General features: G+C 38.9%; 3 protein-coding genes across 5 annotated transcripts; 1 reads left to right on the top strand and 2 right to left on the bottom strand.

Moving 5' to 3' along the window:
- Positions 1 to 26,048: 26,048 nt before the first annotated feature.
- Positions 26,049 to 28,746, top strand: LOC145088005 (fasciclin-like arabinogalactan protein 17). Of its 2 annotated transcripts, none has more exons than XM_079026181.1 (3): positions 26,049 to 27,609; positions 28,218 to 28,346; positions 28,434 to 28,746. In XM_079026181.1, the coding sequence occupies exons 1-2, from the start codon at positions 26,283 to 26,285 to the stop codon at positions 28,289 to 28,291; spliced, it is 1,401 nt and encodes a 466-aa protein (XP_078882307.1). In that variant the 5' UTR covers positions 26,049 to 26,282; the 3' UTR covers positions 28,292 to 28,346; positions 28,434 to 28,746. The 2 variants fall into 2 exon arrangements, with proteins under 2 accessions (XP_078882307.1, XP_078882306.1); XM_079026180.1 differs by having other exon boundaries at positions 28,431 to 28,746.
- Positions 28,747 to 31,554: 2,808 nt separating this feature from the next.
- LOC145088006 (uncharacterized) lies at positions 31,555 to 36,490 on the bottom strand. Of its 2 annotated transcripts, XM_079026183.1 has the most exons (7): positions 36,325 to 36,461; positions 36,054 to 36,106; positions 35,356 to 35,843; positions 35,176 to 35,280; positions 34,988 to 35,059; positions 34,792 to 34,911; positions 31,555 to 32,211 (listed from the first exon to the last, which is right to left on the bottom strand). In XM_079026183.1, the coding sequence occupies exons 2-7, from the start codon at positions 36,097 to 36,099 to the stop codon at positions 31,855 to 31,857; spliced, it is 1,188 nt and encodes a 395-aa protein (XP_078882309.1). In that variant the 5' UTR covers positions 36,100 to 36,106; positions 36,325 to 36,461; the 3' UTR covers positions 31,555 to 31,854. The 2 variants fall into 2 exon arrangements, with proteins under 2 accessions (XP_078882309.1, XP_078882308.1); XM_079026182.1 differs by lacking the exon at positions 36,054 to 36,106 and having other exon boundaries at positions 34,792 to 34,899; positions 36,325 to 36,490.
- Positions 36,491 to 37,358: 868 nt separating this feature from the next.
- Positions 37,359 to 40,530, bottom strand: LOC145088004 (calcium-dependent protein kinase 26-like). The gene is made up of 6 exons (XM_079026179.1): positions 39,140 to 40,530; positions 38,903 to 39,046; positions 38,672 to 38,824; positions 38,285 to 38,568; positions 37,963 to 38,187; positions 37,359 to 37,620 (listed from the first exon to the last, which is right to left on the bottom strand). The coding sequence occupies exons 1-6, from the start codon at positions 39,954 to 39,956 to the stop codon at positions 37,498 to 37,500; spliced, it is 1,746 nt and encodes a 581-aa protein (XP_078882305.1). The 5' UTR covers positions 39,957 to 40,530; the 3' UTR covers positions 37,359 to 37,497.
- Between the last annotated feature and the right edge of the window lie 31,559 nt (positions 40,531 to 72,089).

Below are 72,089 nucleotides of genomic sequence, written 5' to 3'. Positions count from 1 at the left end.
AAAGAGGGAGACTACCCAACACAGCTTTAACCAAAGTTAGGCGACCGCCAAAGGATAAAGTTTTAGCTTTCCATAGAGAAAGATTATTTTGAACACGATCAATGATGGGTTGCCAACTCCTTTTTTGGGACATATTTGCTCCAACAGGGACTCCAAGATATTTAAAAGGAAGAGAGGCTGCCTCACAACCGAGAATTCTAGCGCAACTAGCAATTTCATTCTCCGAAACTCCAATGCCATAAACTTTGGATTTGTGAAAATTAACTTAGAGCCTCGAAGATGCATGAAAGCATCTCAAAATTCTTGTCAAGTTTATGAAGTTGGAGCTTGTCCAATCTCCAATAAACATGGCGTCATCGGTGTCAAACAAATGAGAGATCGTAGGGCCTCTGTTAGGCATTTCGGCCCCATGAAATAAAGAATGGTCGCAGGCCGAATGTATGGCGTGTAACGCCCCGAATCTCGGGTAATAATTTAAATAAATGTTTTTGGATTTTGGCCCTACTCGACGAGTTGGTTGCCCTACTCGTCGAGTAGCAGCGGGATGGATCGCGAGTTGAGTGGCCTACTCGGCGAGTCCTTTGTTGGACTCGGCGAGTAGGAGCTGGAAAGTGAAACCCTAATTCTCGGGGCTTGCACCCCTATTTAAAGAAGCTCAAGCCTCTTTCAGTTCCCTTACAGCCTCCTTTGTTCCTCTAACTCGTGTGTGTGTGTGCCCTTCGTGTGTGAAGCTTGAGAAAAGATTTTTGGTGAAAAAGTGTGGTGAATCAAGTGGTTTAGGCAAGGAGTTGGGAAAAGATCCGATTTCTTCTTCTGTGGACATCTCTTGGGAAGGTAATTAACCATTTCCCTCAGTTATTTCGGTTAGACCTTATCTTTGTTTGAGTTCTAGGGTTTTAGAAAAGGGGATCATGTTGGTATGGCAATATATGGGCTAGATCTGAAGTTGTAACTTCAGATCTGGACCCTCTTTGTATTATTCAAACATAAAGTCCTAGCTTTAGCCGAGTTTAAGGTCCCCTTAGTCCATGGAAATCCATTAAGAGCTTGATGTTGGCATTTGGAGCTTGTAAAGCCATGCATGTATGTAACGTTTGCAACTTTACGTGATAAGTAGGCCTAAGGAAGTTGGATCCGCGAGTTGGGGCCTTGCCATGGCTTAAAGACGTCTGCATGTTACAATGGCTGAATGGACTCGGCGAGTCACAAAGTCGACTCAACGAGTCATTCGAAGATGTGCATTGAACTCGACGAGTTGGATGAACAACTCGGCGAGTCAGATTAAGGAAGCCGTGAACGCGACGAGTTGAAGAACAACTCGTCGGGTCGTATGAGTTTAGCCAAGGATATGTTTGCACGTATGCCCGTCGAGTTGCAGGAAGGAAACTCGACGGATGGCCTTAAGAGTTGATCGGAATTCGAAGGAACTCGACGAGTCACCCCGATGACTCGGCGAGTTGGAATGAACTTCAAGAACTCGACGAGCAGCCTAGTGCACTCGGCGAGTTGAGGTCAACATGGACTGTTGACCTTGACCAAGGACTTTAGCCTTGATCAGGGATTGACTAGTGGGTTATGGAGTGCCTTATAAGGCTAAAGACTTATGAGTATTTTGTGCTATGGATATAGGTGGTGGACCCGGTGACAAGTGATCCAAAGTTGGAGTTACCTTCCGAGTCGACATCTGCGAGGTGAGTTATCCTCACTATATCGATAGGGTCTATGGCACCAAGGCCGACCATTTAGTTGTCATTGTTATAGTATGCTACATGTGATAAGATCGGTTCGATCGGAATCAGGGTAGGCAGTATGTTATGCCTTTATGATCCATAGGGATTGGTATGTTAGTGGCCTGTTAAGTTAGTGCTCTAGTTACGAGAGAATGCTATAATGACCAGTGAGATAGATATGCTTGATGCTTGTATATGCTAATATAAGATAATATGCACACATGATTAATTGCTTGTTGGTTAGGTTGAGGCGGTCCTGCTTTGTGCTGAAGGCCAACATACCCTATGAGCGGTCCGGGGAGACTGTAGGCCCACGTGGCGGACCAGTCATGCCGAAGGCTCGGGATAGATTCAGATAGACTGTAGGCCCAGTAGGGCAGACCAGTCAGGTCGATGGCCCAGTATGCATGTTGATCGAATGATTGTTATTGACATGGTCTCTGTCTGTACGGTATTGGTATTTTGGGGGTAGCTCACTAAGCCCTCGGGCTTATAGTTTTCAGTTTATTGTTTCAGGTACTTCAGGAGATCGAGGGAAGGCGAAGGCGTGACCGTACTGCTCCTCATCCTTACGATCTGTTTTTGGGACACTTTGATGATAAACGATTTGGAAATGTTTTGCAAAAACAATTACTATTTGCTTCTTTTGTTAATATTAAAAGTTTAAAACTTGGCGTAGATTTATGGATGTTACAAGTTGGTATCAAAGCCTTGGTTTGAGTGAATTGGAGGAACACTTATGTGAATCCAGTCTCAAATCAAGGAGATTTTCGGAAAGTAAAATTTTAAAATGAATTTTCAAGATAAGGATGGGGGATACAGAGAGTACGATTAGCCAGAGCCTGTAAGTAAGCCGCAAAATACCATATAGTTATTCGACATCCTGACATGATTAGAACAGCATGCTAGTGCTAGGCTAGGGATCTTCAGGAATCACATGATAGATTTGCCTGATTATATGATGCCTATTAACCTAGGGTTCTCGTATATGGAATTGACATCATGACTGTAGATGTTTAGTGTATGCACCACGGCTGTGTGTAGTCAAGATCTTATAGCCTGAGAATGTCTGATTCGACCTTAGGGTAGGATCGGGTATTTGAAAGTCTATCGGGTCCAGCGTTATGTGCAGCAAGTATACACTAGCGTTGCGGGGGTTGATGGAAGTTTCATGAATGTGGGAGTGGCACAGAATTCCAGGATCGGTTGCTAGATGTCCCCTGTTAGTGAGGGTTGAGCGCATGATATGTTGAGTATAGTATTAGGGCGTGGTGGTGATACTTGAGGCGAATATGGGTATGTGTGGAAGGTAGTATGGGCATGTACTACTGAAAGCACAGGACCCATACACGTAGCAAGGAAGTCACAACCCCTAGGGTTTTGGGTTTAGTCTCCCGACATTATATTGTTTATCCGATATTTTGAGTGTGATTGCAGTATGGTGGTGACGAGACGTTTTGCTGATGGATTTGTGTCGGGATCTGGGTCAGGATCGGGGACAGGAGATGAAGGGTCAGAGGTGCCGGTAGCACCTGAGCCCGTAGTTCAGATTGGGACTGAGGAGTTGGATGCCAGGATTCGGGAGATTTTGCATGATGAGGTCGTTGCGGCTTTTCGAGCGTAACTTCCAGAGATGTTTGGGTCGATTAAGACCGCAATGGTGGAGTATTTTGATGAGCGATATGCCCCTCTAGAGACAGCTGCCGCTGCAGCCACATCGGCTGTAACTGCGGCAGGGGTTAGGGGAGGAGCCAGCAGGGCTTTCCAGTACCAGGACTTCGATAATACGAAACCCCCGACATTTGATGGTACGCAGGATGCTATTCGGGTTATGAGGTGGTTATCCGACGTGGAGGGATGTTTCTTCACGTGCTCTTGCCCTGCTGACCAAAAGGTCAGATGTGCCCTGAACCTGCTGAGGCTTGGGGCAAAGGACTGGTGGAGATTGATGACAGTTTCCTATTCGGATGATCAGCGGACTGCTGTTACCTGGGAGCAGTTCCAGGATATGTTTCGCACCCGCTACGTTCCTCGTGTTGAGCGGGAGCGGCTTGCTCAGGAGTTCTTGACTTTGAGATAGGATGGAGAGTCAGTGATGGAGATTACCTGGATGTTCATGGAGAGAGCTATGTTTTGCCTGGAGTTTGCGTCAGAGCAATCTCAGATGACCCGTTATTTGAGTATGCTCAAGACGGACATACGACAGTTTGTGGCTACCCAGCGTTGTGATACCCTCCTGGATCTGCAGGAAGCCGCGAGGCAGCGTGAGTTATAGATAGAGCTGCAGCTGAAGGAACAACGTCAGGCACCGACCCAGTCTCAGCCGACGCCTAAGCGGTTTAAAACCACTGATGCATGATCCGGGGGTCAGCAGAGCCGCACTTGTGGGAAGTGCGGCAGGGTTCATTCAGGGGTTTGTCGAGCAGGAGGTGGATGCCACAAATGTGGCAAGGAGGGGCACTATGCCAGGGATTGCTGTCAGTCCGCCCCTCCACCAGATATGAGGATCTGCTATCATTGCCATCAGGTTGGTCACGTGAAGACCAACTGTCCACAGCTTGTCGCTAGGCCTGCGCAGGGTTCTACCCCAGTTGCTGGGAAGAGTGGGGATGGGAGGTCGGTCAAGGTGGAGCCTCCGAAGGCTCAGGGGCGCGCCTTCCAGTTTACGGCCGAGGAGGCCAAGGCAGCACCATATGTGGTTGCTGGTACGTTTCTATTTCTCTGTCTCAATTATTTTATTGTGTTATGCTTATTGGTTGTGCATGTGACTAGGTACATTGTTAGTAAATTCTTTGCCTGCTTTAGTTCTATTTGACTTGGGGGCGAGTTGGTCGTTCGTATCTCAGACTTTCAGTAGGGGGTTCAGTGTGCCGTTGGATAATCTCGAGTGCCCGTTGCGGGTCTCGATCGCCAGCGAGCACAGAGTTTCCGCTTCTTCGGTCTATTGGGGATGCGAGTTGGAGATTTTAGGGGTGTCCTTCCCGATAGATTTGATTCCTATTCCCATGAGGGATGTGTGTGTGTGATTATAGGGATGGATTGGATCAGTCGCTTTGGCGCCATGATTGACTGTGAGAGGCAGCGGGTGGTGGTTCGAACCCCAAGTGGGGGAGAACTCGTAGTGTATGGAGAGGGCACCAGGTTGGGATCAGGGTTCTGTTTGGCAGCTAGGGCTCGACAGTATATTCAGCATGAGTGTGCCGGTTATTTGGCATATGTGACAGATACGGGGGATAGGGAGCAGCTCTCCGTATCAGAGGTCCTGGTGGTTAGTGAGTTTGCTGACGTGTTTTCGGAGGAGTTACCCGGAGTGCCTCCGGAGAGGCAGGTTGAGTTCAGGATTGATCTAGTGCCAGGTGCGGCTCCTATCGCCAAGGCACCGTACCGTTTGGCACCGCCTGAGATGCAGGAGCTGTCATCTCAGTTGCAGGAGCTGCTGAGGAAGCAATTTATTCGTCCGAGTAGTTCCCCCTAGGGAGCGTCGATCCTATTCGTCAGAAAGAAGGACGGTTCGCACAGAATGTGCATTGACTATAGGGAGTTGAAAAAGCTAACGGTGAAGAACCGTTATCCCCTCCCGAGGATAGATGATCTTTTTCGATCAGCTGCAGGGTGCATCTTGGTTTTCCAAGATCGATTTGAGATCTGGGTATCACCAGGTCAGGGTGAGGGAGGAGGACGTAGAGAAGACTGCGTTTTGAACTCGTTATGGTCATTACGAGTTCGTGGTGATGCCGTTTGGGCTCACCAACGCGCCAACAGTGTTCAAGGATTTGATGAACCGAGTCTGCAGACCGATGCTCGATCGCTCGGTCATTGTATTCATAGATGATATCTTGGTGTATTCCAAGACTCGGGAGCAGCATGAGGAGCACCTCAGGGAGCTGCTGGAGGTTTTAAGCGAGAACGAATGTACGCCAAGTTCTCAAAATGCCAGTTTTGGTTACGAGAGGTCCAGTTCCTCGGACATCTCGTTAACCAGGAGGGGATTATGGTCGATCCGGCCAAGGTAGAGGCAGTTATGCAGTGGGAGATTCCGAAATCTCCCTCAGACATCAGGAGTTTCTTGGGTTTAGCAGGTTATTACCAGAGATTCATTCGTGATTTCTCCAAAATTGCGGTACCCCTCACTCATCTTACGAGGAAGAGGGTGGATTTCCGGTGGGGCCCGGAGCAGCAGAGGGCGTTCGAGACCCTGGGGCAGTGATTATGCGAGGCGCCAGTGTTGACACTCCCCGAGGGAGTGGAGGATTTTGTGGTATTTTATGATGCATCCATCACAGGCTTGGGGGCAGTCCTCATACAGAGGGGACGAGTGGTAGCCTATGCGTCACGGCAACTGAAGCCGCATGAGACTAGATACCCGACGCACGATCTTGAGTAGGGAGCGGTGGTTTTCGCCCTCAAGATTTGGAGACACTATCTGTACGGGGTCCGTTGCATGATATACACGGACCACAAGAGTTTAAGGCACATCATGGACCAGCCAAACCTGAACATGAGATAGCGCAGGTGGCTGGATGTGGTCAAGGACTATGATTGCGAGATCCTTTACCATCCTGGTAAGGCGAACGTGGTTGCGGATGCTTTGAGCCGCAAGTTGGCTAGGTCATCTACCCCAGCCCGATGTATGAGGATAGCGGTGGATTTCCCGCTAGTGGGTTTGGTCAGAGAGGCTCAGATCGCGGGTATGAAACCGGAGAATCAGAAGTTGGAAAGGATTAAGGACGAAAATGCCCGGTTTGTTTAGGACAGCCATGGGCTATTGACCCGATATGGTCGGATTTGGGTTCCGATGACCAGAGGATTCAGGCAGACAGTGATGGAGGAGGCTCATAAGTCTCGTTTTTCTATTCACCTGGGGGCCACCAAGATGTACCGTAATTTGAGTTTGAGTTATTGGTGGCCTGGTATGAAGCGATATGTCGCTTGGTACGTTGAGGTGCTTAACCTGTAGGATGGTCAAGGCCGAGCACCAGAGGCCACATGGCAAGCTGCAGCCTCTGGAGATTCCCATGTGGAAATGGGAACGAATCGCGATGGATTTCATCACGAAGTTGCCAAGGACGGCAAAGGGATTCGACGCTATATGGGTCATCGTGGATCGATTGACCAAGAGTGCTCACTTCCTAGCCATTTGGGAGAGTTTGTCGGCAGAAAAGTTGGCCGACCTGTACGTCCGCGAGATTGTCTCTCGCCACGGAGTCCCGGTTTCCATTGTTTTGGATCAGGATTTCAGGTTTACTTCACGATTCTGGCAGAAGTTCCACGAGGAACTGGGTACGAGGCTGCATTTCAGTACGACATTCCATCCACAGACTGATGGACAGAGTGAGCGGAACATCCAGACCCTCGAGGATATGCTGAGGGCATGCGTTATTGATTTTGGTGGGAGTTGGGATTCCCACCTACCGCTTGTGGAGTTCGCCTACAACAACAGCTACCATTCCAGTATTGGCGCTCCGCCTTTCGAGCTGTTGTATGGGCGGAAGTGTAGGATCCCAGTTTGTTGGGGCGAGGTTGGGCACAGGGTGATGGGTCGGACGGAGGTAGTTCTGCAAACTACCGAGATGACACAGCAGATTAGACAGCGACTGCAGACCGCTCAGAGCCGACAGAAAATTTATGCAGACCGGCGTCGATCTGAGCTGGAATTTCAGGTGGGTGACATGGTTCTCCTGAAGGTCTCACCCTGGAAGGGTGTGATCCCTTTCAGGAAGAAGGGAAAACTGGGTCCCCGCTATATTGGGCCGTTCAGGATTGTTGCCAGGGTAGGCAAGGTGGCTACTAGGTTGGAGCTCCCGGAAGAGCTTAGCAGGATCCACAACACATTTCATGTTTCCCAATTGCGAAAGTGTATTATGGATCAGGAGGCAGTGGTGTCGTTGGATGATATCCAGGTCGACGAGCGTTTGAACTATGTGGAAAGGCCAGTAGCGATACTGGGAAGGAAGCAGAAGATTCTGCGAAACAAAGAAATACCTTTGGTGAAGGTACAATGGGAACATCGGAAGGGATCCGAGTGGACGTGGGAGTCGGAGGCGGAGATTTGCGAGCACTATCCGACACTATTTATCCCAGCGGACTTCGAGGACGAAGTCTAGTTCAAGTGGGGGAGAGTTGTAACGCCCCGAATCTCAAGTAATAATTTAAATAAATGTTTTTGGATTTTGGCCCTACTCGACGAGTTAGTTGCCCTACTCGGCGAGTAGCAGCGGGATGGATCGCGAGTTGAGTGGCCTACTCGGCGAGTCCTTTGTTGGACTCAGCGAGTAGGAGCTGGAAAGTGAAACCCTAATTCCCGGGGCTTGCATCCCTATTTAAAGAAGCTCAAGCCTCTTTCAGTTCCCTTACAACCTCCTTTGCTCCTCTAACTTGTGTGTGTGTGTGTGTGCCCTTCGTGTGTGAAGCTTGAGAGAAGATTTTTGGTGAAAAAGTGTGGTGAATCAAGTGGTTTAGGCAAGGAGTTGGGAAGAGATCCGATTTCTTCTTCTGTGGACATCTCTTGGGAAGGTAATTAACCATTTCCCTCTGTTATTTCGGTTAGACCTCATCTTTGTATGGGTTCTAGGGTTTTATAAAAGGGGATCATGTTGGTATGGCAATATATGAGCTAGATCTGAAGTTGTAACTTTAGATCTGGACCCTCTTTGTATTATTCAAACATAAAGTCCCAGCTTTAGCCGAGTTTAAGGTCCCTTTAGTCCATGGAAATCCATTAAGAGCTTGATGTTGGCATTTGGAGCTTGTAAAGCCATGCATGCACGTAAAGTTTGCAACTTTACGTGATAAGTAGGCCTAAGGAAGTTGGATCTGTGAGTTGGGGCCTTGCCATGGCTTAAAAACGTCTGCATGTTAAAATGGCTGAATGGACTCGGCGAGTCGCAAAGTCGACTCGACGAGTCATTCGAAGATGTGCATTGAACTCGACGAGTTGGATGAACAACTCGGCGAGTCAGATTAAGGAAGCCGTGAACGCGACGAGTTGATCGAACAACTCGGCGAGTTAGTTGAAGATGGTCATGAAACTCGACGAGTTGAAGAACAACTCGTCGGGTCGTATGAGTTTAGCCAAGGATATGTTTGCACGTATGCCCATCGAGTTGCAGGAAGGAAACTCGACGGATGACCTTAAGAGTTAATCGGAATTCGACGAGTCACCCCGATGACTCGACGAGTTGTAATGAACTTCAAGAACTCGACGAGCAACCTAGTGCACTCGGCGAGTTGAGGTCAACATGGACTGTTGACCTTGACCAAGGACTTTGGCCTTGATCAGGGATTGACTAGTGGGTTATGGAGTGCCTTATAAGGCTAAAGACTTATTAGTATTTTGTGCTATGGATATAGGTGGTGGACCCGGTGACAAGTGATCCGATAGTTGGAGTTACCTTCCAAGTCGACATCTACGAGGTGAGTTATCCTCACTATATCGATAGGGTCTATGGCACCAAGGCCGAACCTTTAGTTGTCATTGTTATAGTATGCTACATGTGATAAGATCGGTTCGATCGGAATCAGGGTAGGCAGTATGTTATGCCTTTATGATCCATAGGGATTGGTATGTTAGTGGCGTGTTAGGTCAGTGCTCTAGTTACGAGAGAATGCTATAATGACCAGTGAGATAGATATGCTTGATGCTTGTATATGCTAGTATAAGATAATATGCGCACATGATTAATTGCTTGTTGGTTGGGTTGAGGCGGTCCTGCTTTGTGCTGAAGGCCAACATACCCTATGAGCGGTCCGGGGAGACTGTAGGCCCACGTGGCGGACCAGTCATGCCAAAGGCTCGGGATAGATTCAGATAGACGGTAGGCCCAGTAGGACGGACCAGTCAGGCCGATGGCCCAGTATGCATGTTGATCGAATGATTGTTATTGACATGGTCTCTGTCTGTACGATATTGGTATTTTGGGGGTAGCTCACTAAGCCCTCAGGCTTACAGTTTTCAGTTTATTGTTTCAGGTACTTCAGGAGATCGAGGGAAGGCGAAGGCGTAACCGTACTGCTCCTCATCCTTACGATCTGTTTTTGGGACACTTTGATGATAAACGATTTGGAAATGTTTTGCAAAAACAATTACTATTTGCTTCTTTTGTTAATATTAAAAGTTTAAAATTTGGCATAAATTTTATAGACGTTACATGGCGACATTTAATCCTTCCATAGCAATTATAAACAAGAAAGGAGATAGAGGATCCCCTTGTCGAACCCCTTTGGTAATTGGAAACTCTTTCGTAGCGGATCCATTGAGGAGGATAAATGCCCGAGAAGACGAGAGACAACCTTTTATCCAAAAAAATCCATTTATCTCCAAATCCCATTTTGTTTCATGATCAATTCCAAATACTTCCAATTAACAGAATCAAAAGCTTTGTTGAAATCGACTTTGAAAATGAATGTTTTCCGTTTAGATTTTTTAGCCCAAGCACATAGCTCATTAGCAATCATCGGCCCGTCAAGAATGCTTCACCCTTCAATGAAAGCAGTTTGAACTTCCCCAATCACCGATCCTTTGATGCATCGAATATGGAAGTAATGAATAGCAAGCTTTTCAGTAATAAGATACAACCTCCGGTTATAATAGTTTTTTTTTCGAAACGGAAAAATAATTAACATATTCCTAAATATCATCTATATCTCCACCGAGACTTGAACTCATTACATTTCATTTGAGAGAGTCACTCCTTAACCCTGTTATAATAGTTGATAACGTAATTTGGATAGTGCACTCTTGGCATAAGTATAGGGGATCCAAAAATATGTGTAAATGGGTGGAGTGAGTTTGTTCCTTGTTTCGAATCTGTGATTTGTAATCTTGTATCTTTGCTTTCGTCCCCGGTTAGTTTCTTGATATATATATATATATATATATATATATATATATATATATATATATATATATATATATATATATATATATATATATATATATATATAGGGAAATGATCAAATGAGAACACCTAAAAGGTTGAGAACGCGAGAACAAGTATATTCATTTGTGATTCCATATATTCATTTGTGGAGAAATAATAAATTTTTACGCACAATCAACATTAATATGCTTTTTCTCTTCAATTGAAATTAAAGGCGTAAAAATTTATCATTTTTCCACAAATGAATACATGTAATCACAAATGAATATACTTTATTCTCGCGTTCTCAATATTTTTGGTGTTCTCATTTGATCATACACCTCTCTCTCTCTCTCTCTCTCTATATATATATATATATATATATATATATATATATATATATATATATATATATATATATATATATATATATATATATAATTTGTCGTTTCCGAAAAAACAAGTATGCCATTGTGGAGACTCAATAGACATAATTAATCGATGGTTTATATGAATTTATATCGAGCAATTGTAAAAATAATCCAAGTATTTTGTAATTTCTTTAGGAATAAACCACTCATTTTCTATTTTTGTTATAGACAAAACTTCAAAAATGGTTCCTGTGGTTTTCAAAAATATCAAGTTTAGTTCTTAAGTTCAAAAAACCTCACAGATGGTCCTTGTGGTTTCAAAACTTTTAACATTTAGTACTTTTCGCTAACTCCGTTAGCTTTTGGCCGTTAAGTGAAGGGTAATTCTGTCATTTCACTTCCACAGGGACCATTTATGAAGTTTTTTGTTATTTAATATATATATATATATATATATATATATATATATATATTTAATAAAGGGTCCCACCCCATTTCTCTCTCTCTCTCTCTCTCTCTCTATATATATATATATATATATATATATATATATATATATATATATATATATAAGAACCCATCTTAAACTGGATCTTCACTTAGTTGATGAATTTATCCTCCGCCATATCAAACGAAGAAGACTTATCCCCTTTCATCATTAGGACCTTCGCGTCAGGTAAGCCTGAAACCTGACTCCACCACCTCCGTCATTTTTGCAAATCCAAAGAGGCTGAGCTCGAAGAAGTCAACAAGGTTCATTATCAGGACTTCATAATGGCTTTCGATGACCTTCGTTCTCTTCTTTCGACTTTCCGCCCGTCTGCGAGGGTGACTTTGAAGACGAGACCAAATCCTCCACATCTGATTATGTTTTCTTGATCCAAACTGTTGGTTGATTTCAAAAGATCTTTGAGGGAAAGATCTTTGTTGTTTTCGTTCGATTTCTGGAAAAGAACGACTAGTCTCGATTCATGTTCTTCTTTGTTGTTATCGGTTTCATCTTCTTTTTCTTAATCGACTTCTTGTCTGGTTGTTGCGCAAAAAAACGATCAAGAACATGAGTAGAAGAATGAATAATGTTCCATTCGGATTCCGATTTCTATACCTGCAATTGCACCTTTGCTTTACCTGGATTTCCTACTTTGGGATTGTGGAAAGAGTTCATTTGATTTCTAGCAAGTGTAATCGCATAACTTGTTTCCTTCGAAGCTTGAATTTTTAAACACTGTGAACTGACTTCCCTTTGAATTGCAACTGCCTGCTATATGTTTCTTGTATTGATTTGGGGGTGGCTGTATGCGCTTCAATTAGAGGGATAAAAGGGGATACATTAATTTCTTCTTATGTTATGTATTTTCTTTATGTAATTAAGGTGTCGATACTTTTCTTTCATATAAATGGGAGTCGGGTTATTTCTTTCACATAACAGGGTCTTAATGGAAGGCAAAATCTTGTTGTGATAACGACGACTTTAGAGGTGGAGCTAGATCTTAATCCATCGACTGAAATAGATATAATGAATCATTAATGTGTGTATGTGAAATGAAGGGAGAGTGAATCATCAATGTATGTGTATGTCTATGTTGGTCTGATAGAGGTTGCAGAAGAGAGTGACATATGTTCTTCAGTTTGATGAGAGAGAGAGAGAGAGAGAGAAATAGAGAGAGAAATGGGGTGGGACCCTTTATTAAATAATTATATATATTTTATTTTTTTTAAATAACAAAAAACTTCATAAATGGTCCTTGTGGAAGTGAAATGACAGAATTGTCCTTCACTTAACGGCCAAAAGCTAACAGAGTTAGCGAAAATGACCAAATGTTAAAAGTTTTGAAACCACATGGACCATCTGTGAGGTTTTTTGAACTTAAGGACTAAACTTGATATTTTTGAAAACCACAAGGACCATTTTTGAAGTTTTGTCTTTTTTATAAAATGTGTTCTTACAACATAATTTCATTGTGGTTTTAGTTATTATTCAAAATAAAATAATTTCATTATGGTTTTAGTTATTATTCAAAACAAAATATTAAGTGGATGTTTGATAACTTCTTAAAAAAATCAGCAAAATGATTCAAATGCTTTGAATGAAAACGTTGAGTGAATGTATTGAATGAGAATAATTACAAACGCTATTTTTTTATCGACAATTGTGTTATTTTATATTAATCTTTAGTTTATTTTAAATGTATTATACTTAACTTCCTACTCTCTTTTAATTCTATAATATAATCACCGTGTAACACTCGTTTTTTCCGATTAAGGATCTTAAACTTAAAGATAAAGTTTTTGGAAAAAACAATATATCGTGATGCAGTAGGTTATTGACCGCAGTGTGGCCATATCACTTAAATGAAGAACGTGTCCGAGTGGGGATCGGCACGGTAAAATAGTTGTAATGTCGTGATTTTTACCATTTTTTTATTATTATTTTAAAACACTTTTTAACAGAATACGTTATAGAAAACTTTGTTATTTTAGAACATTTTCAAATTACCACGTTACCTCAAAATCCATTCATAATTTCAAAGCATTTAAACATATCCAAAGTAAATGCTTAATTTGATAAAACATCTAACATGTCTAAAATGGTATTGCTATAAAATGCTAACTACCCATTATGAGGCCCAACCTTACCAAGCCATGTGTCTAAGCTATCTGCACCGATCATAAAGGCATATAGCAAGAAACAAATGTTAGCAAATGCTTCGTGAACCGACAAGTTGTGCACAACCAAAGAGAAAACATACAATCCCCTAATGAGTCATTCACGCACATTATGATAATATAACAGCAAAATAGCTAACAACATTCAACTATATATATCATAATTCATTTCAACCATTTACATTACAACGTTTTACCATATCATTCTAATTTCAATTTCACCCATTATAGTTATCAACTTAATTCAATAGTTTATTACATATAATTCAGTTCACCATTTATTATACGTAATTCCTTTCAACCGATTATCATATACAAGTTCAATTCAACCGATTATAGTTAGCAACTAAAATCAACCGATTATTACATATACTTCAATTCACCGTTTATTGTTGTAGCACCTGGTTCCCGGTACGTATTTCTTGTAATAAAAAATTCATAATTCATGCATTTTTGCCTTGGACTCGGCGAGTTGAAGGACCGACTCACCGAGTAGGAGCGGGATGAGACGCGAGGTCTGAGCCTTGAACTCTGCGAGTAGGCCCTGTTTGGACAAAAACCCTAACCCGAGTATTGACACCCTATTTAAGCACACTAACTCGGCCTCCCTTGTCCCTAACACTTCCAGAGAGCTGTAGTGAGAGAACCTAGCCCCCATATTGTTCTTGTGAGTGAGTTTTTGCTTGGTGAAGGAAGTTTGGAGCTTAGAAGAAGAAAGAGGAGGTTGAAGAGTGCAAGGAAGGGAGTAGATCCGAAATCTACACTGGGAGAAGCTTCCTTTCAGGTAGAAAAGTTCCTACCTTGATCTTTAGGTCATTAGATCCCATTTTTGTCCCAATTTGGTGGTTTTCAAGCCCTAAAACACCAAACTCCACGTGTTGGTGCTTAATGATCCGAAAGGACTTCAGATCTAGACCTTATGGACGTATTAGAAGCATAAAGTTCCTGTGGTTGAAGTGATTGAGGTCCCCATTGAGTGTATAACCTCTTAAAGAGCTTGGATTTGCCTTTTTGAGCTTATAGGGCCATGCATGCACGTAAAGTTTGCAACTTTACGTGATAAGCATGCCCTAGGAACATAGATCTGTGGTTTTAAAGCGTTGCATGTCTCAAATTTGGCCTATATGGAAAATGGGTCAAGGGACTCGGCGAGTCCCAAAGTGGAACTCGGCGAGTTCTATGAAGATAGCCTTAGACTCGGCGAGTTGGATGAACAACTCGGCGAGTCCTATGAAGATTGTCAGGTACTCGACGAGTTGTTCTTCAAACTCGGCGAGTCGTATGAACTGTTACAGAGTACGAGGGGTTTAAGTGTTGGAAGTCCAACCCATCGTGTTTGCACGTAGAATTAGCAATCTAACGTGTTATAATAGTCCCAGAAACCCAAATCCTCATGAAGGATGAGCTGGTGAGGATCTGGAAGCGAGTGGGAGGTCTGCTCGCATGGACTCGGCGAGTTGTTCTTGGACTCGGCGAGTCGGATTGCGAGCCGGTTCTATCGTCCCGAGTAGTGAGTTGTGGGCGACTCTGTGAGTGGAAAAAGGGACTTGTAGAATGGGACCGGGTTAGTGGGAGAAGGACTCGGCGAGTCTAGTCAACTGGAAGTTGACATTAACCAAGGAGTTGACCTTGGACCAGGGATGGGTCAGTCATCTGACCTAAGGGTGGGTATGAGAGGCTAACCTATGGTTATGATTTATAGCCGGAGGATTTCCGATTCAACAGTCTAGCGCTTAGCAAGCAGACTTCAGCAGCTACTTTCGAGGTGAGTTACCTTCCAGTAGCGGTGGGTCTACGGCCACAATGCCGGCCCACCAGTAGGAGTTGTATGTTAGATGATTGTCTCTGTGATATTCATCTAGGGTTGCTACTACCTGTGATATGTTTATGTGCTAGTATGATATGATGCTATATGCTAGTGACAGTAGGGGGAGATAGTCCCCAGATTACCGGTCGATAGGGCCGAAGGGGCGGTCATGCCCAGCTGTGCTAGATAGATTATGTGATATGTGTTATGTGGTAGTAGTAGGGGGTGAAATAGTCCCTAACATCTGGTCGAGAGGACCGAAGGGGAGACCAGCACCCAGATATGCTAGTCAGTATCCGGTCGAGAGGACCGAAGGGGAGGCCAGCACCCAGATATGCTAGTCAGTATCCGGTCGAGAGGACCGAAGGGGTAGGTCGGGCACCCATATATGCCTGACAATATATGTATGTTATGTGGTTATATGGTATGTGGTACAGTGGGGGAACTCACTAAGCTTCGTGCTTACGGTTTTCAGTTGTTGTTTCAGGTACCTCTTCAGTCAAGGGGAAGGAGCTGGCGCGGTAGCGGCTCATCACACACATGCTCTTCGTTTTCCACACTATGAGATATTCTGGGATTTGTACTCTGACATTATTATGTTTCACGTTTTGGTTTACAGTCACGAGACATGTTTTATTAAACGATATGATCGTATGATATTTTGTTACCATCTTTTGCAAATCACTTAATTAAAAATGAAAATTTTGGCCCGTATTTTGGGACGTTACAATTGTACGTAATTCATTTCAATCCATTATCATATACAGGGCCGGTCCAAGCCCAGGGCGAGCTGGGCTACGGCCCAGGGCAGCAACAGTTATGGGGGCATCAATTTTATGGTAGATGTTATGGGTATCTTCAATTTGGGCCAACGAAATGATCCATAAGTCCGACTGCAAAGTCCAGTCCATTGAAAAAGGTAGGCATCGACCTAAATTTGAAAGAAGGAAGCCGCTCAACAAATTAAATCGTACACCTGCTTGAAGAAGACGAAGGGATTATGAGAAGACAAGGAGACGAGAATCAGGATACTAAACGACACATACGTACAGTTGAAAAGAGTGTCATCACTTGCTTCTGGAATTCAAGAGTATGAAGCATTGATGCTGAAGTATTCACCGTAAAACTTACTTGATGTTGAATATAAAGTGCACCAGGAAGTTATTCTCCTTGAATTTTTGAGTTTTAGGCAATAGAGAGTGATCTGGACAGTTTTGCCCTTAGGTGGGTTTGGTGGTAAAGTTTATCTTGAGTTGTTGTGGTTTTTAATCTGGATGATCTTAAGGGTAGAAAAGAGTGTATATGTGCAGTTAAACTTTGAGATTTGCTTAATATATTTTTGATCAAAATGCTTTTTTACTTTTATCGTCTCTTGACATGCAGAGATCCTTACCCTTTGCTTATGTTGAAACTATTTGCGTATTAGTTTTAGTGGTATTTTGTTAGAAAAGGTTTTGCTGAAATTTGAAAATAGTGAATTATATTTAGTTAATGTAAATTTTGTTGAGATCTCGATCTTAGAGCATACTAACATAATTGTGAAATTTTTACTGCAACTTATTAACTTTTAGGTCCACCACTTCCATCTTCTGAAATGTGGAATCACACTAGCTACTACAGGCCTCTCTCCCACACTCATGTATATATATGTGAGTGTTGATAGACGATTATATTCACGAATTTGTTTAAAGAATAACTAGATTGCTTTTTTTGTTTAGGTTAAATTCAAAAATTACAATGAAAAAGTATTTTATAAAATGATAGTAAAGAGGCTGTAGTTTTTAAATACATATTAGATTGCTTTGGTGCCAGACTTCATACTTGTAAAATAATCAAATCTTTTAATATTATATGATCTTAGGAATTAGATTGATATTAAATCTTTTAAACATTTTATGATTTGGTTGTTTTCAAAGAAAATGCCCGATTTTTTTTAATGTTAGAAAATAGGATTCTAAGATCATTATATGTGTTTTGTCATTTGTGTATACCGTGGTTAAAAATGGGCATTGTTATTAATGTTGTCCTGGGCATCATAAACCAATGGACCGGCCTTGATCATATATAAATTCAATTCACCGATTGTAGTTATAAACGTAAATCAACCAACTATTACATATAATTTAATTCACCATTTATTATATGTAATTCCTTTCAATCGATTATCATATACAAGTTCAATTCAACCAATTATTATATATAAACACCTTTCAACCGATTATCTATTTTGGGGTTTCTTTGTGACAACATACTCAACTTGACGGAGTTAGCCAAAAAGATCGTTAATTAAAAGTTTTGAAACCATATGGACATTTTTTAAGGATAAAAACAAGTAAAGAATAGAACTTGATATATATATATATATATATATATATATATATATAGAGAGAGAGAGAGAGAGAGAGAGAGAGTGTTAGGTTCAAATGTTTTTAGCAATTATTGTGTGCCTAAATGCACCAATGAGAATTCAAGAAATAATAAAAAATTAAATAAATCATTAAAGGGTATTTTGGACTTTTGGTGCTTTTAATTAAGGAAATCATTTAATTGAAATCATTCAATTAAGGAAATAAAGTTAATATATTTGACCTAGTTATGTTTGGGGTCGAACGCATTCATCATCGGCATCATCACAATCACCATCGCCGATTCTGCTTCTTCTTCTTCTACAATTGGCGTATCCTCTCGTCTCGCACCCTCCTTCTTCCATGTATTATCTGCACCACCGCCTGCAAGGACCTTCAACAAGATTCAGACTTTATTCGATCTTATTTCACAACCGTTATCTTTATATCTCTCGTTCCAAATCCATGGATCGATCCTAGAATACAATGATTTATACTCACCAGTCATAGGTATGTAATTATATTTCTCAAATATTATCCGTTTAACAAATCGATTTTATTACCTTTGACCTTTATCACTTAAATTTTGAATTACAAGTTTTAGATTGAAATTGTAAATCATAGGAATTGAAATTTTCTTTTTGTGGATTCGTTTGAACCTGGGTAATACAAGATGATTAGATTGTATTTTTTATTATTCAAAATTGACAATTTGGTAACGAGAGTTTATTTTTATCATGAATGTTAAAACAAAACAATGAACTTTTTAATTAGCAAATCAAAATAATCAAAGAAATTGTGTTGACGTTTTTATTATATGATGTTAGTGTTCTTTGAATTTTTTGGAATGACTTGCATATGAATATTTATTAATCGATCAATCAATTTTTTTTTCTTATGTTCATGTTCGGAAAAGTTTGCAAACGATCTTACAGTTGTTGTTTATGTAGTTTTGAATATCGAAGCCTTATTTGGGGAATCGTTACCTGGGGGCTAGAATTTTGTTTGAATTCTTGTCATCAAGTCGAATATAGCTCAGGTATGGCTGAAGAAGTTCCCGACCACCAAGAAACTGAATTGGTAAGACTCTCATTAATTTTTTTTAAGAAACTGAAGGAGCACACCACGTGTTTGATAAAATGCATAGTTGAAATCTAGGTTTTTTAAGCATCTTGATGTCGATCATTATGCTAGAATGGAATATCAAATTCTAATTTTGTCAGAATAGAATCTTGAGTTCCTTGTCAACTTAAGCAATGAATTACCGTAACCAATTTTGTTAGAATAAAATTGGTGCATATTCTTGTTATTGGTCTCGATTCTTATGGAATAACATCCTAAATAATAAAACATTACATTCTTTTAGAATAATATAAATTGTAAGTTTAGGGATGATTGTTAATGTTGGTTTGTAGAAATTATAGTTATATTTTATTTGAATATATATCACATTCTTGATCAATTGATTTGAGGATTACATTATATTAGAATAAATTATAATTCTTTAATGTCTACTACATTTTATCAGAATTTATTGTTTTTATTCTCTTAGAATGCACTGGATTTTTTTAATATTTGAAAGTTAATTATTGTTTTCTTTGTGGATTTAGGTCTTGAAGAGGATGCCATTGATGTTGAAAAGGAAAAAAACATAGAGAACGAGAGTATATTTTAACATAATCTATTCTGCCAGAATATGTATGAATTAGTTTTTGTTGCATTTGTGATAAGAATGGTCGGAAGAATAGCTTGAAGACCTGATAAGAATGACTTGAAGAATGAGCCAAAGATTGATGACACTCACAGTTTAAGCATGTTTTTATTTTTTGAGAATTACACTTGTATTTTATTCATTACTTGTATATTCAAGAATGTTGATTTTTTATGATATTCTTTTAGAATATGTATAAATATATTAAAATGTATCAGGCTATTAGTATGTAAGAATATGTATGAATATTTAAGTTCGAATGTATATGAAAATATTAAAATGTTGTTATTCTTCAACTAGGAGTTCAAGAATTCTGCTACTCTTCATTGATATTCTAATAGAATAAAACTCTTAAAGAACATCATTCAAACAAAAATTTATTCTGACGGAATAAAATCGATTATGTTTACAAATTATGTTTAGAATTAATTTAAAATATTCAGATTTTTAAAATGAGGAGTGTTAATGATCCCTTAAAATCCGAAAATTTCCTTTTTTAAAACAGGTTAATAGACCAAAATACTCTTTTGTTAAAATTTGTGTGATTATATGGTATATATTATCCTATTGTAATATTATAGACTCTCAGATCATGATCATTGATTCTATTCATCTGGTGGTCCAGATCTGTGCATTCTGGCACATAATAGTTAGTAAAAACAAAATAACCTAAGCCTATATATATATATATATATATATATATATATATATATATATATATATATATATATATATATATAAAACACAGTCCATTTTTAAAGTTTTCTCTTTTTATAATTATCACTATGTATTTCAATCTATCTAAACACAAAAATATTTATTAGTAAACCAAGTAATACAAAATGACAAATATTTACATATTTATAAATTCCAAAAAATAAAATAAAAAATGGTATTTCTGTCAGGTAAAAAAAGACAACGATAAATTTCATTAAAAGCCATTTGTTGAATTATTTGGTGATGTAGATTTAAAAGGGTTGGTGAAGAATTAATTGGCAAGTTGTTCTTACAACTCCATTACTCACTGCTCAACCTCTCTTTGTATTATATATAGACATGTACACCACTTTTAGGTAACAACACCTAATTCACTACGCCGAATTGCGATAAGTAATATTTTGGGGCTAATCATTAAAATATGAAAAAGGAAGTATCATATTACAACTAGTCATATTTTGAAATGACCATACATTGTGCGAATAAAGATTTTGTGATTAGTAAGAAAAAGAAAGTTAAATAATGTACACATATATGATATAATATTTTTGTTGGTACCTCACACTATGTTGCAAAATTATGTGCAAAACCCTCTAAGTGTCCTACACCTTCATAACCTTTATATGAACTACTTTTCCAACAAAATTACAATATATGAAGTAAATGCTAAATAATCTACGTGATTTATGATGATATATGTTGTAGCTATGCTTCGCAAAACCTTCAAAATTCAGCGAAATGACGTTTTTCATCCTTTTCGCTTTTATTTTAATTTATTAACATTTTTGGTCAATACTTTAGTACATCAAGTTGAAGAAGTCGGTAGTGATTGACATTTTACTAATTACTAAGTTATTATTTTACGAAACTAGAACCATTTTGCTAAATTTTAGACCGTTTTCATCAAATATGTGTTTACATATTTGTTTTTTGTTTTGACAAAACTGCAAAAATGGTCCCTGTGGTATGCATTTTTTTGGGGTTTTAGTCCAAACCCCGACTTTTTTGGATTCGTGGTCCTTCTGGCCATGTTTGTACGTGAATTTGGTCCCTTGTAAAATTAAAATGACTATAATGCCCTTCTGGTATATTTTTTTATTGTTTTTGCTATTTAACTTAAATGAAAAAGAAAATAAATAATTAATTTGGGCCTCTCTCTCTCTCTCTCTCTCTCTCTCTCTCTCCCCTTCAAAAATCCGTAAAACCTCCCTTACCCTCCTCTCAATTCTCCACCTTTAACCACCATTACTCCACCATAGCATCACCGCTGCCACCACCTCTTTCCCCATCGGAAACCACCATCCCCACCCCACTGTTTCTGCCGGAGCTCTTTCCTCCACCACTTGCAGCCTCTTCACAATCTCAGATTTTTTGCAGACCAAACCTAGAAGAAAGTTTATGATTATACATTTGAATACCAAACAAAAAATCTAATTCAAATTGACAGTGACACACAAATCCACCCACCAACCAAAAGGGATCATTTTTTTCACCCACTGTTCTGATTGAGGCTCGCCAGCACCATCCCTATGTCAACCTAGTACCGTCATTCACAGCAGTAACGAATCACCACCATCTCATTCTGTTACTAGGGGATGGATAAAACGAAATTGAAGAACAAGAACCACCTGATGTGTCTTGTTCCGCCCACAATCAACCCCACCAAAGCTGTAGAAAAATGAAGAACAAAGGTACTACTTTCGTTCTTGCTCCATGGAAGCTCTTTCAAGCTCTGTCTTCATTCCGCCCTTTCAAGAGACGCGCTCCTCCTCTACCTCTTCTACTTCGCTCAGATTAAACTTCTGCTTCCCCAAAACCACGCTTCCTGGATTCTGATCTCGAGGTATTGCCGCTGTTACTCGCGAAGTTGCAGGCGACGGAGAAGATGATGAACAACCACTAGTTGATGACCTCGATTTCTCGATTGTGTATATGAGTAAATCGCGATTTTTTGGGTCTCAATTTTGACAGCGAATTAAGGTTTGAAAGAGGGAAGATGAAGGCTTGTCTGGAGAGAGAGAGAGAGAGAGAGAGAGAGGTGGGCCCTTTTTATTTTTTTAATTGTTAAAATAAATAAATAAATATTAAATTTTAAGAATAATGAAAGAAAAATGAAAAATAAATACCTCAAGGGTATTATAGTCATTTCAGTTTTCGGAGGGACCATTTTTGCATACAAACCACTCCAAAAGGACTACAAAACCAAAAAAGTCACTGTTTGGACTAAAACCCCAAAATTTTGCATACCATAGGGACCATTTTTGCAATATGTTTTTTTTGTAAAAGATTATCGAACTTTGAACATTTTGCACAACACTAAACCTCTTCCACAAATGCTAACTGATTTTGCAAACTTTAGTTTTATTTATGTATTTTTTAATAATAGCAAATATACTTGATAGAACTAAATGCTTATTGAACCTATACATTCTTGATCATTATGAGGCCCAAGTGGCCAAGTGATCATCAAGGACAAGGTAAGTAGTGCAAAAAATCAAGGACAAGTTGTAAACCATCGATGATCGTCTAGAGTTGTTTACAATAACATGTTTGGGTAGTGAATGAATATCTTAACCACTTATGGAGATGCACTTCTAGCCATGACATGATCTTATTTGAGACCAATAGTGACCCCCACTTGGTCAAGGATGATATGTCGTATCATGTTGAAGTTTACGATCTAAGTTTTTGACGCCGAGAGATTTATCTTGTCATAGGTGTAACACCTTGAATCCTTAATATCCAGAAGAAGTACACCAATAATTTTATTTTGAATCGATGAAAGCATATACATTGTTGCCAAAATATGTACTTCAATATTCAAGGGGACAATCAAAACATACATATTGTATTAGGTACAAATAATTACATATAAGAGATACATGACATGAGTTAGGTACGTCTAACTAAGATCTAGATATCAACACGTGCCTTCAGGGATCTTATGGTCTTTTGAAACTAATTATTCTTCTTCCATTTTCACTTATACTTGCATATATATTATATGCCAGTAGAAATAGTGTAAGCTATAAATCTTAGTGGGCAACCATATTAATAGTTATTACAAACAAAACAATTGTAACTTAATAAATTAATACTCATATGATGTTAGTGATAAGTGAATTAATGGAGTTGTAGAACTTATCATCGCCTTCGCATGGATTAAAGATCATATAAAACGGATTTAAAATGAAGAAGTTATGCACGTTAGAAGATTGGAAGAAAATGTTCCAAAACTAGAATGGAATCAGCATGAAGGTTGATGTTGTGCAGCCACCGCTGCGTGGTGAGGCTCTTGCCATGCCACAATGAGGTGAGATGGTGATTTAGAAGAGAGTGTCGTTGTAAGAAGAAGGCAACATACTTTGCACCAAGGCATGGTATATGGGTACTATGGTGCGATGGACAAAGTAGGTTGTTATGTGAGAAAGGCTTCACGTCTTGGTTAGAGGTTGACCACAACCAACTTACACGTACCATGGCGTGGCAGAGACTTTACCACGACGCAACTTCGCAAATCGGGAAATAGGTCATATGTAGCGCTCGTGTTTATCGCTAGGCATAGTTATAATTTGTAATCACGTCGGTCGACGATTGAAATATTTTGAGATTAAGTGAAAGTGAATTATTCAAATATATATGTGTTTGTGTGAATTTTATAGATATCAAGTGTATGTAATATCTGTGTAAAAACTTATGTTGAAACTTAATAGATAAGACTAAAATAGATATTAAAAAAATAAAAGATTATTTATGTAACATCCCGAAAATTACAAATAGATTTTTCAGTTTTAAAATATAATAACCAATTACATATTTGCTTCAAAGACCATTGAGTAACATTTGTTTGATTGAAACCATAAATTATCAGAGTTAAATTTACAAATCCCCGGAAACGAATATCTTTGATGCATGTGTACAGTCTATCCGAGTTCTTCTTGCGAATGACTTGCAAAATGTATAATCCACAACTCTAAGCATAAAGCTTAATGAGTTCCCCAATATACCACATATTACATCATGCATACAATGCATCCACATAAGATCTCGGCTCTAGCGTTGAGCAACCAAACCTCCTAGCCACATACATATATTCTACGTAACGAGCCCAACCCAAGAGTTCACGTCCCAACCCAACTCACATAAAGGGTGTAACATCCCAATTTTCAAGGCCAAAAGTTTCATTTTTAATTAAGTAACTTATAAATCGTTTACTGAAAACATCATCAATATCATATCAATCCATAATCTCATAAGTCAAATATCATAAAACATGTCGTGGAATAATGCTTGTCAGAGTACAATCCCAGGGATCTCAAAATGCAGAAATCATATGTATGTGTGAGATGTGTAGCTACCGCGTCGGCTCCTTCCCCTTCGCTAAAGAGGTACCTGAATCAAAACTGAAAACTGTAAGCACGAAGCTTAGTGAGTTCCCCCATCATATAACATACCATACATAACACATACTGTATAACATAACTGGGTACTAACTACCCCTTTGGTCCTTTCGACCGGTAACCTTGCCTAGCATATCTGGATGCTGGCCTACCCCTTCGGTCCTTTCGACCGGTAACCTTGCCTAACATATTTGGGTGCTGGCCTAACCCTTCGATCCTTTCGACCGGTAACCTTGCCTAGCATATATGGGTGCTGGCTTACCCCTTCAGTCCTTTCGACCGGTCTCCAGGGACTATTTCACCCCCTACTACTACCACATAATATCATAACACATAACATAATCTGTCTATCATAACTGGGTACTAACTACCCCTTTTATCACATATCACATAACATCATAGCATACTAGCACACAATCATAACAGATAGCAACATACCAGATAATTATCACAAAAACAATCATCTCTACTATAACTCTTACTAGTGGGCCAGCTTTGGTGCCTTAGACCCACTTCTACTGGAAGGTAACTCACCTCAGTGTCGTGAAGTGTCTGAACTGTCCTTGTTGCCCGGATCAACTCCTCTCAAGTCCTACACATAATCATCTTCCTTAGTTACCATTTCATGGTCAACTTAGGTCAAAATCAAAGTCAAAGTCAAAGTCAAAGTCAACTCTGGGTCAAAGTCAACGTCTGGTTGACTCGACTCGCCGAGTCCCTAAATCCTCAAAACACTAAAACCCCGACCCTACTCGTCGAGCCTTGCACCCACTCGTCGAGTTCTCCTTCATACCCAACCGGGACATTCTTTAACTGACCCGCCGAGTTCATCCTTGAACTCGTCGAGTCCTCCTTCATGCAAGAAGGCACATTTAGCCCTGGACTCACCGAGTTCCTTATGAACTCGTCGAGTTCGTCTTCATACAGTTGCGACTTGCCTTGCACTTGCTGAGTTCCATGATTCTCAGGTCCAGTTTCACGTCTATCTTGTTGAGTCCTTTTCTAGACTCAATCAGTTCGATCAAAGCTGAAGAGGGTTGGGAAACCATATATATATATATAAGTTTGAGATGAGGTTTGAAGTGTTTGGTTCACTGCTACACCAAAAACACAGGACATAAGTTTTTTATTTAGAAGACTTTTGAAAAAACAAACCACGCAGCAAAAAAAAATCCGAAGAGGTTTTCTTAAAAAAAAAACAAACACTTATGTCGGTTTACTTTACATTTAACTTTCTATTTTTGTTATTTAGCGGCTCTTAGAGCCTAGAGGCAAGCCAAGCCGTTTGAGAGCCGAAGCAGGATGCTTTCTTCCACACGTGTGGTCCCTACATACAGCCTGTGCTACCCTACGCCTTCTTCCTAACTCGTAAAACGGCATCGGGGCATGTCGTTTCACTTACCTTCTCTGTTTTTCTACCACCTGTCCTGTCTCCCACTCTCTTTTAATCCCAAAACAAAACCCATCTTCCCCTTTTCATTCTCACCTCTCACCACTATGTCCAAAAGGACCAAAACCTAGAAAGAGAAACGACAATTCCCATTCAATTACATTATTTCTCGAGAGAGAGAAAGAGTAAAATAAAGGAGTACCCATCTCCTAATCATCCTCGTCTTCTTCTTCTTCTTCCGATTCTTCTTCTGCTTTTGATCTTTTGTTTTTCCTAGTTCAGCATCATGGGTTCTCTGAACTATGGTGCATTGAACCTTATATTCTTAACGTTTCTTCTTATAACCATTGATTCAACTGCATTGCCGCATCAAAACCCCAAATCTAACTCCACCCAGATCAATTCCAACTCCGTTCTCGTAGCGCTTCTCGATTCGCATTACACTGAGCTATCTGAACTCGTCGAAAAAGCTCTTCTTCTACAAACCCTCGAGGAAGCGGTTTCGCGTCATAATATCACCATTTTTGCTCCCAACAATGAAGCTCTGGAGAGGCAGATGGATCCTGAATTCAAGCGGTTTCTACTCGAGCCTGGTAATCTGAAATCGCTACAGAATCTGTTGCTTTTCCATATTATTCCGTCTCGGGTCGGGTCGAAAGAATGGCCACGTAAGGATTTTGAATCGATAGCTCATCATAAAACGCTTTGTGTCGATGAAGCTGACAACCATTTGCCGTTGACTCGCGGGAATTCCGGCGAGAAAATAGTGGGCGGTCTAGCCAGAGTCACCAGGCCCGATGATGTTATCCGACCTGACGGGTTGATCCATGGGATCGAGCGGTTGTTGGTGCCTCGATCTGTGCAGGAAGATTTTAACCGGAGGAGGAGTTTGACTTCCATTTCTGCTGTTTTACCAGAAGGTGCTCCTGTTGTCGATCCCAGAACCCACCGGTTGAAAAAACCGGCTACCCCCGTTCCTGCAGGTGCTCCACCAGTTCTCCCTGTATACGATGCAATGGCACCTGGTCCTTCTCTAGCTCCGGCTCCAGCCCCGGGACCCGGTGGGCCACGCCACCACTTCGACGGCGAGAGCCAGGTGAAAGATTTCATCCAAACCCTCCTACATTACGGTGGATACAACGAATTAGCAGACATTTTGGTAAATTTGACGTCGTTAGCGACGGAGATGGGTAAGTTAGTGTCGGAGGGTTATGTTTTAACGGTGTTGGCACCGAATGATGAAGCCATGTCGAAACTCACCACCGACCAACTGAGTGATCCAGGTGCACCGGAGCAGATAATGTACTATCATTTGGTACCAGAGTATCAAACCGAAGAGAGTATGTATAATTCGGTAAGGCGGTTCGGGAAGGTTCAATACGACACTCTGCGGTTGCCGCATAAAGTTGTGGCGGAGGAGGCCGATGGGTCGGTTAAATTCGGGCAAGGTGAGGGATCGGCGTATTTATTTGACCCGGACATTTACACCGATGGGAGGATATCGGTGCAAGGTATCGATGGGGTATTGTTTCCTATGGAAGAGCCGACGGAAAAACCAGCTAGCAAGGTTGCTCCAACGACGGCGCCTAAGGTCGTGGCTAAGCAAAGAAGAGGTTCGCTTTCTTACTTTTAATCTTCCTGGTATATTATTAATGCCGTCATTCGATTACAATAATCTGATCGGACCTGTTGCATGAACTTTCCGTTGAGTGGTTGCCGGAATAAGTTTAATGGTTGTCTGTTGTGGTGGGTCACATGGAATTATTCGTCCGCGTCTATTGCACTCATACGACTTTATAGTTTATACTCATGAAACTTAAAAGAGTAGATTACCCCTTTCATAGCATAAGGTACAACTGAGCGAGGCTTGATTTTGTTAGCCATAACCTTTTTTTTTTTTTTTTTTTTGTTTTTTTTTTTTTTTTTACTGATGTGGGAAATTTGAAATTACAACTTTTAAGAGATTGGTTAAAATATTTGTAATAGTAGAAACTTTGGTGTCACTTTAAGTGTAGGTAAAGACTTGGTTATTAAGCATATAATGCTTAGTTATGAAGGGGGTATATCTTACTTTAAGATAGTCAATTCAGGTTTTTTGTTGCATTAATTACAGGTTACTACGACATCGTTTCATCAAATATCTTGGATTGTTATGCAGTTATGTATTGATCTATTTTTGGAAAAATAATAAACTTATAATTCATTATTTTGGTAAATGCAGGGAAATTATTGGAAGTGGCATGTTCGATAGTTGGAGTATTCGGACAGGATTCTCATTTTACAAGTTGTTATTGATATATATATATATATATATACACATATTACATATATAAAATATATATGAAAAAAGGTGGGTATTTAATTTATTAAATATAAAAGTGGGTTGATTAAAAAAGAAATGGAATATTTTGATTAATTATTAAAATATTGGCAGTAGGAAAATTGTGTGCAAAAATAGGGCAGGGCATAAAGCAAGGAAGGGGAAGCGAATGAATGGTGCAGTTTGGCATTGAACGAAGTTTCCCCAGAGAATCAGATCCTCAAATGAGACAACAAAAACCCTTCTTTTTTCTATTATTATTAATTTTTTTTCAATAATTTTCCAAATTTTTTCTTTCCTGAGGGTGTTATTATTATAAATACTGTAATTAGTAAAAGCCGATTTTTCTTTACTTTTCATGTATTATGTTTGATTTTTGCGGAAAATGTATTTGTCCAAACAATTGTATAAATATGAGATACTTTTATAACTGTTAGCAATTTATATATATATATATATATATATATATATATATATATATATATATATATATATATATATATATATAATTATTTAAAGTAACAAAATACCATTTTATGTAATGTTTTTATCATTTTTATCTAAAATTTAACATGAAATGATAAGTTTGTTATTTTAAATTATATATATATATATATATATATATATATATATATATATATATATATATATATATATATATATATATATCATTAATAATTAACTTGTAAAGTTACAACTGTTTTTTTTAACAATTAATCATTTATAAAAGGAAAGTAAATATTTATCTTTTTGTAATATATTTTGGTTCGATTAATAAAATATAATAGGCGTCGGTGGTGTGAAAGGTTTGTTCCCATTTTGTAAATGTCTTTTTCCTTTATTAGAACCTTTATAGGGTGTAATTTAATATAGATATCTAATTATTAGAACCTTTCGACTGCAATGAAAATTAATCAAATTCTTAATTTATCTTTAGCGACTTTTTTTAATATTGAATATGAACAAAAAGCAAAACAAGACAAAAGAAATATTAAAAAATAATAAACTGAAACATTAATCAACAGAAGGTAATAATATAATTAAATTGTATAAGTTGATTGAAGGTTTGTTGAAATGTTTTATCTATTGTCGTTTTCAAATTCATTATAATATTAAGTCATGCTTTTTTATTTTTGAAAATTAACATGTAATTAGGAAAACGACATCACATCCATCCATTTTCTTTAATAATTAATAGATAGAGAAAGTCTAATTAAAAGTATTATCATAATTATTTGATTGTGAAGATCAATTCCAAGGGTCTTCGTTTTATATAAAAACATGGTAATCGTTTTGTGCACACGCAGATGATTTGCGTATTAGAAAAGGTATCTATCAGGACTCAAGAGAAAAGATAATAGCTCATTAAAAGATAAATGGTGTTTATTACTTTATTTATCCCTGTCTCTCTCTCTCTTCTTTTTTTTTCAAGAGAAAGGTAGAAATAAAATCCTTTATCTTTATTGACTAAACACATCTATAATTATACTCTTTAACCATTCAAACAAAAATCTATCTGTAATTTTTACTTTATCTTTTAAATTTGCTAGCTACAAACAGTGACATTGTTATCGTTGTGACCAAATAATTTACGAGATTAATGATGAGACGGGTGGACCTTAGTGGGGCATTTAGGGTCCCGGGCCACTGCTCAATTTTCGGCACGCAGTGCAATTTTTTTTTTTTATTTTATTATTATTATTTATTTTTTTGGTTTTTTCTATTAGGTGCACCTGCTTGAAGTACGAGGGACACCCCTACTAAAACAGTATGTGCCCACCACTGAGACGGGTATTTGATGCATGCATTATATTCCGCCTACATAACTATTTTGTTTGGTGGTTCAGAATAGAAGTCTAGGTATCTGCATAAGTGGTTGCTCGTACCGTTTCAAAATGAAAAAAGCTGTGCTGATAGGCGTATTTCAAAATATGTTTCCGGGATCACATATCTAAATTTCAGCAAGATAGGTGGAATGAAAATTCAACTCTAATCCCTTTAATGGATCCTGAAGGAGACGGATGCAAATAAAATTTCAATCAAAGACGCTATGACCACTAAGCATGCCAGCAATGCAAACTCGTAAACCGTCTCCTGTCTTAGGTCACTAAAAAGGAGATACTCGTAGCTGAGCTCTTGTCCCACTCCTGCTGCCAACTTCGTGATAGAACGATCATGTGAAAGGATACAGATAAGTTGCCCTTTCACACTCACACTCAAGGCATTGTGTTACACCTTAATGTAGGGATTAAATGTTATTGTCAAGCATCTCATCACTACAAAAAATAAAGGTATGAGATATTCTGCTCGAAAGCTTGACGAAGAAGAGTAAGCAAAAAACATATTTTAAGAAAGAGGTCTATACAGCTCATCTAATTAATGAGAAAATACGTGTCGATTTGGATTTCCCATCTTAAGCCGAGAACGAAAAAGGGTACTAGGTAATTTATTAACTCTTCGCTAATTTTTAAACTAACAACTAGTTTTTTAGTTAGTGTGTCAAACATAACTTAATCATCCGTTTTACATCAAATAAGGAAAATATTCTAGATTTATAATATTTTAAAGGAGCCCTTATAATTATCAATTAAAGCTGACTTGTATCATTTTTTTTAATACCTTTATAAACTATATTATTAAAAAATGGTATATGATTAGTTGTGTGTTTTATCAGATTACTAGATTGCAATACAAGTCACTTATTTGTTTTATTTAAAAATGTATATTATGTTTTATATTACTAAAAATACCAGTAAACAAAAAATACATAAATTCCAAATTGAAGGACCATTTTAAACTTGTGAAACTTAAACAATATATTTAATTTTAATAGAACATCAAATTTGATGTTATGCTATTATACGGTATAAAACATAGGTTTCAAAGATGCCCTTTTGATAAATTGAGTGTACATTTATTAAAAAAAAATTAACAGACAATATATAGAATTTTATGTGGATCTAAATAATTCAAATTTTAATTATTTAGGGATACTGTGGGATGAAAATATAAGCTTGGTGAGATGTTGACTGATATATTTGGTTGAATTGAATGTATACTTATTACTTGTTAGGTTAATGATTGATGAACACCACCAACTACATCTTAGCTGGCCCTTTCTCCAACTGATATGCTTCATTTATATTTAGTATCTTCTTCCAAATCAATTTAATAAAAAGAGAGGATAAAAAAAATAATATATACTCCTTTCCTTACTGTAAAAGAATGAAGCATATGATAAAAATAAATAAATCCATTTCAATTCACATTTCACAAAGCGAAAGATCCAAACCAGTTTCCGCAAATTTTACAACTTTGGTTTTAAAGGAAAACAAAAAGATTCATACAACATCATATAAACGAATAAACAACAGAAAAAACCGACTCATACAACATGTGACCAGTAACTTACAGTCGCTATTCACAACACAGAAGAAACCTTAACAACTTGAAAAACAACAAAAAAAAAAAAGAAGAAGCCTATTAGATACAGAGAGATATTAAACATTATAACAAGGTTGTTTTAAATTTTAACTTTTTAACCTCCAACAACGATGTCTGCGGACAAAACAGGAGGCTCACACTCACCATTGACTTCTTCTTCTTCTTCTTCTATCCGAGCTTCAACTTGAAGAGGATTTGGAGATGGGATTTCATTGGATGGTTTCTCTTCTTCTTCTTCTTCTTCTTGAGCTTGGACTTGTGTTTTTACAGGCTTTTCCTTTGACTTTCCAGGTTTGACTTCATTTTTGGATACAGATTTTCTGAGTGGTTTCTTGGAAACAGCAACAGGAGCAGTAGTGTCTTTGTCTTTGTCACCATTTGTTGTGGTGGGTGTACCCACATTGCTCTTGTTCCGGCCAAGTTTTGGAGATTTTGGGCGTGTTGTTGGTATCTATACAAAAAGTATAAAATAAACTATTAAATTATATAATATATAATAACATAATCTCTACCTTTACTACTTTATAGATACAAACCTTATTTTTCATGGTTATGCGGTTTTGCAGGTGGGAAAAATACAAAAAAAAAAAAACAATGTACAATCACCATTTTATCGATTCATCTGCTTTTTTTATAAAATTGTGAAAATTTGTTTGTGTTTTTCTATATTTTACCCCAAGGATGTAAGTTGGGCGTAAGAGGATCAATGTAGGTTACATCAAATCTGGTGTAAATAAATTAATATGTTTACATCCAATGTATATACACCATAATTCATAGTCATATTTGGGTTTACTAACGAATTATATGATTTTTTTGTAGTTTGATTACTCTTGAATTATTTTTAAATGTTGAGCCTAGGGCTATGTTTGGCAGACTAGCTGAAAAGCTAGCTTTTGTCTAATAAGCTATTGGTAGCTGAAAAAGTAACAGCGTTTGGTAAAAACTAGCTGACAAGCTAAATGGCAATTGCAAAATGACATAAAAGGACATTTAAATATATAACTAAAACGTGTTAACACCAAATTTGGCTAAAAAACTATTTCAAATGTCTATAAAGCACCAATTTATACACTTTAATGCATAAAGACCAACCATGAAAGTTGTCCCGAATGGCATCTTAGTTTTTTTTTTTTTTTTTTTTGACAAATTTACTTTTTTTTTAAATTACGTTTTTGACAACTTTTTGCACAGCTTATTTTTACTAAGTTCTTCTACAACTTTTTTTAACAAATTTGTAGAAGCGAATATGCAAAATATGAGTTTTACATGTTTTTTACAACTTTACGTGCATGAAAACAAATATGTAAAAACACTAGTTTGTCAAAATGAAAAATCTTAAAAAGAAGTTGCAAAAAACGAATATGTAGAAGAACAATGGGAAAAGTTGTAAAAGAAGTTGTAGAAAAAATTGCAAAAACAGTTGTAGAAGATATTGTAAAAAATGTAAAAATACTAAGTTTTATAAAACATGTAAAACAAAATTGTAAAAAAAGTTTTAGCATATATGGATATATTTGGAAAACTTGTGAAAAAGCTCAAGGAGCTTAATAATAAGAGATCTCAAATAGCTTTATAATAAGCCAGCTTATAAGCACTTTAGTGGCCTCACCAGACACTAAGCCCTATTTGGCATGCTAGCTTATCCATAACTGAGGTTTGACAAAAAACCAAAACAGAAAACGAAAAAAGATCTTTATAATACTTATATTTTGAGAAATGTATTGAATAACATTTCATTTTAAACATTAATAATATGTGCATATTAATTATTTATTATTTTTTGACTAGTTATTCTACTTTATTAGATATACAAAGTAAGAAATGAATATATACTACAGAAAATTATATCATTAATGTAAAGTAATATTAATTTGAGAAATATAACACATATACTTAATATGACAAATTAGATGAGGGGCTTTTATAAAGATCGAAGATAGATGATGATAAACTTGTTAATTAAAAAAAAAGGTTTTGGAAAGATTAATCCAATGGAGTGAGTTTTAATAATAGGTTTTTGTTAAATAAAGGTTAGTGGAAAGCTGATTTGGTTAAAATGATAAGTTTTATTGAAGTTGAAAAAAACATACGGGTTTTATAAATTATAACTAGTATAAATATTTTGGTGTTCTTTTTTGTATTTTCCTCATTTTACAAAGCTAAGTTGGTAGTACAATAATACTACAATACTATTGGTACCACAGTTGAGTCCTTTGATATCAAATCACACTTCTAAACTCTATTATTTGAGAAAAAGGAAGAAAAAATAAATGAGGGCAAACTTGTAAAAATTGAATAAATTTAATGGGGAAAGCGGAAAGCCTATTTTTCTCTTTTTCTCTATTAAGTCGTTCTTTAAGCATTAAGTCAAAAAGAAACACGCATATATATTAAGTCAAATCTCCTTTATCTCAAAAAGAAGCAACACCTAAGCTTTAACCCTACAGTAGGTAGTTAACCATAGTGTCATGCCTCTTTTTGTCAAAAGTCAAAATCATAGCTTATCTGATTTATCAAATTTAATCACTTTCAGAACCTTTTTTTGGTACTACTACCATCTTGATAAATTAAGAATATTTTAGAGTTTCAATCAGAAAGATTGCAGATTTAAGTTAGTGGAATGCATATTTTGCAAGATGAAGTGGCTATGTTGTAAAGTAAGGGTTATACTAAAGGGTCATTAGGTTGTTAAAGAAATTGAGACTTGAAAAAGTGAAAAGGAAATCAAAGTCCCATTTTCAACTAAGAAAAAAAAAACTTCATTTATCTGAAAATATCTGAACAGAAAAGCCTATGTACCTAGGGCAATTCAATAACTTTTTTTCGAAATGAAATACATGTTATTTTGGTGTAAGGTATGTTTAGTGCAAAGATGCAATATCATGCAAGATGTCCTCTATAATAGCTTCTAAATGAAGCAATTTTCCACTAACCATGAATCTTATAAACCTGCTAAAATTTGTATGTTTAAACCTCATGCATGAAAATTTTGACAGAAATAAGTTCAAAGTCAAAGCGTTACAAGTACCTTCTTCAAGTCAACTTTTGGGGGTGGCTCTTTGTAAAATTTTGGCATTGGTGCAGCTTTAAACATCAAGCTCTTCCTCAACTGCTTGATCTCTGCTTCTTGGCTTTCCTGCATTTGCAACTTTGACCAAGTCAAAAATACAAACTTTGTCACCCGATTAAAACATTCATTGACTAAAGATTTCACAAGCCAAAACCTTTGACTTTTCTTGCAAGTTGGTTTTCTCCGCTTCTTTCGCATGAATCTTCTCCTCTATCTTTGAAAAGAACTACACAAAGATCAAACATGATTAATATATGGGTTACATACATCAACAACTTGATGGAAATAAACAACAAGGATACATTATATACAACATGATTAAGTAAGTAAGTAAGTAAGTACCTCTTTTCTCTTTTCAGCACGCTCTTCCAACCTTGAAGAAAAGCCAATCACACTGTTCTTATGCTGCCCATCAGGGGCATCTTCACTTCCATTAGATTTCCTAGGCTAAAACAAACAACAATAAAAACATAAGAACACAACAAATTAAGGCTACAAAGAAAGGGGTAAAAAGGAATTTACACGTGACACGCGAACCGAATCCAAAGTAGCTCTTCTAGAAGGTGTGCCATCAATACTTGCACTCTTTTCCTTTGTTTTTACTCCTGTTGAAGCTCTTCTATTAGCAGGATTCATGGCATTTCCATTTGATACTGTGGCTGGCTGCTTACCAGGGTGCCCATCAATGCTAGCTCTCATGGAATTAGGGTTTTGGGGTTTAGAAGGGAAAGATAAACTTTGAGTTAGATGGGGTTTTGGCTTACGAGCCAATATGCTACCTTTAGAACCATTTTTGGCCACTTTATTGTTCTTTGAAGTACCTCCATTACCATTAATAGTAACCTCACTTGAATTTGGTATTTTGGTGGCATTAACATTCTCAGAAGATTCACTCACTTCCACTTTTGTTGATTCGAGACCTTCCTCAACTTCATTCGAGTTTTCATGATCTACCACGTTTATAACACCATTTTCATCTTCCGTATGAACCCCATTGCCAGGCTCCATCCCTATTCAAATTTCGTCAAAAGAGATAGCACAGATTCAAAATCATTTTTCATCGAAGTTAACGGATCAAAACATTTGAAATCAGTAAATTTCTTGGATAGTGAATTATAAACTGTTTGAGCATTCGCTTTCGCGATTTCAATTGAACCCACACGAATCGAACAAAAGTAAACAAAACCCGTACGGATTTTCCGAGATTTAAGTTTCGAAACCTTGAAAAATCTCAGATTCGGGGAATTTTGATGCCACTGTTGTCATTTTCAGCCTAGACAAACCGACATCCATCAGGTAGGAACACTCACTTTCATACTAAAATTTCAATTAACACTACTGAAATTAGTAGATAAATACGAAGATCAATGAATTTGAGTATCGAAAATTGAGCTAAATACAGTCAACCAAGGGTTGAAAACAGTCAAAGGACTGAATAAATCAAAGCAATTCATGAAAATATCACAGATTTGGAAGGAAACTACGGAATACCTCGATTGAATGAAGTTTTGAGGGTTTGATTTGTGCTTCTGAAGAATAAAACAAAGATTCTGCCTTCAAATTCAAATGCTGTTATAAAAATGGCGTCTTGATGTGTGTGTGTGTGTGACAAGAAGATTTCAGTGGGGTGTGAGGGGATCATGGATGAAGATGGTGGGGCTGGGGTAAAACTTTCATTTTTTGTGAAATGACCAATATGCCCCTACGGAGGTTGGTTGATAATTATGTTTTATCCGTTGGAACACTTTTCGATACATAAAGTACAAGTCTTTAAAACGAGGTTTACAACACGCGAAGCCTAATTATGCATAGTACAAGCCTAAATATGTGCGATATTACCAAAATATCCTCAAGCAACTTTGATTCAATAATTCACAATTAATCAAATTATTAGTTGGTGTATATGTATGGCGTACACCCATGTGCTGCCAGCTCATGTGAAGGGTAATTTGCAGTACTACAATCAAAATAAATAGAGATATTATAATCATATTATTAATTCAAATTATAAATTTGTCTGTCATAATCAAAATTAAATTTGAAAGTGTTTCTCATATAAAATTCAATATTTGATTGTTACATAAGATTTTACTCAATAATCAAACAATTAAAAGACCTTTTAATAACATAATGTACAAACAACTCAGTGAATATGTAAACTTATAAAGAAAATATTGTATACTTAGTGTATATATGTATGCCTACATACATGTATATTTGTCGATGAAATGGTTGATGATTAAGACTTAGAATATTAAAACTATGGATGTTGTCATCTTGTGTTCTTGTAAGACACTTCATGCATGCTGTCTTTTAACAATGCTACAAGAACCAAAAGTAATTAATATATATGTCTTTTAGCATCTACACCCTTATATTGCCTGTGACTTCATTCTTTAGCATCATGACATGCACTGGAGGTTGTACTCCATGCCAAAATGGTTGTACCCTACCTAGAACATATCGACTGGGAGTGTTGTAATTCATGCATAAACCATTGTATCATGTTCAAAGACAGACAAGTAATTATTGATGTAAAGAAATGTTACATTCTGTAGCTGCGAATTCATACTCATAATCTTTTGATAATTTAATAATCTATGCTTCTGCAAAAATATATGAGAAATTCATTCGCATAAATATGAAGAAAAAGAATATTTGAAATCAAAAAACAGCCAACGGCTCCTTTAATCCAATGAGAAAGTTATTCCTGGATCGATTCCTTCCCAAATTGGTAGTTCCCTTGTGCATCATTGCAACAAACTCACCATAATCTATACGTCCATCCTGCAAATTAAAAAAACCAATAAAAACTCATATATTCAACTTTCAACTCAAAGAAATGGCTTTTTTGGGTGAAATGCAAGAAAAAGATTGTACATGAAGAGGTAACTAACAAAAGGGTTACTAAATAATCAAGGGTTTAAGTCAAAGAAACAATCTTTTTGCAAAAAAGCAAGAAAAAGATATTTAAAGACTTACATTGTCAAACAATTAGTAAAATAATCAAGGGTTCAAGTCAATGAAACAATATTTTAGCAAAAAGCAAGAAAAAGATGTATATATATATATATATATATATATATATATATATATATATATATATATATATATATATTAAAGACTTACATTGTTCTGATCAACTTCTTTCATAATTTCTTCCAAATGGATATCAGCAACTCCAAACTCCTTGCAGGCTTGTTGGAGTTCATCATGTGTAATATAACCACTCCCATCTTTATCAAAATATGCAAAAGCAGCAAATAAACGATCCTCTCTATCAACTTTGGTAAAATGCAAAGTTGCAGCCACAAATTCATCATAGTCAATAGTTCCATTATTATCAATATCAGCCTGCAAAAAGATAACATATATGTTAATAATAATAATAAACAAATCAATTAAAGTACATTACTGTTTCTTGCATTTAGCTCTTTAAGATGACACTTACAGACTGAATTAGATCATGAATGTCAGATTCGTCAAGATCAGCACCACATCTCTTGAGTCCATCCTTGAGTTCATCAAAAGTAATATAGCCACTATTATCAACATCCATCATCTTAAACATTTGCTTTAGTCCACCAATTTCTTCTTCTGAGAGCTTTGATGCAATGACCCTAAGAGCCATTTTTTTGAGCTTATTCATGGCAGAAAACTGAGTCAAACGAGTCAAAACTGCAGGATCAAGCGGCTTGTCTGGAGCAACACCATCTACACTAACCCAGGGATGACCTACACACCAATTAGAATCAAGAAAGTAAGAAAACTGAATATTGAAATACAACATTTTTTTCAAAAACTTTACAAGGAGAAAAAGAGAAAGAGTTAAACTTACAAAGAATTTCATGAGCAGTTAGTCGCCAACATCGGTCTCTAACTAGCATTTTCTTTATCAGATCCTTAGCACTTGTAGAGATAGAAGGCCATGGATCAAAGGAAAAGTCAAGTTCACCCTGTAAAATCTCCAAGAATACATCATCCTGTGTTTCTGTAACCAAAAGAAAGGAAAAAGGTTCATGATCCAAAATAAAACAAGAGAGAATATTCACAATTCACAAAATTACACCTCCCCAAAAAGGTGGCACCCCTGAAAGGAGAACGTAAAGGATGACACCAGCACTCCAAATGTCTATTTCAGGACCATAATGTCTTTGCAAAACCTCTGGTGCAACATAATAAGGGCTTCCAACTACATCCGTAAAGATTTCACCTGCAATTTAGGCTGCATAAACATGATGAACAAACATATTCCAACATGAATTCATTGAAGAAGTAATTGACATGCAAGATCTTGAAAAGGTACCTGGCTTAAAGAAAACCGATAATCCAAAATCTATGGCTTTAAGAGACGAATCTTCATCTTCATCAACAAAGAGAAAATTCTCAGGCTTAAGATCCCGATGGATAACACCCAAAGAATGACATGCCTCGATAACACTAGCAATAGTTTTAAGAAGATCAGCTGCTTTGCGTTCAGAATAATGACCTTTTTTAGAAATTCTATCAAAAAGTTCACCTCCACTACAAAGTTCCATCACTAAATGAACTTCATAACCATCTTCATAAGCACCTTCAATGGAAACCACATTAGGGTGTCCTGACAAATGATGCATAATTTCAACTTCCCTCCTAACATCTTCCACATCATCATCGGTTACTAATTTCCTCTTAGAAATTGATTTGCAAGCAAATTGTTTCCCGTTTTTCTTTGATGTGCAAATGGAAGTTGTACCAAATTGTCCATGTCCCAGTTCTGAACCAACTGAATAGCGATCTCTTAAATTTCCAGTATTCTTTTTCAAGACTTTATCAACTAAAAGACCTGCACTTGACTGTCTTCTCCTATGATGTGGATTCATGGTGTTAGATGTCTCATTTTTCTGTGTTGGTTTGCTTTGTTGCTTCACTGGTTTATGATCCTCATTGGATATGATTACTACATGTGGAGGTGTATTTTGGACAGGTTTGGTAACCTTATTATGTTTATGATGACGTTGGTTTCTTGCTCTTCTTTTTTCATATTGGATATAATTTGGTGACCTAGACCACCATAATGAATGCCATATGGATCCAAAGAATCCATGCTTCAAGCACCTTGGTGCTCCACATCTATTTCCCATCTAAAATGATTTAAAATATGTAGGATATTGACTACAAGTATTCATGTATAAGTTCTCAGTTTCACTGTCTATCCTTTTCATAAGAGGGAGCAATGACGATGAGCATAAAAACACTAAACAACCTGATACGAAATGCAATCACCGGTTTTTGTACACACGGCCAAATAAACAGGAAGATCGAACGGAATCAAGTTTACCCAACCCACGATGTACTGATCTTTAATTTCACCAATATGAACATGATCAAGGAGAAAATTTAATAAAACCCCAATATCGAATGATGTTGATTACTCGAGGGGAGATGCAAAATTGACGGAAGCAACACAAGATCGGTGGATATAATCGATAGAATGTTGAGTTTATATGGTTTTGCTAGGTCTCCATGCAAAACCTTAAAAAAAGGAAATTTTCTTGTGCGGATTTTTTTGATTGTTTAAAGGGTCTGTTTCGGTATGAATTCTTCTCTTCATCTCGTGTACCCCTCCGTTCAACAGCTATGAATCTGCTGCAACGGCGGGTAAGGATTTAGGGGTACCGAGGGGATTGGAAAGGAGCGAAAGAGGAAAGCAACGGGTTTTTCCGTTGGAACTTCCGAGAGAACATTCATGAGCAATATTTTTTTATTATTTTAATACATTTGATAACTTAGGTGGTTTAAGATTATGGAAAATGACTTAAAATAGTAACAATATTTAAAAAACTTACAAAAAACACCATTATTTTTTTTAGTGAAAAAAATATCATTTTACCGGATATTGTTGGTTATCCTGTTAAAAGATGTACAGGAATATATGTGGCCTCCCCCTTCGTTATTTCCTCCAAAATATGGGGTTCCTTTCCTTTTCCTTCTCCTTCGTTTGTTCATCATTTCCACAAAAGCACTACAATGGATTCCAACTTGACAATCGAAGTCAATCATACAAGTTCTTTTATCCCCAAACCGATTGTGTATTTCAATCCAGTAAAAGTGGTTGTTAGCAATGTCGATTTCAGAAGCATGAGTTTCATGGAGTTCATCTTGTATATGAAGAAGTTGGTCAAGGATGGAAGAATCAATGTTTACTATTGTCTTCCAAACGTTCACTGAGAGATGGGTTGAGAGCCTTAGAAGATGAAAATGATTATGTATGTTTCTTGATGCAGGATATGAGAATGTGGGAATGATCAATTTATATATTGATCATAGTCAAGAGACAGTTATGGAGTGGATTGAAGAAGAGATAGTTGAAGATGGATCAATAGATGGTAATATGGATGATGATGATGTAGACTTTGAGATTTCAGATAATGAGTTTATGGGGCATGAACCTGATGAGGAAGTGATACAAATACAACCATCTGATGATCCTTTCATTAGAAGAAAATGTTTCAGGCCTCCAAGATTTGTAGATGATAAGAAAGATGTCAAGAAAGATCTTCATAAGTATCAAGTTCATGATCCTAACCAAAAATTGGATACAATGGTTTCAATCTTAGGTATGAAATTTTGTGATCGTTATGAAGTCTAAATGCCCTTTCAGGTTGTGGGCAGCTTGGATGAGTAAAGAAAGATCATTTCAGATTAAGTCCATATTCTCTGAACACAACTGTTGTAGGGCCTTCAGTTTAGGTGCAATGGTCACGTATAGTTGGATTGGAAAACAGTTAATGGAAACCATAATAGATAATCCAAGAATAACTTACAGGAAAATGGCAGCAACAATCCTTATAGATTTTAATCTAAAAGTTAGTTACGGTCAGTGTAGAAATGCCAAACAAAATTGCAATGGATGAGATACAAGGGAGTTTGGTGGCACACTATGAAAAGCTTAGGAGTTATATTTTGGAGCCATTGAGGACTAATCCAGGTTCCACAGTGAAATTAGATGTGGATATCATGCCTGATTCTACAGTCCATTTTTCAAAGATGTATATTTGCTTGAAGGGTGTGAAGGATGGTTGGATTGAGGGGTGTAAAAGAATGATTGGTGTAGATGGATGTTTTTTAAAGGGACTTTGTAGAGGTGAGGTACTTCCAGCTGTTGGTAGGGATGCTAATAACCAAATGTATCCTATAGCATGGGATGTTGTTGCAGTTGAAAATAAGGTAACTTGGCAATGGTTTTTGGATCTATTGCTTGAATACATTGATATGGGAAAAGCATAGGACTAACCATCATCTATAACCAATACAAGGTAGTCAACTGTTTTTTAATAATAATATTTATACTTTATTTTTAATTTATAATGACATTCAAATGTTACTTAACAGGGACTGATTGAGGCAGTTAAGGAAAGAGTGTTAGAATGTGAGCATAGACAATGTGCTAGGCATGTCTATGCCTACTTCAAGAGAAAATTCTCAATAGCTGAATACAAGAAACTTTTCTGGGGTGCTGCTAAGGCCACAACCACAACAAAATTTCAAGATATCATGAAGGAGATCAGATTAATTGACATGAATGCCTGTGAACACCTGATGGAAAAAACAAACACATCGTCTAGGGCATTTTTTAGGGAAAATAGTGGCAGTGATGCCATTGAAAATGGTATATCAGAGTCATTTAATGCGGCCATTGTGGAAGCTAGAAAAAAACCAATAATAGCAATGTTAGAAGATATTAGAGTGTATGTCATGGAAAGGATGTTTACTTAGAAAAGGAAGGGCCTGGAGTGGAACTTGGAGATTTGTCCCTCAATTAGAAGGAAGATTGAGGACATGAAGAAAGTACAGAGGTATATAACTATATTTAGACATAATACATATAGATATATATCAATACTAACTTGTATGTTACATTTCATAACAGGTTTTGGGGAGTAACTGTCACACCCCCAAACCAGAACGGTGGAAACGTCTGGGGGTGGATGACTTTCATGTACAGTATCATAACAATTGAATAGTAGCGATCAAAGCATTACAACCATTGAATTGAACATTTAATAAGTTTACATTGTACCCGAAAGTCGAAACATTGTTTTCTTGACATCAAATGCATATAACAAAAATAAATAACATGATGTGGCGACACCCCACCCTCCAAAAACTCTTTGATTACATGTTTACTGATTTCCTGAGAATACAAGTGATTTTGACAATTGTCAACAATTAAGCTGGTGAGTTCATAAGCGTTTTGTATGAGAAGGATTTGTAACAGTTTCATGGAAAATGATAGTGTATACTTTCATAAAATCCAATATTTTCTTTAAAAATGATGTAACACCCAAAAATTTCAAGACAAATTTGAACTTTTAAAACATTTCAAACCATTAAAATCATTACAACTTTGTTTTCAAAATGTACAATATCAGATTTTTCCCAGAACATAAACAAATCATGAGGAGTTGTACGATCATGCCTTCGCCTTGCCGCGATCCCTGATGTACCTGAAACAATAAACTAAAACTGTAAGCCCGAAAGCTTAGTGAGTTCCCCCAAAATATCAATCTCATATAACCATAATCATATCACATCCACAAATACAAATCAGCATGCATAATGAGTCTTCAGCCTAACTGGACCGCCTCGCAGTGCCTACAACCTATTTGGACCACTCCCGAGCCTTCGGCATGACTGGACCGCCTCGCAAGGCCTACAGCCTATCCGGACCACTCACCGGGTATGTTGGCCTTCAGCACAAAGCAGGACCGCCTCAACCCAACCCCCAATCAAACAAACATGTGCACATAAATATCATACGCTAGCTCATATCATATAACAGTCAAACCAATCTAACAGATCACTAATCATAGCAACATCCCAATACCCAGGATACAAACCTAACCGGTCACTAACATAGCATCATCCTATAACTAGGACACTGACCTAAACAGATCACTACACATAAGCATATCACCATCCTATCCTAGGGAGTGGATAACGGTTATTCATCGTAATGATATCCCGACCTCAAATTGATCTTGGAGAACCAAGATGCACCATGTAACTGATTAAGGAGATCATTTATCCTAAGGAGTGGATAACGGTTCTTCATCGTCAACTTGTTCAACTCCCTATAATCAATGCACATCCGGTGCGAACCGTCCTTCTTCCTGACGAAGAGGATCGGTGCTCCCCAAGGAGAACTGTTAGGTCGAATGAATTGCTTGCCCAGCAGTTCCTGCAGCTGTGAAGACAGCTCCTGAATCTCGAGTGGCGCCAACCGGTACGGCGCCTTGGCTATAGGAGCTGCACCCAACACCAGGTCGATCCGGAACTCGGCTTGTCTCTCCGGAGGTATCCCTGGCAACTCCTCCGGGAACATGTCGGCAAACTCCGTAACCACTGGAACATCTGAAACCGAAATCTGATCCCTGACCCGCGTATCCACCACATATGCTAGATAACCCACACACCCATGCTGAATATACCGTCGAGCTCTGGCACCTGAGCAAAACCCAGATCCCACTCTGGTGCCCTTGTCATATTCAATCAGTTCTCCCCCACTTGGGGTTCGAATTACCACCCGTTGACCCTCACAATCTATCATGGCACTGAACCGACTAAGCTAATCCATCCCTACAATCACGCACACCTCCCCCATGGGGATCGATATCAAGTCTATCGGAAAGGATACTCCGAAAATCTCCAACTCACATCCTTGGTAAACCGAAGAAGCAAAAATCATGTGTTCGTTGGCGATAAGACTCGCAACGGACACTCTAACTCACCCACTGGCACACTGAACTCCCTATTAAACGACTGAGATACGAAGGACCAACTCGCTCCCGAGTCAAATAAAACCAATGCAGACAAGGAGTTCATTAAAAAACGTACCTAATCACACGTACAACAGATAAGCATAAAACAATTATAATAAATGAAATAAAGGAGAGAAACATACCAGCAACCACATCTGGTGTTGTCCTGGCCTCCTCTGCTGTCAGCTGGAAGGCACCCCCATGAGTCTTTGGAGGCTATTTCTTGACTGGACTCCCATTTGATATCCTCAATGTAGCCGGTGTTGGAGCCTGCGCCGGCCTGACTGCGAGTTGTGGACAATTGGTCTTCACGTGACCAACCTGATGACAGTGATAACATATCCTCATATCCGATTCAGGGGCTATCTGACAACAATCCCTAGCATAGTGCCCCTCCTTGCCACACTTGTGGCACCCACTACCCGTCCAAAAAACTCCATAATGACTCTTGTCGCACTTTTCACTAGTGCGACTCTGCTAACCCCCGGTCCTAGAATCAGCGGTCTTAGACCGCTTCGGCGCCGACGGCGACTGCGTCGGGGCCTGCCGCTGCTCCCTCATCTGCAGCTCAATCTCCAACTCACGCCGCCTAGAGGCCTCCTGCAACTCCAGAAGAGTATCACATCGTTGGATAGACACAAATTGACGGATGTCAGTCTTGAGCATACTCAGATAATGGGTCATCTGAGCTTGCTCGGAAGCAAACTCTGGGCAGCACATTTCCCTCTCAGGAAACATGCGAGTGATATCCATCACCGACTCCCTATCTTGTCTCAAACTCGAAAACTCCTGCGACAACCGTTCCCGCTCGACCCGTGGAATGTGTCGGGCGAGAAACATATCCCTGACCTGCTCCCAAGTAACAGCAGATCTCTAATCATCAGTGTACGACCCAGTCGCCAATCTCCACCAGTCCTTGGCCCCGGACCTTAGCGGGTTCAGAGCACACCTGACCTTTTGGTCAGTAGGACACGAGCAGGTAAAGAAACACCCCTCCACATATGAGATCCACCTCATAGCCTTGATGGGGTTTTGCATCCCATCAAAAGTAGGGGGCTTCATGTTATCGAAGTCCCTGTACAGGAAGCTCCGAGTGGCTCCTCCTCCTCCCCCTGCTGTTGTTACAGCCGATGCAGCTGTAGCGGCAGCCGTCTTCGCAAGGGCGGCGTATCACTCGTCGAAGTACTCGACCATGGCGGTCTTAATTGTGACATCCCCAAAATCTCGGCCAGAAAAGACCGATTTCCTTTATGCTTTTTAAACATTTTCAGAGTAAATCCTTTTTAATTTTAAAAGAGATGCGGAATTTGTTCCCAAAAACAAAACATGATAAAATAGATATTTATCAAAACATTTCATATAGAAATATGATTTCATTTCATAATCAAAAGTCGGGATGTCATGTTCCGATACAGATCATAAAGCATAAACGATAACATTACAAGTCATTCAACAAATATATACATATATAGACTTGTAAACAAAACAACTTGATGATTCGCCCATCTTAAGCTCTTGCGCCACTTCCTGTAATACAAATAAACTGAGTGGGTCAGGCTTAGGAGCCTGGTGAGCATATAGGTTTTCAACCCACAATAATTATATTTAATTTCAACAATCCATAATAAACCCGATTACCCATTCCCGTTATCCTCACTTTACGTCCCTAAAATAACATCTATTATAAGGAACCTAATTCAGGATTTTCATCGGGACGGACATTACTGCAGAGGGGCTTCCTCAACAATAAGTGCCCTAAAGGCAACCATGTGGGGGATAGAGTACACCGGTGAACACGTCGTTCACAGCACCTACAGGTAATGAGCCTGCTAGTGTTCCACAGGACAGTCTAGAATAGTCCGTGGTCGTCATCCATACTCTGCTGAATGACTAGAATAACACCAATAACACCGAGGCCTCTCATCTGTTTATTTCACACCAATTATCTACCCATGTTCTACCCAACATATTAGTAGATAAAAATATACATTTTTATACATTGTTTAAAAACCTGTATAGCATGCTTTAATCAATACATATTCCACATAACAAATGAGGCATACACACATAACACGTATTTCATAGAGAATATATCAGATCTATGAGATAGAAGAGAGTGAATATACATTCACACATATAACAGCAAATATATATACACATAGCACGTATTTTATATAGAATACTTCATAATATTGCGTTGGAATGAAAATGACTACACACTCACATCCCGTATTCTTAAATACGTTTAACGATTACTTGTATAATATCGCGTATTGAAAAGGGACTATACACTCACTTGATCGGAAGAAGATCGGGCAGCACTACGGCATGCAGAAGTAGTGTCTCTCCGTAGATATGGAAGATCTTCACAAAAACCGGGCTTCTTGCGGGCAGAGCTTCGGCTAAGGAATAACGCTCTTCGGGATCCTCGGGGCTTCGGATCTTGCTTCGGGGCTCGGGAATAATACCGGGGCTTCGGGATATGATTGGCACGCAAAACGAGGCAAAAACTAGAGAGAAGGAAGTGTTTGAACAAGAGAAAATGGCTGATTTCGAGTTCTATTTATAGGCTGAGGGTCTGGGATTACGCTGGGCGTAATCTCAAATTACGCTGGGCGTACTCGGGTTACGCTGGGTGTACTTTGACGTCATTGCGTGCGTCGAATGGTGGTACTTGAGTATTGGTCAGACAAGTTGCATCCGACTGAGTACGCTGGGCGTACTCAAATTACGCTCGACGTAATTTGACTCGTCAACTTCTAAATTGCGTAACTTTCGCATACGAGCTCCGTTTTCGACGTTCTTTATATCCACGCGTAGGTCAGACCATACTCTACAAATTTCATTTAGACTCCGTCAACTAATTTTGACTTTATTTTTATTATTTATTTTTAGAAGGCCGGGACAGAAAAACTTCGTTATAAATTTATAACTTCTTCGTCTGACGTCCGTTCTCGCCTAACTTTTCATCGTTTCGCTACTAACAACAAGATCTTCGATTCTCGTTTAGATTGTTTCGGCTAAAAACCACTCGATCTCAAATCGAGTATTCGGGCTGCATACTGCCCAGTCGAAACTTCAGAAAATCATAACTTCCTCATACGAAGTCAGATTTGGACGTTCTATATATATTCGGAAACCTCGTTTCAACTGCTACAACATTATCCAATGATATCAAGTTTACTTTATACTTAAATTTTGACGCTCATTTTATTCTTAATTCATTAAATTATAATAATTAAGAAAACACACATAAATCACGTAATTCACATAATTCACAAATAATACATTTTTTTTTATTATTTCAAATTGGGGTTACAAAGGTTAACCTAGACTATTACACTGCTAAAAAAAATGGCAAGCCCAGAAACATGGGCGTTACAATTCTCCCCACCTTAGAATGATTCCGTCCCCGAAATCACACATCAGCAAACAAATGCGGATAGCGACTCATCATGTCACTCTCCATCTCCCAGGTGAGATTCGGCCCATTCGCGTGTTTCCATCGGACAAGCACTAATTCAACCATCTTACGTCGCAACTTCATAGTCTTTCGGTCAACGATTGCCTCTGGTTCTTCAATCAACCTTTTGTTCTCATCAACTCTTAACTCTGAAAGTGGAATTATGTCGGGAACTTCTCCCGTGAACTTTCTCAAGTAACACACATGAAAAGTGTTATGAATTCCATTCAGTTCTTCGGGTAGTTCGAGCTTGTAAGCTTGGTTCCCAATTCTCTGAAGAACTTTAAACGGTCCAATAAACCTTGGACTTAACTTTCCCCTTTTACCAAATCTTATAAGTCCCTTCCACGACGAGACTTAAAGCAAAACCGAATCTCCAACTTCAAAAGTCATCGGTTTTCGCTTTTTGTCAGCATAGCTCTTTTGACGATCCTGAGCTGCTAACATTCTCTCCCTAATTATTTTCAACTTTTCAGCAGTTTGATGGACTATCTCCGGTCCCATAAACTGCTTTTCCCCAGCCTCAAGCCAACAAGACGGCGTACGACACTTCTGTCCATACAATGCTTGATAAGGTGTCATCTTTATGCTCGAGTGAAAACTATTATTATAGGAAAATTCTACCAAAGGTAAATGTTCATCCCAATTACCTAGGAATTCCAAGGTACACGCTCTCAGCATATCTTCAAGTGTTTGTATCGTTCTTTCGCTCTGACCATCAGTCTGTGGATGGTAAGCTGTACTTAAACACAACTTGGTACCCAATTCCTCTTGTAGACTTTTCCAAAATCGTGAGGTGAAACGACTATCACGATCTGACACAATCGTTAGCGGAACACCGTGAAGCCTCACAATTTCCTTCATGTAAGAATTCGCAAGCTTTTCCATAGACCATTTTTCGTTGGCTGCTATGAAATGCGCACTCTTAGTGAATCGATCAACGACCACCCAAATCATGTCGTGACCACTTTTTGTTCTGGGTAGTTTAGTGACAAAATCCATAGCAATGTCTTCCCACTTACCCATAGGCACAGGTAATGGTTCTAAACTCCCGTATGGTTTCTGATGTTGTGCCTTGACTCTTGCACAAGTCACACACTCGGCCACATACTTTGCAATGTCGAGCTTCATCGTCGGCCACCAATAATAGGGTTTCAGGTCCCTATACATTTTTTTGCTACCGGGATGAATCAAGTACATGGTTTTGTGAGCTTCTTCCATCAGAAGATCTCTGACTCCTCCTGTCTTAGGTATCCAAATCTGATCTTGGAACACCTTCAGTCCATGACTGTTTATACCGAACACCAACGTTTTGCCCAAACGTTCCTCCTTTCGGTCATTCTTCTCAGAAGCTTCGCTTTGAGCTTTCTTTATACTTTCCAAAATAGTCGACACAACTTCAATTCTCAACGCTCTTGGCCTTCTCCTTTCAAGATTGACTTTCCGACTGAGAGCATCAGCAACAACATTGGCTTTACTGGGGTGGTAAAGTATCTCACAGTCGTAGTCTTTAAGTAATTCTAGCCAGTGTCGTTGTCTCATATTCAATTCCTTTTGACTAAATAGATATTGGAGACTCTTATGATCATTGAAAAGTTTGCACTTCGTGCCATAGAGGTAATGCCTCCATATTTTTAGAGCGAAAACTACCGCTGCCAACTCTAAATCATGAGTTGGGTAGTTCTTTTCATGCTCTTTCAATTGTCGAGACGCATATGCGATCACCTTATCTCTTTGGGTCAAAACACAACCCAATCCAACTCCAGACGCATCGCTATAAACAACGAAGTCTTCAACTCCATCGGGTAGAGAAAGTATCGGTGCCTCGCATAGTTTCTTCTTTAGCTACTCGAATGCTTCTTTATGCTTATCACTCAAAGAATAAGTAGCTCCTTTGTGGGTCAAAGTTGTTAATGGACTAGCGATCGAAGAAAAGTCTCGGATAAACCTTCGTTAATATCCGACTAATCCTAAAAAGCTTCGGATCTCCGTGGGACTTTTCGGTTGTTCCCACTTCATCACGGCTTCGATCTTTGCTGGATCAACCATTATCCCTTCTTGGTTGACCACGTGACCCAAGAATTGGACTTCACGAATCCAAAAATCACATTTGGAGAACTTCGCATACAACTTCTCCTTCTTCAAGACTTCCAACACTTCTCGCAAGTGTCTGCCATGCTCTTCTTGGCTTTTTGAATAAATCAGAATGTCATCTATGAACACTATCACAGATTTATCAAGGAACAGATTACAAACTCTATTCATTAAATCCATGAATGCTGCTGGAGCATTGGTTAATCCAAACGACATAACCAAGAACTCATAGTGTCCATATCGCGTTCTGAATGCAGTCTTCTCTATATCCTGCTCTCTTATTTTCAGCTGATGATATCCTGACCTCAAGTCGATCTTTTGAAAAATAACTTGAACCTTGTAGTTGATCGAATAGGTCATCAATCCTTGGCAACGAATATCTATTCTTTATTGTTGCCTTATTCAGCTCTCGGTAATCAATGCACACCCTCATTCATTCATCTTTCTTCTTTTCAAATAACACCGGAGCTCCCCAGGGTGATGAACTAGGTCTTATGAAACCTTTGTCCAATAACTCCTGAAGTTGCATCATCAGCTCCTTCATCTCCGTCGGTGCTAATCGATAAGGTGCTTTTGCAATTGGCGTTGTTCCGGGCAACAAGTCGATACGAAATTCTACTTGCCGATCGGGTGGTAATCCAGGAAGATCTTCTGGAAATACTTCCGGATAATCACACACAACAGGAATATTTTGCATCACCTTCTTTTCCTTCTTAGCATCGATCACGAATACTAAGTATGATGTACACCCCTTGGTCAAACATTTTCTGGCTTTCATTAGAGAAATGATTCCAGAATTTACTCTGCGTTTATCTCCGTACACCATAAACGATTCCTTCCCAGGCGGGTTCACTTTCACTATTTTCTTCTTGCATAAAATTTCGGCATCATTGGCGCTAAGCCAATCCATTCCCAAAACGATGTCGAAACCGTTAAGTTCTATAGGCAATAATTCCTCGTGGAACTTATTCCCATTCAGATCAATTAAGATGTTTTTCATACGATGGCTAACAGGTACAAACTTGCCACTAGCAACTTCGACTAATAAGGCATTATCTAGTCTATCAACAGGCAAAGCTAGTTTTCTACCAAATTCATGCGATATAAAGGAGTAGTTGGCTCCAGAATCAAATAAAATTTGGGCAGGCAATTTGTTAACGAGAAAGGTACCTGAAGCGACATCAGCTTCATCTTTAGCAACTTCCAGTGTCATCTGGAATGCTCTCACTTTTGGCTTTGGCGAAATGTTGGGTCTTGCTGCTTCCTTCTTTTTCGGACAATCCCTTGAGATGTGCCCCTCCTCACCACAACCATAACAAACATTCTTGGTGAAGGTGCAGTCGTTGGCATAATGCCCTATCTTTCCACATTTGAAGCATGTGGTTTCCCCGCCACACTTCCCTTGATGCTTCTTCTTGCACTTGTCGCACCATTTCGCCTCTACCTTTCCTCCACTTCCCTTCGAACTAGCCTTCGAGAATTTACTTTTCTTGCTGGACCCTGAAAATCCATCGATTTTCCTCTTCTCACCAACCTCTGACCTTTCCAGACCTTTTTCCCTGATCTAGGTCTCAACATTTCTAGCAGCCCAGATGGCGGCTTTCAATGTGGTTGCTTGTTTATCCATTGGACCATAGTCCGCTGGTAGTCCAAGGGCAAACTTGTTGACCTTATAGAGTTTTGTAGGCACCAAATCTGGGATAAACTTCATCTTTTCTGTGAAAGTTGCAGCGTATTCAGTAACGCTCAATTTCCCTTACTTCAAATTCTGAAACTCATTACTGATTTCCAGAAGGTCCTGCTCGGAGCAGTATTGCAGTTTTAGTTGTTCCACAAAGTCTTCCCAAGACATTTTGCTTGCTTCTCCCTTGGGCATAGAGTCAGCTAAAAGCTTCCACCAACTCAACACGCCAGATTTTAGCAGAGGGATCGCAAGAGCGGTCTTCTGCCTGTTGCTGCATTCGCAACTTTCAAACATAGTCTCCATTTCGGAGACCCAGTCCATAACTTGTACCAGCGTCGGGCTTCCAGATAGACATGGTGGTTTGGATGCCATGAAATCCTTATACTTGCACCCGCGACCATCATTTCCTCCATATTGGTTATTGCGTCTAACCACTGGTTGTTCGTCTTGACCAATGATCCCACTAAAGTTTTCTCCTTCAGACTGCCCTCCATTCTCCTCGGGCTCTTCCGCTTGAATTGACGGTTCTTCATGATTCTGCCTAAGCAGGCGTCTTGTTTCTTCCATCTGATGATCCAACATCGTTTGAATCATCATTTGTACACCAGCCATTGTTATCGGCTCAGGTGCAGCAGCTACAACAGGTACTTGTTGATTTACAGGTGGTTGATTCTTGTTTTCATCAGCATTTCCAACTCCGCTTCTTGTTCTCACCATTTTTGATCTATACACCGAATAAGGTGAAATTAGATCCTCTTTCACGATAAGATATTCAAATCATCCTTATTACTCCAAACGACTACATGCTAGTTCTAATATCGTATACATACGCTTAAAATCCTAAACACATAAACCTTCAGATCCGGTTGGCAACAAACCGTAGATCCGAACAAATAATATCATATATGGCGACATATAACATTTAGCACATAAAAGCATTTTAGGCAACTTTCCTAAAATAAACTAGTGCTCGTGTCTAAAATTTATCAGACACACATCTCACAATCTCCACTTAGCATACTAAGTTTAAGTCTAGAAATCCTACAAACTCCTAGTTTGCTTAAACTAATGCTCTGATACAAACTGTGACATCCCCAAAAATCTCGGCCAGAAAAGACCATTTTCATTTATCTTTTTAAACATTTTCAGAGTAAATCCTTTTTAATTTTAAAAGAGATGCGGAATTTGTTCCCAAAAACAAAACATGATAAAATAGATATTTATCAAAACATTTCATATAGAAATATGATTTCATTTCATAATCAAAAGTCGAGATGTCATGTTCCGATACAGATCATAAAGCATAAACGATAACATTACAAGTCATTCAACAAATATATACATATACAGACTTGTAAACAAAACAACTTGATGATTCGCCCATCTTAAGCTCTTGCGCCATTTCCTGTAATACAAATAAACTGAGTGGGTCAGGCTTGGGAGCCTGGTGAGCATATAGGTTTTCAACCCACAATAATTATATTTAATTTCAACAATTCACAATAAACCCGATTACCCATTCCCGTTATCCTCACTTTACGTCCCTAAAATAACTTCTATTATAAGGAACCTAATTCAGGATTTTCATCGGGATGGACATTACTGCAGAGGGGCTTCCTCAACAATAAGTGCCCTAAAGGCAACCATGTAAGGGATAGAGTACACCGGTGAACACGTCGTTCACATCACCTACAGGTAATGAGCCTGCTAGTGTTCCACAGGACAGTCTAGAATAGTCCGTGGTCGTCATCCATACTCTGCTGAATGACTAGAATAACACCAATAACACTGAGGCCTCTCATCTGTTTATTTCACACCAATTATCTACCCATGTTCTACCCAACATATTAGTAGATAAAAATATACATTTTTATACATTGTTTAAAAACCTGTATAGCATGCTTTAATCAATACATATTCCACATAACAAATGAGGCATACACACATAACACATATTTCATAGAGAATATATCAGATCTATGAGATAGAAGAGAGTGAATATACATTCACACATATAACAGCAAAATATATACACATAGCACGTATTTTATATAGAATACTTCATAATGTTGCGTTGGAATGAAAATGACTACACACTCACATCCCGTATTCTTAAATACGTTTAACGCTTACTTGTATAATATCGCGTATTGAAAAGGGACTATACACTCACTTGATCGGAAGACGATCGGGCAGCACTACGGCTTGCAGAAGTAGTAATCCTCAGCAGATCTGGAAGATCTCTACAAAAATCGAACTTCTCGCGGGCAGAGCTTCGGCTCGAGAATCGCACTTTTCGGGATCTTCGGGATCTCGGGACTTGCTTCGGGGCTCGAGAATATTACCGGGGCTTCGGGGTACAAACGGCACACAAAACGAGGCAAAAACTAGAGAGAAGGAAGTGTTTGAACAAGAGAAAATGGCTGATTTCAAGTTCTATTTATAGGCTGAGGGTCTGGGATTACGCTGGGCGTACTTTGACGTCATTGCGTGCGTCGACTGGTGGCACTTGAGTATTGGTCAGACAAGTTGCATCCGACTGAGTACGCTGGGCGTACTCAAATTACGCTCGGCGTAATTTGACTCGTCAACTTCTAAATTGCGTAACTTTCGCATACGAGCTCCGTTTTCGACGTTCTTTATATCCACGCGTAGGCCAGACCATACTCTACAACTTTCATTTAGACTCCGTCGGCTAATTTTGACTTTATTTTTATTATTTATTTTTAGTCCGGGAAAGAAAAACTTCGTTATAAATTCATAACTTCTTCGTCTGACATCCGTTCTCGCCTAACTTTTCATCGTTTCGCAACAACGAGATCTTCGATTCTCGTTTAGATTGTTTCGGCTAAAAACCGCTCGATCTCAAATCGAGTATTCGGGCTGCATCATGCCCAGTCGAAACTTCAGAAAATCATAACTTCCTCATACGAAGTCAGATTTGGACGTTCTATATATATATTCGGAAACCTCGTTTCAACTACTACAACATTATCCAATGATATCAAGTTTATTTTATACTTAAATTTTGACGCTCATTTTATTCTTAATTCATTAAATTATAATAATTAAGAAAACACACATAAATCACGTAATTCACATAATTCACAAATAATACATTTTTTTTATTATTTCAAATTGGGGTTACAAAGGTTAACCTAGACTGTTACATTGCTAAAAAAATGGCAAGCCCAGAAACACGGGCGTTACAAGAGTTTTCCCAGAAACAAGAACAAATCATGAGGAGCTGTACGATCATGCCTTCGCCTTGCCGCGATCCCCTGATGTACCTGAAACAATAAACTGAAATTGTAAGTCCGAAATCTTAGTGAGCTCCCCCAAAATACTCATACTCACAACAATACACATATAATCATAAACAGCATACTATGGGTCCAATCAACCATCGGTTTGGAATACCTCGGTCCCTCTACTAACAGGTTGGAATGCCAACACACTATGGGTCCAATCAACCATCGGGTTGGAATACCCTAGGACCACAACCAACAGGTTGGAATGCCCACATACTATGAGTCCAATCATCCTCGGGATGGAATACTCACAACCCACAACCAACAGGTTGGAATGCCCAGGTCTATTGGATTTCGCACAAAGCAGACAAGCCTCAACCGCCAAACAAACATGTGCAAATATAACATATAATCACATAACAGTCTATAAACAACAACTTATCTAACGGATCATACCACATATCACATAATATTATCCTACCCTCTAGGATGCCGAACTAACAGGTCGTGCCACGTACCACATAATATTATCCTACCCTCTATGATACTGATCTAACAGTTCATACTAGCATAACATAACCTGATAACAATCCAAAGGGCCGGCCTTGGTGCCTTAGACCCTTGAGTATAGTAAGGATAACTCACCTCACAGATGTCGCACTGAAGTGATAGTCTCAAACTCACAAATCACCAACGCGAACTCCACCACCTATAGTTACCATAAGACCTTTTCCATAAATTTCCCAAATTACCAAAATACCCTCAGATGTCAACTGTCACACCCCCGAACCAGACGGCGGAAACGTCCGAGGGCTGCCGTGACTTAATTGAATACCATAACATTGAATATATATGAAACATAACATCATTCATCACCATGCATTAATATAGTACAACTGATAGAGTTTACACTGAGTACATTGTCTTAGCATTACATTCCCAAAAATAAATTGTTCGGTTCATAGATAAACAAACTGCAAGCCATCACTGAGTACATTTTCCTTCGGTTTTCTTGTTACCTGAGAATACAAGTATTTTGAAAAACGTCAACATATGAAATGTTGGTGAGTTCATAAGCGGTATTTGAAAAGCAACGTTTTGTATTGTTTTGTAAAACTACCAGAAAATCCGATATTTTCTGAAAAGAGTTCATGAAAAAGTTTGTGAAGATCCATAAGTATGCTTGTTTGTTTCTATAGTTGTAAAAATTGTTCTTTAAACTTGTATACATTTCGAATCCGTATGTATTGAAAAACCCTAGGAAAAACCGATGTTTTCCTAACACTTTGAATTCCATGTAGTCGTTGTACTATCGCGGCGTGTGAAGTCATTAATTCCAGGCGACGTCGGATTATTGCGCATGATGAATTGCTATAAACACGCGTTACACAAACAACCAGTTTACAACTATACTAACGATCCCGTAGGCGTCGTCCGTACTATTCACGTAATCCAACCGCCCTGACTTCTTGTAGTCCCACATCCGAAGAGAAAGAGGGCACGAAGACCTCGATAACTCCGTTAGTCGGTTGGGGATAAAAAAAGAGTGCGAAGGGCCCTTGACCCGACTCGCATTAGAATAACCGACATTACTAGCAGAACCAAAGGACCCTTGGGGACCAATAGTATAAAAGCCATTGAAAGTCCTTTTACGCTGTGTTGGATCATGTAAGACCCAACAACTCGTAAGGTTGAAGTCTTCGGGCCTAAAGATCAAGTCATTGGGCTAGCTAGGCCCAACAAACAAGATTTTACACTTTTGGGCCCAAAGGTGGTGCGTCGACGTCTGTGCACTCTCACGTGTGTAATGATTTCCCAAATTTTCCGTGTATGAGTCGAGTTATCGTCATGTTAGTAGTTTCGGGTTTGTTATTGATTCGAGACCGAATCAATTCGTTTGATAACGATTTTTGGTGTTGTTGTGTAATATAATTCGTCGGTAGTCGTAGTGCCAGTGTTTGTCCACAACGGATGTATTGAATTAACATTTCAACTTTTCTATTACAGCCCCTCTTTTTGTTGTAAATTTACTTTTTCAACCCTTTAAATAAATAAATTTCCGGTTTAGTCCCTAAACCATTTTTCTTGACATTTTAACACCAAAACTTACTGAAATTGATATTTTTCAGCCTATTTTTAGTTGAAAACAGTTTTAGTCCCTGAAAATACAGTTTTCTCAGTTAGAAACCCTCTTTTCGCAATTTTTACACTTTTGGCCCAAATTGGAAAAATTTTGCAACTTTGGTCCTTTTTAGTTATGAAAAGCATTCTTAACCTTTGAAAAGGACTTATAACACTAATAGTCCACTGTTTTACCGAAAAACACAGTTTCAGCCCTCCAAAATAGAAAATTTCGCATATTGGGCCGAAAATGTCATTTTTAGCCCATTAAGCTTGAAATTTGTATTTTTAATCCTCCAAATGAGTATATTTTCAGAAAATATTTTATTGAAACTGTTTTGACTCCTCTCATCCATCAGAATTCGTAATATGTCAATTTGGGCCCTTTAACTTTATATTTTTAACATTTTGTGTCCAAAAATTGAGTTTTTAGCCCAAAGAAGACGTTATCAAGTCACTTAGCCATTTTTCTTGGAATACTTTGTATGTAATAATATAAGTTATGCTAATATCATTTAACATAAAATATATCTCGATTTTTAGGAGCTTATGACTAGATCCATCATCAAAATCACACAAAAACACACATTTAAGCATAGAAATCATACAAGGCATACAAATACATATAGATCTACACATTTGCTTGTATTCCCCCCCCCCCCACACACACACACACAAAACTTATAAAACAGAAAAATAGGGAGTATGAAGCTCACCTTAGGGTGTGGTTTCGGTTTTTGAAGAAAAGATGGAAGAAAGCTTGGTGATTTTTGGCCTTAACACCCTTTTCTTGAAGATCTCGAGTTTGGGGTGATTCTAGGATGCAAGATCATGATTTTTGCATGGATTAGGAAGAGATTTTTGATAAAACAAAGAATCTAAGTCATAGATCCAAGCATAACCTTACCTTAGATGAAGAGTTTGTGGGAATATCCTCTTGAAAACCTCCTAATTTTCGAGATCTTGATGAAAGATGGAGGGAGTTTTCTTGAGAGAGAGTTGTGAGAGAAATGTGTGTGTGTGTGTGTGTGATTCGCCCGAGAGTGAGAGAGGGAGAGAAGAAATGGACCTTGAGTTGATGTATTCCTAGAAGTATGAGATGTTGCATGGAGATATGTGGGATATTAGTGAGGTGGCATGCATTAAGTCAACCCCTCCTCTTTTCTTCTTGGATTTGGGCCTTGGGCCGAGAATGTGAAAGGAAAAAGGGTTTTTGGGCTTTATTGCCCTCAAGCCCATATAGAAGTTAAGTTGGATGAGTCTTGACCTAAAAGAAATATAATATGATTTTCACACTTTGTTGGGCTAGTTTAGGTTAATCATGGTTCAAAACTTTTAATTTATTTCATTCTAGGCCCAATATGGCCCAAAATGTTGAAATAAATTAATTTGGGTCCAATTAGAGCCCATTTAAGGGTTCTAAGCCCATGATAGTCAAATTGGAAGCTTATTGGTCCATTGAGTCCAATAAGGAAGTCCTAGTCCAAAATGGACCTAACAAGAACTTCTAGGATTTCCAATTGCTTGATGACCATTTGTAGTATTTGTATGATGTATTTGATTGAAGTTTTTGATGTCATAATAATAGGTATCACACATGCTCTTAAGTTTTTGATTCAACATTTACTTGAGTATAATGATTACAAGACACAAAATTTCTTGTTGTGACATCATCCCCCCGTTAGAGGGAATTTCGTCCCGAAATTCTGTTTGAAAGCTAGATTTGAGAATGCTAAAATAGGTGAGGGTACTTTTGCTTCATTTGGTCTTCGCGTTCCCATGTGAATTCTGGCCCACGCTTTGCGTTCCACCGTACTTTCATGATCGGGATGCGACTTTGCTTAGTACACTTCACCTCCCTGTCCATGATTTCAATTGGTTCTTCAACGAACAGGAGATTCTCGTTGATTTCGATTTCGTCAAGGGGAATGACGAGGGTTTCATCTGATAGGCACTTCTTCAGATTAGAGACATGAAACACGGGGTGTACACTGTTTAGCTTTATGGGTAGTTGCAGTCTGTATGCTACCGGACCTATTCGGGCAACGATCTCGAAAGGTCCAATGTATCGTGGGTTCAATTTTCCCCGTTTTCTAAAACGTATAACCCCTTTCCAGGGTGAGACTTTCAACAGTACTCGATCACCGACCTGAAACTCTAAGGGCTTTCGCCATTTATCAGCGTATCTCTTTTGTCGGTCATGCGATGCTTGTAATCGAACTCTGATTTGAAAGATCTTTTCCGTGGTTTCGCGAATGATCTCCGGTCCCGTTAGCGCCTGATCCGACGTGAGTGCTTTTGCTAGCTGGGTGTCACCCACTTCAGCCCAACATAACGGTGATCTATACTTACGCCCGTACAGTGCTTCGAAAGGAGCGACCTTAATGCTTGAATGATAACTGTTGTTATACGAGAATTCGACTAAAGGTAAATGGGTATCCCATGACTTCCCAAAGTCTGTCACACATGCGCGAAGCATGTCTTCAAGCGTTTGAATGGTTCGTTCACTTTGACCATCCGTTTGCGGATGATAGGCGGTGCTCATGTCGAGATGAGTTCCTAGTGCCTTATGGAGAGATTGCCAAAAATGCGAAGTGAATCTACTGTCCCTATCCGAGATAATAGACACTGGTACTCCGTGGAGTCTCACGATCTCTCGAATGTACAAACATGTCAATCTCTCCATCTCGTAGGATTCTTTTATGGGCAGGAAATGGGCAGACTTCGTCAGTCGGTCAACTATTACCCATATGGTGTCCAGTCCGTCCGACGTCTTGGGTGGCTTGGTCACGAAGTCCATAGAAATCCCCTCGCATTTCCACTCATGGATTACCGGTTGTTGTAACAATCCTGAGGGTTTCTGGTACTCCGCCTTTACCTTGGCGCACGTAAGGCACTTACTAACATAGGTCGCAATTTCCGCCTTCATGTTAGGCCACCAATAGTGTTGTTTAATATCCAAATACATCTTGTCTGAACCCGGATGAATGGAGTATCGTGTCTTGTGGGCTTCCTTCATAACAACCTCCCTAAATCCTCCGATTTTTGGGACCCAAATACGGTTCATGAAGTAGTATACTCCATTCTCCTTTGCCTCTAGGTTCTTCTCCATCCCGCGCAATGCTTCGCTTGCTCTATTTTCCGTCTTCATGGCCTCTGATTGGACTGCTGCAATTTGGGTGGCCAGATGAGATTGAATGGTTATCGAAAGGGTTTTCGCACGGCGATTAGAGTACCCCTTCCGACTTAATGCGTCAGCTACCACGTTGGCCTTGCCTGGGTGGTACTTGATCTCGCACTCATAATCGTTTAGCAGTTCAACCCATCTTCGTTGCCTCATGTTCAGCTCCTTCTGGTTCAGGATGTGTTGGAGACTCTTGTGGTCCGTGAAGATGGTGCACTTCGTACCATACAGGTAGTGCCTCCAAATTTTCAGAGCGAAGACCACGGCTCCCAATTCCAAATCATGGGTCGTATAATTTACTTCATGCGTCTTTAGTTGGCGAGATGCATAAGCTATCACCCTTCCACGCTGCATGAGAACGCAACCTAAGCCCTGATTTGACGCGTCACAGTAGACTACAAAATCTTCCGTTCCTTCAGGTAGAGATAGTATCGGGGCGCTACAGAGAGCTTGTTTCATGGTTCGGAATGTGACTTCTTGTTTGTCCGTCCATTTGAATGGTACACCCTTTTGTGTAAGCGAGGTAAGTGGTTTGGCGATCTTAGAGAAGTTCTGAATGAATCTCCTATAGTAGCCTGCTAGACCCAAGAATTGACGAATTTATGTGGGCGTTGTCGGGGTTGTCCATCCCTCCACGGCTTTGACCTTAGAGGGATCCACATGAATTCCATCTTGGCTAACTACGTGACCTAGGAAGTTCACACTCCGGAGCCAGAACTCACACTTGGAGAGTTTTGCGCATAGCTTCTCCGATCGCAACGTTTCTAGGATTTGTCGGAGATGTTGGCCATGCTCTTCTTCGCTTCGAGAATAAACGAGAATGTCATCAATGAAGAAAATGACAAAGTTGTCGAGGAATGGTTGACAGATTCGGTTCATTAGGTCCATAAAAGCTGCAGGGGCATTTGTCAGACCGAAGGGCATTACAACAAATTCATAATGTCCGTAGCGGGTTCGGAAAGCGGTTTTTGGAATATCCTCTTCCCGGACTTTGAGTTGGTGGTATCCGGACCGTAGATCTATTTTAGAAAAATAACTAGCTCCTTGGAGCTGGTCAAATAGATCATCGATTCGTGGAAGTAGGTAGCGATTTTTAACAGTGAGTTTATTTAACTCTCTGTAGTCGATGCACATTCTAAAAGACCCGTCCTTCTTTTTGACAAAAAGGACTGGAGCTCCCCATGGCGAGTAACTAGGTCGGATAAATCCCTTGTCCAGAAGCTCACTGAGTTGGCTGGACAATTCCTGCATTTCAGCAGGACCCAGCCGATAGGGTGATTTAGCGAGAGGAGTTGCTCCTGGAACAAGGTCGATTCGAAACTCTACTTTTCTCTCTGGGGGTACTCCCGGAAGATCTTCAGGAAACACGTCTGGAAATTCACATGCTACCGGAATATCTTGAATGTTAGTTTCTTCCTTGGTCTTATCCACTATGTGAGCCAGAAATGCCGAATCCTTCTTTCGTAGGTGTTTTTGTGCCTTGATGCACGAGACGAGATGAAGGTTTATGCTAGGTTTGTCTCCGTAAATTACTAGGGTTTCGTGATTGGGAAGGCGAAGGCGAACGGCCTTCTCGTGACACATAATTTCAGCATGGTGGGGGCTTAACCAGTCCATGCCAATAATCACATCGAAACTCCTAATTGGTACAGGCATCAAGTCTATTCGAAAGACGTGTTGATTGAGGGTTAGGGTACATCCGATGTAGATTTCCCCAGTGGATTCGGTTTTCCCATTGGCCATTTCCACCGTAAAGGTTTCATTTAGCTATTGGGGTTGTTGCTTTAATAAATGTTTAAACTTATCGCTTACGAAACTTTGCTTCGCTCCGGTGTCAAATAAGATGCATGCATAAGTGTGGTTTAGGGGAAACGTACCGGTAACAACAGAGGGGTCCTGAATAGCCTCACTTTGACCCATGGTCAGCATCCTTCCTGTTCCTCTGTTTCCTGAATTGTTGTTGTTAGGGCAGTCTCGGCGGAAATGCCCCGTCCTTCCACACCCATAGCAGGTGTGGCTAGGTCCTGTATTGCTGCCGCCGGTGATGATGTTGTTGTTGTTGCGATGGTTGTTATTGTTGTTTCCCTGATTTTGGTTCTGGGGAGGGTAAGTCCTGCAGTACCTTGCAGTGTGTCCCCTTCGATTGCAACTGGTGCACTGAAAATCCTTGCATTCTCCATTATGATGGAGACCGCACTTATTGCACTTGGGAAGATTACCAGAATAAGGTCTTGAAGCAGCTGAGGCTGGAGCATGTGGTGCGGCTGGAACCGGTGCGGTGACAACGTTAACCGCCACTGTCTGCTGCTTTTTAGAGGTCTCGGGGCCCTGACGCTCCTTCCTCTTATTATTCTTTCCCTTCTTGCCATCACCTTCCTTCTTTTTCTCAGCCTCCACTGGCTTCCCGCCCTTCCTGTTGTTATGGTCATACAACTTCTTTGCCAATCTTTTTGCACTATCAAATGTTTCAGGGTTCGCAGTGTAACGCCCGTAGATCAGGGCTAGTCAATTTAGAGACGATAAGCATCAAAAATGACTTTTTGATGGAAGATTATTTAGAAGGATTAATCTTAACCAAGTTGTAGTATATGTCACAAGGTTTCTGTGCATATAAAGAACGCCAAAATCCGAGTTATAACGAAGAAGTTATGACCTATCGAAGTTTCGCGACAGAACCGACACGACCTAGCGCGACCCAGCGCGACGTAAATTGTGAATTTAAGGTAGATAGATATCTATCCTTAGTGATCTAAATGAGAATTGAAGATCTCATCGATAGTAGTGCAACGACAGAAAGACGGACGCAATCGGAGTTCAGATGAAGGAGTTATGAATTTCGAACGGAGTTTTCCTGTCCCGGCCTACTAAAGATAATATATAAGTAATATACTTATAATATATTAAAAATAAATTCATAATTAGCCAATGGAGTCTAAACGAGAGTTGTAGAGCATAATCTCATCTTCGCGGCGATATAAAGAACGTCGAAAACGGAGTTCGTATGCGAAAGTTATGAAGTTCTGAAGTTCGGGGCGCGAAACCCCAAAACTGTCAGAGACCACGACGTGGAACAAGGTTGCCACGACGTGGCAAGTGTCCTGACACCTCCGGGAGGCCCCCAGATGCAACTTGGGATGACGCATGCAGTGACGACCAAGCCCACGACGTGGAACAAGGTTGCCACGACGTGGCAAGGGCCAAATTTGCCCTATAAATAGATTTGAAGGGCCAGCCATTTAGGGTTGCTATTTTCTCTCTTCTCTCTCCCGTTTTGCATCGATTTGCATGCCAGAAGTACCCCGAAGCCCCGGTATCATTCCCGAGCCCCGAAGCAAGTCCCGAGATCCCGAAGATCCCGAGAAGTGCGGTTCCCGAGCCAAAGCTCTGCCCGCGAGAAGTTCGATTTTTGTGAAGATCTTCCAGATCTACCGAAGAATACTACTTCTACAAGTCATAGTGCTGTCCGATCATCTTCTGATCAGGTGAGTGTATACTACCTTTCATAAACACGATTATAATACAAGTATTGTTTGAATGTATTAAGTATATGTTTGGTGTGAGTGTATAGTCACTTTCGTCTTACACATAAATATGAAGTATTTTATAAAATACGTGCTATGTGTATATATATAGTTGTTTATATGTGTGAGTGTGTGGTCACTTTCTTCTAACACATAAATATTAAGTATTTGCTATGAAATACGTGCTATGTGTTTATATATTGTTGTTTATTTGAGATGTTGGCGGAATACATGAACTATATAGGTTTTAATGAGTTAAACTGTATATTTATTTGGTAACTACAAATATGTTGGGTAGGACAAGGTTAGCTTTAGATCCGTGAGTATGGATCAGGTAGTTTTAGATCCGTGAGTATGGATCAGGGGAAAAGGTTAGTTTTAGATCCGTGAGTATGGATCAGGGGAAAAGGTTAGTTTAGATCCGGGAGTATGGATCAAAGCAGGATTTAGGTATAGTAAATTGTCCCTAGTTCGGGAGTATGGATTGGGCACAGTTTTAGATCCGGGAGTATGGATCAGACCAATAGGTAAACTTGTTATTAATCCGGGAGTATGGATTAAGACATAGTTAATTGTCCCTAGTCCGGGAGTATGGATTGGGCACAGTTTTAGATCCGGGAGTATGGATCAGACCAATAGGTAAACTTGTTATTAATCCGGGAGTATGGATTAAGGCATAGTTAGTTGTCCCTAGTCCGGGAGTATGGATTGGGCACAGTTTTAGATTCGGGAGTATGGATCAGACCAATAGGTAAACTTGTTATTAATCCGGGAGTATGGATTAAGACATAGTTAATTGTCCCTAGTTCGGGAGTATGGATTGGGCACAGTTTTAGATCCGGGAGTATGGATCAGACCAATAGGTAAACTTGTTATTAATCCGGGAGTATGGATTAAGACATAGTTAATTGTCCCTAGTCCGGGAGTATGGATTGGGCACAGTTTTAGATCCGGGAGTATGGATCAGACCAATAGGTAAACTTGTTATTAATCCGGGAGTATGGATTAAGACATAGTTAATTGTCCGTAGTCCGGGAGTATGGATTGGGCACAGTTTTAGATCCGCGAGTATGGATCAGACCAAGAGATTAGTTTAGATCCGGGAGTATGGATTAGACCAAGAGGTTAGTTTTAGGTCCGAGAGTATGGATCAGGTGGAGAGATTAGTTTAGATCCGTGAGTAGGGATCAGATAAAGAGGAAAAGTTTAGATACGAGAGTTTAGATCGTGTCGTTGTGAGGATCGATGGGGTGGGATAAAAGTTGCTTTTATATGGTGAAATTATATAATTTTGGATGTTCTATATATATTTATATGATATAACATTGTGGAATGAAAACCCTATATGCTCACCAGGCTCCCAAGCCTGACCCACTCAATTTCCTTTGTATCACAGGTATCAATGCGAAGACATATTTCACAAAGAGATTTAAAGGAGATATAAATAATTAGTGTAATTGAATGTAAGTTCTGTTTATGCTTATATGTTTGTATCGGAACATGACATCCCGAGGTTTTATTAATAAATGAAAATACATTCTCTTTGAGAAATGTTTTGATAAGTTATTATCATATCTTGTATTGGGAACAAATTCCGCAACCGTTTTCTGTAAACGATTACTCTGATTTTATAAAACAAAGCATAAACAAATCAGTCTTTTCTGGCCGTGAAAATGGGGATGTCACAGTTGGTATCAGAGCATTAGTTTAAGCGAACTAGGAATTTGTAGGATTTCTAGACTTAAACTTAGAATGCTAAGTAACGATTGTGAGGAGTGTGTCCAAAATATGTTAGGTAGTACACCTAAATTGACACGAGCACTAGTATATTTTAGGAAGCTGCCTAAAATGCTTTTATGTGCTAAATGTTATATGTTTGCCATATATGATGTTATTTGTTCGGATTTATGGTCTGTTGCCGACCAGATCTGGAAACCTTATGTGTTTAGGATTCTAAGCGTACGACTACGGTATTAGAACTAGCATGTAAACGTTTCGGAGCGATAAGGAGATTTATACGTCTATCGTAAATAAAGCTTTCTTATCTTAAAATTCTCACCTGGTACACCGAACGTCTGCTTGGATATAGAAGAGGTCATGGTGAAGACTCGTAGAGAAATTGAGTAAATGGAGGAAATGAAGAAGGCTTATGATAGTGGATGATACCTATCAGAAGATATCGTAAGAGTGGTATCTTGCCTTTAGAGTATGTCTTATGAAATAACAGTACGTTTAGAGGAGTATGGTACGTCTGAAGTACACCTTCGATTGGCAGGATGATGGAACGATTGATGAAATTCTTGAAGTTGTCTCATCGTCTGATATTTTCATCACCAATCGAGTTGAAGTAGAGTTGATGATTGAAGATTGAGCAATGAAGAAGTCCTAGTAGAGTCTAGGGAAATTGTTTATGATTACTTGGACACATTCGTATGTGTTAAATTGTTTTGTGATCTTCTTGTATGGTGACTTGGTCGACTACGGGACAATACTTGGGACGAGTATGAGTAGGTGTGAAAGGTAGTAGATGCATATACTACCGGAAGCACAAGACTCACACTTGGATCAGGGAAAGTCACAAGGTTACCAAGAAGCTAGTAATTGATTCCGTTTTGTTCAAGTGTGTCATTACCCTTGTTTCGGTAGTGACTAGTATGATGGTTGTTATTCCGACCCTAGTGGTCATATCAAAAATTGAGTCCGACTACGAGGAGTTTGTTACGTGGTTCATGGAACCAAGTTAGATGTAACATCTGACCTAAGTCAAAATATTGAAATCAATGCGATCGATAGCATCACGCTCATTGTTAAGGAAGCTTGTAGCTAGAAATGCGACATGTAAAAATGTGATTATATCACGTTAGAATATGAAAGAAATTTGACTCTAAGAGACTTGAGTCTAAGCGTTGCATCATACGATGAGAGGTCATTAGAACACGACCCATCAGTCTGTTACAATGGATAAAGGAATGTATTTATCCTAAGAAGAAGAAGGAGTTCGCAATAAGGACTTATTTTGTAACTCGAAGGTTATGATTGAAAGTCCAAGATAGTACGAAGAGCAGATGCAGGATTGAGCATCAAGGTTATTACTTAGGATGGAGAGATAACGTATGGAGTCATTATATGAATCATGTTTCGTTGATGATTCCGGGACGTAATCATCCTAAGGGGGAGATAATTGTAACGCCCGTAGATCAGGGCTAGTCAATTTAGAGACGATAAGCATCAAAAATGACTTTTTGATGGAAGATTATTTAGAAGGATTAATCTTAACCAAGTTGTAGTATATGTCACAAGGTTTCTGTGCATATAAAGAACGCCAAAATCCGAGTTATAACGAAGAAGTTATGACCTGTCGAAGTTTCGCGACAGAACCGGCACGACCTAGCGCGACCCAGCGCGACGTAAATAGTGAATTTAAGGTAGATAGATATCTATCCTTAGTGATCTAAATGAGAATTGAAGATCTCATCGATAGTAGTGCAACGACAGAAAGACGGACGCAATCGGAGTTCAGATGAAGGAGTTATGAATTTCGAACGGAGTTTTCCTGTCCCGGCCTACTAAAGATAATATATAAGTAATATACTTATAATATATTAAAAATAAATTCATAATTAGCCAATGGAGTCTAAGCGAGAGTTGTAGAGCATAATCTCACCTTCGCGGCGATATAAAGAACGTCGAAAACAGAGTTCGTATGCGAAAGTTATGAAGTTCTGAAGTTCGGGGCGCGAAACCCCAAAACTGTCAGAGACCACGACGTGGAACAAGGTTTCCACGATGTGGCAAGTGTCCTGACACCTCCGGGAGGCCCCCAGATGCAACTTGGGATGACGCATGCAGTGACGACCAAGCCCACGACGTGGAACAAGGTTGCCACGACGTGGCAAGGGCCAAATTTGCCCTATAAATAGATTTGAAGGGCCAGCCGTTTAGGGTTGCTATTTTCTCTCTTCTCTTTCCCGTTTTGCATCGATTTGCATGCCAGAAGTACCCCGAAGCCCCGGTATCATTCCCGAGCCCCGAAGCAAGTCCCGAGATCCCGAAGATCCCGAGAAGTGCGGTTCCCGAGCCAAAGCTCTGCCCGCGAGAAGTTCGATTTTTGTGAAGATCTTCCAGATCTACCGAAGAATACTACTTCTACAAGTCGTAGTGCTGTCCGATCATCTTCTGATCAGGTGAGTGTATACTACCTTTCATAAACATGATTATAATACAAGTATTGTTTGAATGTATTAAGTATATGTTTGGTGTGAGTGTATAGTCACTTTCGTCTTACACATAAATATGAAGTATTTTATAAAATACGTGCTATGTGTATATATATAGTTGTTTATATGTGTGAGTGTGTGGTCACTTTCTTCTAACACATAAATATTAAGTATTTGCTATGAAATACGTGCTATGTGTTTATATATTGTTGTTTATTTGAGATGTTGGCGGAATACATGAACTATATAGGTTTTAATGAGTTAAACTGTATATTTATTTGGTAACTACAAATATGTTGGGTAAGACAAGGTTAGCTTTAGATCCGTGAGTATGGATCAGGTAGTTTTAGATCCGTGAGTATGGATCAGGGGAAAAGGTTAGTTTTAGATCCGTGAGTATGGATCAGGGGAAAAGGTTAGTTTAGATCCGGGAGTATGGATCAAAGCAGGATTTAGGTATAGTAAATTGTCCCTAGTTCGGGAGTATGGATTGGGCACAGTTTTAGATCTGGGAGTATGGATCAGACCAATAGGTAAACTTGTTATTAATCCGGGAGTATGGATTAAGACATAGTTAATTGTCCCTAGTCCGGGAGTATGGATTGGGCACAGTTTTAGATCCGGGAGTATGGATCAGACCAATAGGTAAACTTGTTATTAATCCGGGAGTATGGATTAAGGCATAGTTAATTGTCCCTAGTCCGGGAGTATGGATTGGGCACAGTTTTAGATTCGGGAGTATGGATCAGACCAATAGGTAAACTTGTTATTAATCCGGGAGTATGGATTAAGACATAGTTAATTGTCCCTAGTTCGGGAGTATGGATTGGGCACAGTTTTAGATCCGGGAGTATGGATCAGACCAATAGGTAAACTTGTTATTAATCCGGGAGTATGGATTAAGACATAGTTAATTGTCCCTAGTCCGGGAGTATGGATTGGGCACAGTTTTAGATCCGGGAGTATGGATCAGACCAATAGGTAAACTTGTTATTAATCCGGGAGTATGGATTAAGACATAGTTAATTGTCCGTAGTCCGGGAGTATGGATTGGGCACAGTTTTAGATCCGCGAGTATGGATCAGACCAAGAGATTAGTTTAGATCCGGGAGTATGGATTAGACCAAGAGGTTAGTTTTAGGTCCGAGAGTATGGATCAGGTGGAGAGATTAGTTTAGATCCGTGAGTAGGGATCAGATAAAGAGGAAAAGTTTAGATACGAGAGTTTAGATCGTGTCGTTGTGAGGATCGATGGGGTGGGATAAAAGTTGCTTTTATATGGTGAAATTATATAATTTTGGATGTTCTATATATATTTATATGATATAACATTGTGGAATGAAAACCCTATATGCTCACCAGGCTCCCAAGCCTGACCCACTCAATTTCCTTTGTATCACAGGTATCAATGCGAAGACATATTTCACAAAGAGATTTAAAGGAGATATAAATAATTAGTGTAATTGAATGTAAGTTCTGTTTATGCTTATATGTTTGTATCGGAACATGACATCCCGAGGTTTTATTAATAAATGAAAATACATTCTCTTTGAGAAATGTTTTGATAAGTTATTATCATATCTTGTATTGGGAACAAATTCCGCAACCGTTTTCTGTAAACGATTACTCTGATTTTATAAAACAAAGTATAAACAAATCAGTCTTTTCTGGCCGTGAAAATGGGGATGTCACAGTTGGTATCAGAGCATTAGTTTAAGCGAACTAGGAATTTGTAGGATTTCTAGACTTAAACTTAGAATGCTAAGTAACGATTGTGAGGAGTGTGTCCAAAATATGTTAGGTAGTACACCTAAATTGACACGAGCACTAGTATATTTTAGGAAGCTGCCTAAAATGCTTTTATGTGCTAAATGTTATATGTTTGCCATATATGATGTTATTTGTTCGGATTTATGGTCTGTTGCCGACCAGATCTGGAAACCTTATGTGTTTAGGATTCTAAGCGTACGACTACGGTATTAGAACTAGCATGTAAACGTTTCGGAGCGATAAGGAGATTTATACGTCTATCGTAAATAAAGCTTTCTTATCTTAAAATTCTCACCTGGTACACCGAACGTCTGCTTGGATATAGAAGAGGTCATGGTGAAGACTCGTAGAGAAATTGAGTAAATGGAGGAAATGAAGAAGGCTTATGATAGTGGATGATACCTATCAGAAGATATCGTAAGAGTGGTATCTTGCCTTTAGAGTATGTCTTATGAAATAACAGTACGTTTAGAGGAGTATGGTACGTCTGAAGTACACCTTCGATTGGCAGGATGATGGAACGATTGATGAAATTCTTGAAGTTGTCTCATCGTCTGATATTTTCATCACCAATCGAGTTGAAGTAGAGTTGATGATTGAAGATTGAGCAATGAAGAAGTCCTAGTAGAGTCTAGGGAAATTGTTTATGATTACTTGGACACATTCGTATGTGTTAAATTGTTTTGTGATCTTCTTGTATGGTGACTTGGTCGACTACGGGACAATACTTGGGACGAGTATGAGTAGGTGTGAAAGGTAGTAGATGCATATACTACCGGAAGCACAAGACTCACACTTGGATCAGGGAAAGTCACAAGGTTACCAAGAAGCTAGTAATTGATTCCGTTTTGTTCAAGTGTGTCATTACCCTTGTTTCGGTAGTGACTAGTATGATGGTTGTTATTCCGACCCTAGTGGTCATATCAAAAATTGAGTCCGACTACGAGGAGTTTGTTACGTGGTTCATGGAACCAAGTTAGATGTAACATCTGACCTAAGTCAAAATATTGAAATCAATGCGATCGATAGCATCACGCTCATTGTTAAGGAAGCTTGTAGCTAGAAATGCGACATGTAAAAATGTGATTATATCACGTTAGAATATGAAAGAAATTTGACTCTAAGAGACTTGAGTCTAAGCGTTGCATCATACGATGAGAGGTCATTAGAACACGACCCATCAGTCTGTTACAATGGATAAAGGAATGTATTTATCCTAAGAAGAAGAAGGAGTTCGCAATAAGGACTTATTTTGTAACTCGAAGGTTATGATTGAAAGTCCAAGATAGTACGAAGAGCAGATGCAGGATTGAGCATCAAGGTTATTACTTAGGATGGAGAGATAACGTATGGAGTCATTATATGAATCATGTTTCGTTGATGATTCCGGGACGTAATCATCCTAAGGGGGAGATAATTGTAACGCCCGTAGATCAGGGCTAGTCAATTTAGAGACGATAAGCATCAAAAATGACTTTTTGATGGAAGATTATTTAGAAGGATTAATCTTAACCAAGTTGTAGTATATGTCACAAGGTTTCTGTGCATATAAAGAACGCCAAAATCCGAGTTATAACGAAGAAGTTATGACCTGTCGAAGTTTCGCGACAGAACCGGCACGACCTAGCGCGACCCAGCGCGACGTAAATAGTGAATTTAAGGTAGATAGATATCTATCCTTAGTGATCTAAATGAGAATTGAAGATCTCATCGATAGTAGTGCAACGACAGAAAGACGGACGCAATCGGAGTTCAGATGAAGGAGTTATGAATTTCGAACGGAGTTTTCCTGTCCCGGCCTACTAAAGATAATATATAAGTAATATACTTATAATATATTAAAAATAAATTCATAATTAGCCAATGGAGTCTAAGCGAGAGTTGTAGAGCATAATCTCACCTTCGCGGCGATATAAAGAACGTCGAAAACAGAGTTCGTATGCGAAAGTTATGAAGTTCTGAAGTTCGGGGCGCGAAACCCCAAAACTGTCAGAGACCACGACGTGGAACAAGGTTTCCACGATGTGGCAAGTGTCCTGACACCTCCGGGAGGCCCCCAGATGCAACTTGGGATGACGCATGCAGTGACGACCAAGCCCACGACGTGGAACAAGGTTGCCACGACGTGGCAAGGGCCAAATTTGCCCT

This window comes from Lactuca serriola, chromosome 2, assembly GCF_051521515.1.
Source record: "Lactuca serriola cultivar US96UC23 chromosome 2, Lser_US96UC23_V15, whole genome shotgun sequence".
Taxonomy (NCBI): Eukaryota; Viridiplantae; Streptophyta; class Magnoliopsida; order Asterales; family Asteraceae; genus Lactuca; species Lactuca serriola.
The sequence above is the reverse complement of the archived record's forward strand: the minus strand, read 5'-3'. Positions and strand labels throughout refer to the sequence as shown.

What these genes read in the sequence shown, in the direction of transcription:
- LOC145088005 (XM_079026181.1), top strand. Translation starts at nt 26,283, where the DNA reads ATGGGTTCTCTGAACTATGGTGCATTGAACCTTATATTCTTAACGTTT. An exon ending in CGTGGCTAAGCAAAGAAGAG is followed by an intron (nt 27,610 to 28,217) that starts GTTCGCTTTCTT and finishes TGGTAAATGCAG; the next exon opens with GGAAATTATTGGAAGTGGCA.
- LOC145088004 (XM_079026179.1), bottom strand. Translation starts at nt 39,956, where the DNA reads ATGGGAAATAGATGTGGAGCACCAAGGTGCTTGAAGCATGGATTCTTT. An exon ending in ATCGGTTTTCTTTAAGCCAG is followed by an intron (nt 39,047 to 39,139) that starts GTACCTTTTCAA and finishes CCTAAATTGCAG; the next exon opens with GTGAAATCTTTACGGATGTA. An exon ending in AACTGCTCATGAAATTCTTT is followed by an intron (nt 38,569 to 38,671) that starts GTAAGTTTAACT and finishes ATTGGTGTGTAG; the next exon opens with GTCATCCCTGGGTTAGTGTA.
- LOC145088006 (XM_079026182.1), bottom strand. Translation starts at nt 36,475, where the DNA reads ATGATCCCCTCACACCCCACTGAAATCTTCTTGTCACACACACACACA. An exon ending in CAAAACTTCATTCAATCGAG is followed by an intron (nt 35,844 to 36,324) that starts GTATTCCGTAGT and finishes AAATTTGAATAG; the next exon opens with GGATGGAGCCTGGCAATGGG. An exon ending in CAAAAGTTGACTTGAAGAAG is followed by an intron (nt 32,212 to 34,791) that starts GTACTTGTAACG and finishes CTTTTTGTATAG; the next exon opens with ATACCAACAACACGCCCAAA.